General features: G+C 41.4%; 1 protein-coding gene across 2 annotated transcripts; it reads left to right on the forward strand.

Moving 5' to 3' along the window:
- The first annotated feature begins 9058 nt into the window (after window positions 1-9058).
- On the forward strand, window positions 9059-53599 carry MAN1A2 (mannosidase alpha class 1A member 2). Of its 2 annotated transcripts, none has more exons than XM_033173866.1 (13): window positions 9059-9394; window positions 17689-17944; window positions 19838-19934; window positions 28274-28392; window positions 31316-31396; window positions 32295-32389; window positions 32796-32919; window positions 33694-33787; window positions 37037-37152; window positions 39685-39904; window positions 49245-49339; window positions 50402-50517; window positions 52831-53599. In XM_033173866.1, the coding sequence occupies exons 1-13, from the start codon at window positions 9078-9080 to the stop codon at window positions 52961-52963; spliced, it is 1863 nt and encodes a 620-aa protein (XP_033029757.1). In that variant the 5' UTR covers window positions 9059-9077; the 3' UTR covers window positions 52964-53599. The 2 variants fall into 2 exon arrangements, with proteins under 2 accessions (XP_033029757.1, XP_033029756.1); XM_033173865.1 differs by having other exon boundaries at window positions 9060-9394; window positions 49245-49417.
- The last annotated feature ends 5148 nt before the right edge of the window (window positions 53600-58747 follow it).

Here is a 58747-nt window from a genome sequence, read left to right on the forward strand (position 1 = left end):
CCCGCTATGACCTTGCGAGGTAGACGGGGCAGCCGCGGGGCTTCCCTCAGCTGCCGTCCGTCCGCCCACCTCCGGAGAGAAAGAGTGCGCGAGGGGGCGAGGGAGGGACGGAGGGCCGCGTTGGAGATACCCCGTCAGGGAAGCGCCAAGTCGGCGTAGTAGGGCGCTGAGGCGACGGCGCTGCAGTGCCGTCCAGGGCGCGCCGAAGGCTCTGGCGCTCCACCCTCGAGGGGAAGGGGGCGGAAGGCGGCCCGGGGTCGGCGAGGGAAGAGCTCGCCAGCAGCGGGCGGAGCGGGGTTGGCGGGGCCTCCGTAAGCGGCCTCGTCTTGGTAGCAGAGGTCCTGCTCTCAATACCCCCAGGTATGCCTTGCACGCGCCAGGTCGTTCATGGATCTCTTCACAAGTGGTGGGCGCCATTTCTGAAACCAGAAAAAAAATAAGCCATGCTGCAAGGTAGCCAACGGGCTGGCCTCTCAGTATTATTCCAAATTCAAGGAGCTTCTGTGCTTTGAGAACTTTCCAAAATATATCCCCTACCTTCATATATCCTAGGTAATGAGCAGTAGGAGAGCCATTTCCTTAAAGGCAACTGGAAACCCCTGGCAGCCTTTCTGGACCTTGGGTCCCAGGATAATTCGTAGAATTGTAGGGTTGGGAGGAACCCTGAGGGTCATCTGCAATGCAGGAATCTCGGGTTTATCATCTCTGACAGGTAGAATCATAGAATCATAACATCTTGGAGTTGGAAGGGATCACTAGGGTCATCTAGCCCAACCCAAGTCAGGAATCTTTTGCCCAATGTAGGGCTCGAACCATTGGCGGACCTTGGGGTCTTAATTTCAGCACCTCTCGCCTTCCATTCAAAATCTACTTAAGGATTCAGGGCACAGGTCCACAGAACAAAAACTGCATATAAATTGTATAATCTTAATTTCTATCTACAGATGCCTCTGGGGAAATAAGGTGGTGGATGGTGCGCTCCCCTAAATCCACCTCTGCTCAAACCCACGACCCTGAGATTAAGAGCCTTCTGCTCTACCAACTGAGCTGTTGTTGGACGACAACTCCCACCATCCCTGACCACTAGCCCTGCTAGCTAGGGATGCTGAGTGTTGTTGTAGTGCAACAAAAGCTGGGGGACCCAAGGTCAAGAAGGGCGGTCTGAGGCCTGTGGCACTTTTAATGCTAACAGATTTATTATGGTATACAGTTACGCAGCATAGTGGGGAGATCCACCGTGGTGCCCTCCAGGTGCTGCTGGACTCTCAGCGCTCAAGAGCCCCAGCCAGCATCACAATGGCCAGGGATTATGAAGATTTTATTCCAACATCATGTGAAGGGCACCACATTGGCTAGCCCTCAGTTAGGTCCACCACTGCATGAATGAAGTGTGTATGTGTATACAGTCAATTAAAACTATATTTTCTACATAACACAGTTGCAGAGAAGTTAGTTGAGAGTTTAAGGTGCCACAACACCGTAAATTTTGCTGCAACAGATGGGCATGGGTAGTCCTCTGAAAACTCTTGCTGCTATCCCGGTTTTACTGTGTTAATCAGCACCCATTGTGGGACAGGAAAGCACTGTCTCTGTCCAAGCCTTTATGTGCAGAACACAACTTCTTGATGAATTCTAATTCAGCTGTTTCGCAACAAATTCACCCTTTGGAATCATTTTCCAATTTTCAAATCAGCCGTGGAGTATCCTGGGAGACTGAAATCTTCCCCCACTGGTTTCTCGATCTTACCATTTCTGATGGCAGAGTTACTATGTCATACATTGTTTTGCCTTTGTTCATTGAGTTTTCTTGGCAGGGATACTGGAGTGGCTTGCCAGTTCCTGCTCCAGGTGGATCACGTTAAGTCAAAACTCTCCACTATGACCTGTCCATCTTGGGTGGCCCTGCTGGATTGGATGAATCCCAAACTGGAATTAAGATTGCTGAATGAAATATAAACAACATCAGATATGCTGATGATACAACCTTGATGGCAGAAAGTGAAGAGGAATTAAATAACCTTTTAATGAGGGTGAAAGAGGAGAGGGCAAAATATGGTCTGAAGCTCAACATCAAAGATCATGGCCAGTGGTCCCATCACCTCCTGGCAAATAGAAGGGGAAGAAATGGAGACAGTGAGAGATTCTACTTTCTTGGGATCCATGATCACTGCAGATGGTGACAGCAGTCACAAAATTAAAAGACTCCTACTTCTTGGGAGAAAAGCAATGACAAACATAGACAGCATTTTAAAAAGCAGAGACATCACCTTGCCGACAAAGGTCCGTATAGTTAAAGCTATGGTTTTCCCAGTAGTGATGTATGGAAGTGAGAGCTGGACCATAAAGAAGGCTGATCGCCGAAGATTTGATGCTTTTGAATAAGATGCTGGAGGAGACTCTTGAGAGTCCCATGGGCTTCAAGAAGATCAAACCTATCCATTCTTAAGGAAATCAGCCCTGAGTGCTCACTGGAAGGACAGATCCTGAAGCTGAGGCTCCAATACTTGCCACCTCATGAGAAGAGAAGACTCCATGGAAAAGACCCTGATGTTGGGAAAGATTGAGGGCACAAGGAGAAGGGGACGACAGAGGATGAAATGGATGGACAGTGATCTCAAAGCTACCAACATGATTCTGACCAAACTGCGGGAGGCAGTGGAAGACAGGAGTGCCTGGCATGCTCTGGTCCATGGGATTATGAAGAGTTGGATACGACTAAACAACAACTAAACAACAACAACATTGTTTTGCATATACCTAGATCAGTTTGTCCTATATAGAAAGCAGGAGTGCATTGCCAGGAGGTGAAAGCCTTTTGCCAAATTTGAAGGATAAGCAAGTGAGGGAGCAGGTGGGCCACATTTGGCTTGTGAAAGATTTTCACCCAGCCTTTGAGCTGTCCCTTTCCCCCCAATCCATGACACTCCTAGACTGTTAGTATTATGACAACCATACTATCAAAAATCTACACCTAAGCCTTCATTGGAATAATGCAAGGTTCAGCTCCCATGACTTAATTTTAGGTATACAGGTGAAACTTGAAAAATTAGAATATCGTGGAAAGGTTCATTTCTTTCAGTAATTCAACTTAAAAGGTAAAACTAATATATGAGATAGACTCATGACATGCAAAGCAAGATATGTCAAGCCTTTATTTGTTATAATTGTGATGATTATGGCGCACAGCTGATGAGAACCCCAAATTAACAATTTCAACTTTGGGGTTCTCATCAGCTGTGTGCCATAATCATCACTATTATAACAAACAAAGGCTTGACATATCTCGCTTTGCATGTCATGAGTCTATCTCATATATTAAACTCCAGTAGCTAATGAAAACAATTGCTTACATAAATGGACTTTTCCACGATATTCTAATTTTTTGAGTTTCACCTGTATTTTCTGATACTTCCTTGAGCAAAAAATTTAGTGCAATCAGCTCTAAACTGACAGTTCATTTTGCCCTGCACAGCCTTGTGACCAAGACTGAGCTTGAGATCAGCCCCTTCTTTAAAGCCATCTGAGGAAAAACATCTTACAAATCAGGGGCAGTATTAAGGGGTGGCCCAAGGGGCCTGAGCCCATTGTTGTTTGTTGCAGACACTGGATCCCTTCTCACTCATCACCCTTTAATTTTCTAGGAGAAGGAAAGCTCTGGTCCTAAACCTCTGCTGCCTTAACAGCTATACTCAAATGTAAGAAAAGCTTCGGGAGTACAGTGGTACCTTGGTTTGCAAGCAGTCTGGTTTGCATATGTTTTGGATTACAAAGATGTCAAATCCGGAAGTGTGTGTCACGGTTTGCAAACTTTTTTGGATTACAACCCATTTTTTTGGGATTACGAACAATTTTTTTGGGAGGCACCATTGGTGAAAGTGCACCTTGGGTTACAACCTGTTTTGGTTTACAAACGGACCTCGGGAACGGATTATGTTTGTAAACCAAGGTACCACTGTAAACCCTGAGGAACAGTCCCTACCCGTTGCCTTGCAGGACATCTTCAAGAAAATAAAAGGCTAAGGAGTAAACCCTGCACAAATTCAGAGAGGAGTCCCTAAGGCAGTTGGATGTTGCCTTGTATGCCTCCTTCCTCCAACTGCTGCAGCCAAGTTGGTGCCAAATGTATTGCTTTGATTTCCTTTGGACCACATCAGTGGCCAAGGTGTGTTGGGGGGGGAGTCTTGTTGTCTGGGCAGCCCAGGACCTCCACAAACGCTGCCCAGGCTTGCACCCCTGAGAGAGTTAGGCACACTGCAAAGTGTAGCCATCCACATCTCATTTTCCCAGAGGCACCTATAGATATAAATTAGTATATGCAAATTGTATGCAAATTTGGCTCTCTGTCCTGAATCCTTTATGTACTGTGAAACACTCCTGTCTTACATAAAATCTAGTAAGTTATCACAATGGGGGAAACTACATAGGAATAAACAGAAACACTGAAATCATGGATATTAACAGTGCTCCTAACCTGTAAGTCAACATCTCCCTCTGCTGACTTTTGGGCGCCTTCAACTATTTTTTTTAGCATTCTTAACCCTAAGTCCCCAATGCTTTTCTTTAATTCTGGAGGACTTGTATTGCAAAACCTCACAGTTACAATCCTCCATAAAAATTAGAATCATAGAATTGGAATCAAAGAATTGGAAGGGACCCCAAGGGTCATCTATTCCAACCCTCTGCCATGACAAGAAAACAAGTATCTTTGAGCATAGTGGGATTTAATTCCAAGTAAACAGGCGTTGGATTGTGCTGTAAACTTTCTCACTCTGTAATAATGGTTTGGAAGAATATTAGTTAAAACAGCAGCAGCAGCAGTTCCAATCATATTCTAGTGCTCACAAATGCATTCTTAATGTAGAAGAAATCTAATAGTGAAGCGGATACAAACTCATTATTACAGTGAGTTTTTAATGAACTGTGTTTGTTGACCTGGAAACACCATTGTCTTATGTTTTGAGCTTTGAAGTACAATGACAACTGGGTTCCTGATGGCATTAGGAGTGGGTAGATGCAAATTGTGAGGTTACAAATTTCCTGTTTCTAGACTATATGGAGAGGTTTCTCAGGAGGATTTTCTCCCTTTCTACTCCAGAATGCCCAACCCCCTGGCTTCTATATAGAAATAAAGTGCTCTGATTTGTGGCTGAAGCTAGCCATCAACTTGAGCCCTAGCACTATATAGTTCAGTGGAGGAAATTTTTAGGACAGGAAAAGAAATATATATAATGTATATATAATTTCCTTCCTTGTTTCTGAAACATTCCCCTTGCCAACAAACAATGCTACTACATGGCTTTTTTCTGGGATGCTTGGAGATCTGAACTGGAGTAATCTTCTTAGGAGTTTGGAATACACTGGACAACTTAATTGTAGGTCTGAAATCAAATTTGGATGGTCGTTACTGATTTCACAACAAAACTTGCCTACCCCAAAATGAGGGAGTTGTTTCTTATGCCCCAGGGAGTATAAGTACAGTACATTAAGTTTGACATTAAAAGAAACTAACAAGGATTGAGCATGCTTTTTGGCTTCCCAAAGCCATGAAATACTGAGGGTTGTGCTTGTGGGGAGGGCAAAAAGAGGAGGAGGTGACTAGTCAGCATGAAGCCTTAGTAGCACATAATAACCTAGAAGAGGGGGCCAGAGGCAGAGGGGGTTGTGTGTCATTATATTAAAAAGAATGGGGGGGAGGGGAAAATACTTCCCTTTCCCAATCTTCAGAAACCTCCCTCATCCATCTTGAAACAGACAGAGACCATGGAGTGTGCCTTCGGGGTTGAAGTAAAGTCACTGTGTTAGCAGCACAGAAGTGACTTGACTTGGGCACAAGCCTGGGCAGGGTGTATGGAGGTCCTGGGCTGCTCAGACAACCCCCCCCCCCCAGCCTCGCTGATGTCCAAAGGAAAGCAGAGCCATACATGCAACCATGTTGCACCGTAAAATGCAAAAACAAAAAACCTCAGACGAAAGAGGAAGAACATCCGTTTTTCCTGGTACAGTGGTACCCCTGGTTACGTATTTAATTCGTTCTGGAGGTCCATTCTTAACCTGAAACTGTTCTTAACCTGAAGTATCACTTTAGCTAATGGGGCCTCCCACTGCTGCTGCGCTGCCAGAGCACGATTTCTGTTCTTATCCTGAAGCAAAGCTCTTAACCTGAAGCGTTATTTCTGGGTTAGCGGATTCTGTAACCTGAAGCGTATGTAACCTGCAGCGTATGTAACCCAAGGTACCACTGTACAGTACATTGTACAGTACATTGAATTGCTGGAAAGATAGGTTGCTATCAAGTCACACCTTCACTAAAATCCTGACTTTCTTGATTTCCATGGATGGCTTTCACTCCCCTGCAATCGGAAAAAAGAATCACTGTATTGAAACCGGAAATCACCCCTACTTCTCAGTCTGTAATTACAAATCTATGGTGTAGACAGCAGGAAGTACAGGGGTCTGGAAACTATAGACTTGAGAATATGTTTAGAGTAAATTGCTAAACATGCAGTTAAGAGTCAAGAAACCACTCTTTCAGGAATTTATCCCTCCCAGCCTGCACTATGGTGATATTCTTTGTTAATGTGGTCACTGAAAAATCTTTTTTTTAAAGAAACTATCAATACTTGAATTATTTCCTGCACTGACCCCATGGACCAGAGCACGCCAGGCACGCCTATCCTTCACTGCCTCTCGCAGTTATTGGCCAAACTCATGTTAGTAGCTTCAAGAACACTGTCCAACCATCTCATCCTCTGTCGTCCCCTTCTCCTTGTGCCCTCCATCTTTCCCAACATCAGGGTCTTTTCCAGGGAGTCTTCTCTTCTCATGAGGTGGCCAAAGTACTGGAGCCTCAACTTCAGGATCTGTCCTTCTAGTGAGCACTCAGGGCCGATTTCCTTGAGAATGGATAGGTTTGATCTTCTTGAAGTCCATGGGACTCTCAAGAGTCTCCTCCAGCACCATAATTCAAAAGCATCAATTCTTCGGCGATCAGCCTTCTTTATGGTCCAGCTCTCACTTCCGTACATTACTACTGGGAAAACCATAGCTTTAACTATACGGACCTTTGTCGGCAAGGTGATGTCTTTGTTTTTTAAGATGCTGTCTAGGTTTGTCATTGCTTTTCTCCCAAGAAGCAGGCGTCTTCTAATTTCGTGACTGCTGTCACCATCTGCAGTGATCGTGGAACCCAAAAAAGTGAAATCTCTCACTGGTTCCATTTCTTCCCCTTCTATTTGCCAGGAGGTGATGGGACCAGTGGCCATGATCTTAGTTTTTTTGATGTTGAGCTTCAGACCATATTTTGCGCTCTCCTCTTTCACCCTCATTAAAAGGTTCTTTAATTCCTCCTCACTTTCTGCCATCAAGGTAGTGTCATCAGCATATCTGAGGTTGTTGATATTTTTTCCGGCAATCTTAATTCCAGTTTGGGATTCATCCAGTCCAGCCTTTCGCATGATGAATTCTGCATATAAGTTAAATAAGCAGGGAGACAATATACAGCCTTGTCGTACTCCTTTCCCAATTTTGAACCAATCAGTTGTTCCATATCCAGTTCTAACTGTAGCTTCTTGTCCCACATAGAGATTTCTCAGGAGACAAATTAGGTGGTCCGGCACTCCCATTTCTTTAAGAACTTGCCATAGTTTGTTGTGGTCGACACAGTCAAAAGCTTTTGCGTAGTCAATGAAGCAGAAGTAGATGTTTTTCTGGAACTTTTCTGGAGCTTTCTCCATAATCCATCGCATGTTTGCAATTTGGTCTCTGGTTCCTCTGCCCCTTCGAAATCCAGCTTGCACTTCTGGGAGTTCTCGGTCCACATACTGCTTAAGCCTGCCTTGTAGAATTTTAAGCATAACCTTGCTAGCGTGTGAAATGAGTGCAATTGTGCGGTAGTTAGAGCATTCTTTGGCACTGCCCTTCTTTGGGATTGGGATGTAGACTGATCTTCTCCAATCCTCTGGCCACTGCTGAGTTTTCCAAACTTGCTGGCATATTGAGTGTAGCACCTTAACAGCATCATCTTTTAAAATTTTAAATAGTTCAGCTGGAATATCATCACTTCCACTGGCCTTGTTGTTAGCGAGGCTTTCTAAGGCTTGTTTCTAAGAACAAACTTAGTTGGTCTCTAAGGTGCTACTGGAAGGAATTTTTTATTTTGTTTTGACTATGGCAGACCAACACTGCTACCTACCTGTAACTATAATTCTATCTGTTATGGATGATCTAGTTCCGATTCCTGCATAGCAGGGGGTTGGACTAGATGACCCTCGCCTCGGATGGTCCCTTCCAATTCTTAAGATTCTATGGGCAGCGGCCGTTTCTTCGAGAGCGCATTGAAAAATAAATAAAAGAAACTCGGAATAACTTCCGTTGCCGCTGAGAGCCCTTCTCTACCCTTAAACAGCTCTATGAAACAGAAAACGAGAGGAACGCGGAGGGCGTCCTCTTCCGCTCACGGAGAGCCACGCATGCGCGCGAGGGGGGCCTGCTTCTCTCTGTCTCAGGATTCCGGAATCGGTTCCTGCCTTGCGAGACGTTCGTCGGAAGGAAGAAGAGAAGGAGAGGGAGAAGAGGAGGCCGAGGAGCGAGTGGCGCCACACTGCCGGCCGGCGGGAAAGGCGGCGGGCCGGCCCCTCCGACGCTCCTCGGGCTCCGCCGCTGTCCCCGCTGAGCGTCTGAGGGAAGGGAGGGGACGGCGGGCGGGCGGCCTGGCCGGTGCTGAGGGGAAGGCAGGCGGCGCTGAGGAGCCGCGGGCCAGGCATGTGGTGACTGAGCCCCTCCGAATCTCCCTCAGGCTTCGCGTTCAGGACCCCGCCGCGACTGCCGACGCCGACCAGGAGCCGCCTCGGGATGAGCGCGGCCGCTCCGCCTCAGGCCGCCGTGGCGCGGGGGCCTCCCTCTGGGGAGGGAGCCGCTGCCGGGACGGCTTCCCTGCGCGGAGCGGCACGCCGGCCCTCCTGAGGAAGAAGGCGGAGGAGGAGGAGGAGGCCTGGTAGCTGCTCCGCCGACTGGGGCCGAGATTTAACCACCGCCGCCGCCGCTGCCTCGTCTCGTCTCACTTCGCCGCCGCCGCCGCGATGACGACCCCGGCGCTGCTGCCGCTCTCGGGTCGCCGGATCCCCCCTCGCAACCTGGGCCCGTCGTCGTCGTCGTCGTTCCCGCACCACAGGGCCACCTTGAGGCTCTCGGAGAAGTTCATCCTCCTGCTGATCCTCAGTGCCTTCATCACGCTGTGCTTCGGGGCCTTCTTCTTCCTGCCGGACTCGTCGAAGCACAAGCGCTTCGACCTGGGCTTGGAGGACGTGCTCATCCCCCACGTGGACGCCGGCGAGGGGGGCAAGAACGCGGGAGGGTACCTGATCCACGGGCAGGGCCGCGACCCGCACAGGCACAGGTAGGCTTGCTGTGCTGGGGCAGGCGTGGCCGGCCCTCATGCCAATGCTATTATTATTATTATTATTATTATTATTATTATTATTAGTAATTATTAGTGGAGTGGGGTTAGGTAGTCAGTCCATGGGTCTCAAACTCTCAGTGATTTAGGGGCTTCTCCTGCATGCAAAGCCAAACTCTGGTGGATTGCGCAGACCATACCAACAGTGGTCAAGGTGGTTTCTGCTTGGACTATACAGTATATTATAGAGAGAAATGAGGGCAGATGGGGCTTGTCAGCATGGGAAGGTATCCCATCTAGGAGAAGGAAAACACTGATCCTAAACGTCTGTTGCCTTCTGGGATATCTTTTGGGAGAAGAAAAGGCTATGGAGTAAGCCCTTCACAAATCCGGAGTGGCAACCCTAAGACTGTTTGGTGGCACTTTGTATGCCTTCTTCCAGCAACTCCTGCAGCCAAGCTGGTGCCAAACCTATTGCTCTGCTTTCCTTTGGAACACATCAGTTAGGCTGAAAGGGAGGTCTTGTCTTCTGGACAGCTCAGGACCTCCATACACACTGCCTAGGCTTGCTGCCTGGGGAGGACATGACAATGCTAATGCAGCGATTTGACTTCAGCCTTGGAGGTGCACTCCATTGTGTCTCAAAACAGACAGATGCTGACAACAACAGGTGGAGTGTTGTATACAGCAGGGGTGGCCAACTCCCAAGAGAGTGATCTACTCACAGAGTTAGAAACTGACAGTGATCTACCCCCTTTTGGGGGGTTCAGCTCAAAGTTGTTGAGTTTTTTTTTAGGGAGGAAAGCCCCTTTCCCCTTTTTGGGGGGGTGCAGGGCAAAAATGTTGAGCTTTTCTTAGTTGTTGAGCTTCTTTGGGGGAGACATTGATCTACCACAGGTGGCCAGTGATCTACCGGTAGATCACGATCTACCTGTTGGGTGTGCCTGGTATACAGGAATAGGTTTCAGCCCTGGCTTAATGTGGTGTGCTGCCTTGGTGAAGAATCATACTGTGTGTTGTCAGGTTACGTTCACATCACAGGTGTCCAGAAAGAGGAGCTGTCAAAGACCTGATTTGCCAATGCATCTTACTTACTGTATTTAAATCCTGCCCTTCCTTCAAGGAGCTCAAGGTGGTATGCATAATTCTCCTCCCACTACCCATTTAATCTCCACAACAACCCTGTGAAGAACGTTAGGCTGAAAGGCAGTGATTGGCCCAGGGTGACCCAGTGAGAGCTTCATGACCAAGCGGGGGATTTGAACCCTGTTCTGTCAGCACTCTTAGCTGCTGCTTCACACTGGCTCTTGTTTACTTTTTCCCTCCTCATCCCTGCTAGCAGTGGTTGTCCCCATGAAAAGCAAGCCTGGATTTTAGACTAATGAAAGCCAGTTGTGTATTGGTCTCCTGCCATTTTGAGGTGGGGCAGTGGGAAGTTAAATGGCCTTTACTTCTGGGGCAAGTCTTTGGAGCTGTTAGGAGTGGAATGAGTGAATACTTTAGATCAGAGGCTGGGAACCTTTCAGCTGCGTTCACTTCTTGGCAACCTTCAGGGGACCACATGCCAGCGGTGGGTAAGAAGACCATAGGCAAAAGTGGCCTATTTTCTGCATGCACTTGTATACCCTTCTCTGTCCTCCACCAGGGAACCAAAAGGCACTATCAGAATACAAGGACACATTCCAGCTAGGCAAAAACACTTAAGAGGGTACAAAGAAGGTCACTGAGGGGTATGGCCTAGGGAAAGTTCTGGGGGCCCAGATAGAGGGTCTGGGGGGCCTCCTTTGGACCCTGGGCCAAATGGACTCTGGGTTCCTCACCCTTGCTTTAGGTGGGGCTGGTAACTGATCCACCGCCTACCCTTATTAGATGAAGGCACGGCAGGAACTGCCACAGACTGAAAAACATTGTTACATCTATATTGTGTCTGGTAACCTGAAGAGCTATGTAACAACTTGGGAGAAAAGAGTACACCTCACAGCAGGAACCTGTGCCACAAACCCTGGCATTATATAAACCTTTAGAATATCCTCCATATGCACTCATACCCAGCTGTGAGTAGAGTTGGTGTGTCATTTTATACAATGCTCTTAGCAAATGGAACAAAGAAGATTAATTAAAGGAGTGCCTTTTCAGTACCCATTTTGTATGGAACAGGATAAAATAAGGGCAGCACCAAAAGAACAAAGTACAGTACAAAGAGTCTGCATTGGGAGAATAAAAGTGAATTACATTGGGTGTTCAGTAATAAACTTACTATTTTTGAACCTTATTTTATGGCTTTATGGGGCAAGCCTAATGATGTCTATTCAGAAGTAAGTCTAGGTGAATTCAGTATGGATAACAAGAAGCAAAGGTATATAATGAAATCATTTTACTACCGAAGAATAACATTAAGGTAGTAGCAAACATAGTTTAAAAAAACTACTGGCAGGATATTCAGTTATTTTAAATATTTTACCTCACTTTTACTTTGCTGCAGCTTACAGCAAAAAAGAAAAACCAAATTCATCAACATTATAACTTAACACCATGAACCTAACACCACACACACACACACACACACACAATCAGCTGAACTCACAGTCAATTCCTAGTCTCCAAAGGCCAGAACAGACAGATGGATCCTGTGATGTGGTACAGTTTTCTGTGTAGAATAAAATGTTGGGAAATGATATTTGCTCTTTTCAGAAAACCACTGAGGTTATAGCCATAGAATTTTGTATGTTGTACTTTACACTTTGCTCTTTTCTTGGCTGCATTTTTTAAGGAAAACACACTGGATTGATTTGAACTTGACACATATTGACTTGTGTCTCATGCTGTTCCTTCATTCTTCCCTTCATGCACCACAACTGAATGATTCCTGGGTTCATTCCTGCTCCTGAACTTGGAAATTGGGGTTATCAAACAGGGCTTCGTAGCCAAGTTTTTGTTTTTATTAGCCAGCTATGAAGCATATACTACTATCAACAAATATACTAATATACAAATGTACTAACTTCTGAAAACGTTTTTTTGTTTGAGCCTATTGACAGGTTTTTCCTCTCCCTTTCAAAAATTTAAGACTTCTCTCCTCCGCCACAAATATATATATATACTATTTGAACTTGTACAAAACAATATTTATGTAACTATTTCTAATAGGACTACAAAATGTAGGGGCAACATGGCATTTTGAATTATCAGAGAGTTGGGGCAGCTTACAGATTTAAGTTGTTTGTGGCATGAGTTTTCATAGGCTAACACCTGCTTCTCATTTTTTCCCAAGCTGGATCACTCACATTCTCTGTCCATAGGATATCGAAAAGCTACAGTGGGCTTGGTTAGTTTTAAATCGGAATTAAATAAGCTTTAGGCTCCAAGTCCCATCAGTCCCAGACAGCATGGCCAGTGGTGAGGAATGATGGGAGTTGTAGTTGATAAAAGCATCTGGAGAGCCATAGGTTAGCCTACCATGATTTAGGGTCAATTTCTTTCCTCTTTCAACTGCATAAAAATAGATAACAATAATGCTGTCACAAGAAGGTACCACTTTTCTCTTAATACCAGGCGAGAAAACCCAAAGTTTGACAAACTCTGTACTCTCAGAGTTTGTTAATATAATTTATTTGTACTATTTTTACTCCACTCTAAGACTACAATTATACATTACTTACCAGAGTATATGTCCCACTGAATTCCGTGGTGCTTGATTCTGAACCTATGCTTTTGCATAGGTTCAATCTGTAAAAAAGTTAACTATTTTTTTAAACCAAGGCTTATCTTCACCCAGTTCAAATGCAATCTTTAGTTTTGAGCAAGAAAGGTAATTTTACAAAGCAGTATCTAAATGGCTAGTCTGAAGTAGCAACCCTATCAAAGAAGAAAGGAGTAGTATTCAGTTTCTGCTTGCTTCTTTTCCTTACTCTTACTCTTTTTATTTTTAGTATTTATCCCCTTGCAGTTCATTCAAGTAAAAACTCTGACTGCAAAAATATTACAGTCTGAAAGAAAAAATCAAGCTCCATCTCCCAGCCCCCAGCATTGTTTTTAAAATGGAATCCCTACTTGTTCTGATTAATTAACATAGGTAAAATGCGCAATAGTAAAACCAAAATGCCTTCCTGAACCTAGTTACAGGCAGTAATCATTTTGCGCATGTCTGATTGACGCACAACCACCAACACGCACACTGCTTTTGGCCCCAGAAGGGGGCGGGGGCAGAATGGGCTTATGCACAACTGCTGACACCCACAATGAATTGCCTGCATTATCTTGCACTTACCTCATACACTCACCAAAACAGGAAGGGCATTTAGCTATAACTACCCTGGTGAGTTGGGACGTGGGTGGCGCTGTGGGTTAAACCACAGAGCCTAAGGTTTGCCGATCAGAAGGTCGGCGGTTCAAATCCCCACAATGGGGTGAGCTCCTGTTGCATGGTCCCTGCTCCTGCCAACCTAGCAGTTCAAAAGCACATCAAAGTGCAAGTAGATAAATAGGTACCACTCCAGCAGGGAGTTAAACGGCATTTCCATGCGCTGCTCTGGTTCGCCAGAAGCGGCTTAGTCAGGCTGGTGACATGACCCGCAAGCTGTACACCAGCTCCCTCGGCCAGTAAAGCAAGATGAGCGCCACAACCCCAGACTCATCCGCGACTGGACCTAATGGTCAGGGATCCCTTTACCTTTACCTTTACCCTGGTGAGTGGATTTGTCAAAGCCTTTTATTGTACCACCTTTGAAACAAACCAGGAACTGAAATAATTCGAAGTTGGTGTTTCCCACTTTCAGGCATGTTGGGAAACTGGTTAATTGATTTACTTAGGCAGTCTTCGGTTGTGCATGGAGAAGGAGCAGGAAAGGGTGCAGCAAGAGGAGGGTGTCTGGGTGCCAGGTTTGCGTTTATTTTAGCTTAATAAATGTGAGATATATTGTGGCTGAACTGGGGTGTTCACAACTTCAGCAACTTATTGTGGAGTAAGTACCCCACTACTAGACTTTTCCCATGAGCTAGCATTCATAAATGGACAAGGAAGAGTATTAACCTACACTCTTATTTAAAGAGAAGTGTATATTTCCACCTGTTTTTTATGCTTTGCCCCCTGAATGAAAGCAGAATTAAAGTATTCAACATTCAGAATTTCTAAAGTTCCTCTTTATTAATGTCCTATTGTAGTGCTTCAGATCAGTCTAGCAGAAAATTCCATGACACAGTTGAAACAATAGAAGATTGTATGTTAACATGAATTAAAGTGGTACCACTGGAAGTTTATAAAAATATAGTTGTCAAGGATTGGAGTTGCAGCGTGACTTGAAACCAGTCAATGGACAGGGGGAAACTAGTTCAGAATTCTTCCTTTAACTCCTTTTCTAGCCACTGTCTTTCCAGGTTCTGCACAGCCATTCGGGTTGAACAACCAAGGACCCCCTGTGCTCTAGGAATTCAGACTTGCCTTGTCACATTAAAAATGGGAGTAGTTTGGCAGTAACAATAGTTTGAACCAATTACCCCTTTAGTGCCATTGTTGGAATGCCTTAGACTTAGGAAGTGGGTAGAAACTATTTCCCACCCCCTTTCTTAGACCTTCTAACAATGGTGCTGCACTAGGAGGAAAAATGACCCTTTCCAAAAGGTAAGGAGAGGCTTTGTTTCTCCTTTCCTGGAACTGGAGGAGACCCTCCTACACTATTGCAACTGTAGACGGCAACACAGTTGTTGCCCCCTTCCCCCGGACATGCTGGGGTAGAGGGATATTCTTCTACTGCAGCGCTGCCCTACAGAGTAAAAATGCTACTGACTGAGCATGTCTGTTTGCTCCTGCGCCTGTCCCTCTACTGTGTGCACATGTGTATTTGTATGCATATACATATAAGTGCAGGTTCCTGTGTGGGCCCTCTCGCTGCTGTGCTGTGTGTATGTGCGTGTGAATTGGACTCTGGTTGGCATGTGACCATTGGAAGGCTGTCAAATCCTAAATGTGGCCTTCAAGCCCAAAAGGATTACACACACACCCTTTTAGCCTACTGTGTTGAGCTATAGTATTATTGTGATTCTCAGAAAGTGGGTTAAATGTACAATAGGTTTCTGGTTTACAGGCAGTGGGAGTTCGGCATAGTGCTATCCAAGTCTCAAGGGCATGGAGTTTAATGTCACAGGTGTTGCTATTCCTTCAGAGTTTAATGCCTGTTGCTATTCGTTGCAAATGAGGTCTTCTTAACTGCTAATCTACTGTTGAGAGGATTTATTTGTCATTGTTGAAATGAAGAGAAGTGACGGAATCTTAAATGATTTTGACTTTTTTCGCACTTAAAATAACTAGTAATATAATGTTAATATGTCAAGAGTGATATTTTCATTTTCACAGCACATGTTTTGTGACCTTTTCAATAGGATTGAGTAGTTCTAAAGCTTGTGGGATAAGCAGGAAGCAGAGATCCATCATGCCAAGCTTCTGATGAGTTTTAAATCCTTTTTAAATCAGGTTTATCAGGGGACTCTTGGGTGCAATCCTAAACATGGTTACTTAGCAGTAAGTCCCATTGAACATAGTGGGGCTTACTTCTGAGTAGATATGCATAGAATTGTGCAGTTCTCTGAAATGCTTGTGCCAGTTTTCCAATCACAGATGTGGGTCTTCCTTATCTTGTGATTGCTGTTGCATTATCCTATTTGTGCCAAAAACTTGTTGTGTAACTACTTCCTGCAGTAATAAGGTGAAAACTGTAAATTGCTGGTGATATTTGTTCATTATTGCTGCAGCTTTCTAAATTAGATGCACATGGATTTCCTTCTTTGTAGAGTTGAGGGCATAAAGTGGATTTGCATCCAGATGCAGATATGCCTACCCACATTGTGTTTCTGTCAATGGTAGGCATATATATCTGGCCAAGTCTTAATTGGGGCCTGAGAGTTTTGCTGCTGGGCCATTCCATGAAAAATGAGCCTGATAAGAATGCTAGATGAGCGCTGGACTTTGGTGAGGAAGATTCCAAACGTGCAGTCTAACCATTTTTTAAAAAGCTAAAGACAAAAGAAGTTTATTTTATGGACCTTCTTTTCAAAAGTCCACCCATGTAGTCTTCACAGAAGTGTTCAAGTTAAAAGTTTTCTGATGATTGTCCCACCCGTGACAGCATTTTTTCCTTAATTTTGTATCGTTAAATTTCTTAAACTTAATTCCTGATTGCATAGTTGTAACCAATAAACATTGATTTAAATAGATATGCTGAGTTTATCATTGATTCACCTCCCAACTCACAGAGTTTTTCCATAAATCAAACTTATCTCAAGCTCCATGTCCTTTTTTTGTCCCACCCGTGACAACACTTTTAACATTTAATAAAATTGTCAAAAATATCCATAAAAATAATAAAAAAATTAGTAAAATGTTCAGCATCTTATTAAGAACATAGTTTAAATTTTGGTTGTTAATTTTTATGTATATTTACATTGTTACACATGTGGGAATACCAAAAAACGTGGTCAAAGTGTCCCACCCGTGACAATGGAATGGCCCTGCTGAATCTTTTCAACAAGGTTGGAAACCTCTTTTCAAAAACCATACCTTTAATAATTTCATTTGCAACAAAAGTAAATCTAAAGACTTCATACCCAGCGTTCTTGGAATAATGTTAATTGCTGTGCTAGTTGCCTTGCCATTTAGGGCATCCTCATTTGCTCTATTCAAATTAGGGTTTGGCTGTGAGCACATTTGCAAACCAGAGAAACAGTTGTGGGCACAAGAACACACACAGCACACCCAAGCACACAATGCCACCTATTTTGTTGACAAAAATAGTATGTTTAACTTCAGTGGGGAAGAGGACCCTGTAGACTACAGGCAAGACCTCTCCAAGCATGTGTGCGCCTATGGGAACCATGTTGGCGAACCATGCTCTAAACTTTATTAGAGCTTCAGTTTTCTTTGGGGCTGGTTGATAGATGCATGGTGTGTGAATGCACTTTCACAGATAAAGCCTATAGATAGCACTTTCATGTAGCCTCACATCAGCAACAGTGTTTTTCAATGAAATCTGTTCATTCGGCTGCAAGTGACAGCAAATGAAATGCAATTTTTGCATATGTAAAAAGGCCCATTTAATCATTAGAATTTCTGAAATGCTCTAATGTCAACCATTTCTTACAGCATATAGTGGTCTTCTAATACTAATAGATGTATCAATATTTGGCAGAACATCTTTGGTTACAGTTGGAATAAGAAATAGATGATTGTTGTGTAACAGGTTTGCCCTAATGGTTGGCCCTAAGCTCTAAAAACAGAGCTTTCTGACTGTTATTTGTTTATTTAGAGAAGAAGAGGAACGCTTGAGAAATAAAATTCGTGCAGATCATGAAAAAGCTTTGGAGGAAGCAAAAGAGAAACTGCAGAAGTCACGGGATGAGATCCAGGCTGAAATTCAAACTGAGAAGAACAAAATAGTAAAGGGTTTGAAGAACAAAAGCAGCAAGCCCCTGCCACCGGTCCCAGTACCAAATCTTGTAGGGATAAACAGTGGAGATCCAGTGGACCCAGACATCCGAGAAAAAAGGGACAAAATTAAAGAGGTAAAGGCTTGTGTCATTTTATCATTAGCTAGCTGTAGTTTGTGATGCTAGGATTATTTCTGTGAATAGAAACCATACTGTTTGTGATAGTCATAGAAGTTAATTTCATGTGGGAATTGGCTTAATATATTCTGCTTCATAATCTGATCTTATTTTCTGGGCTGCTTTGGGAGGAAGTTCATCACTCTGACCCCTATAGAACATTTCCTGCCTCTGGAGGAGGCTAATAAGAAACTCATGAGATAGAAACTGGAACAGGACCTCATGAGGAAATCTTAAGTGTCATGTTGAGGTGGGGGTTGCTTTTTGGAGGCATAATAAGCACATAAGAATTATTATACGTAGATCTTTTGTGTCTTTTTCTTTTATTGTAATCTGACATTTTTCTCTAATATCTTGCCCTTTTGTTGTGATTCAGAATTGGCCCTGGGAGCTCCCTTTCTGGGGTAGAGTGAAGATTACTGACAATATTTTTTAAATGTTGCATTAAAATGTGTTCAGCTATGCTAATGAAATTTCTACCTTAAATTTCCTCTTTGACAGAGGAAACATATATTGATGCCCACAGTTCTTTCAACAGCTTGCTGTTTTCCCCCAGTCATACTTTTTCTTCTGTGCATTTCCTCCTATACCACCATAGTCATGAAATGCAACAGAGGTCTCTAGGCTTTCTGGGTCGGTGAACCAATTTGGATGTTAAAGTGTTGTGTGCATGACCATAAAATGCCTTTAGTGTGGGGGCCTTTAGTGTTAGGGGATTGCTGTTGTGGGGGTATGGCTAATCACAAAACATTGGGAGTGTCCCATGTGTGTCTTGCCTATGTGAAAAGACAGACACAAGACACAGACACACCACTCAACTGTTTCTGCTCATTTGAGTCAATGGAGCAGTTCCTCCATTGACTTGCGAAAATGGCAGAGAGGGGAAGCCTTCAGGAATACAGCTTTCTGCCTTATGCATATCAATGGAGACGCTGCTGCTTTGACTCACAGAGGCAGCAGGAAGCATCAAGAGGCAGGTGGCTGGTTGGCTGGTGATTAGGGATACCAGGCATACAATTTCATTTTGTGAGTATGTTGCTTTGTTCAAATTTGAGTCAGAGTCAGAGAGAAAATGCAATGCTACTCTGAGAATTAATGAGAGGCAAATTAGGAATATGTGTTTTGAAAAAAAGGTTATAAAAGAAAGAAGTTGGAACCATATTTAGAAATGCATTTCAACAGTGATTCTCATGAATGTGCTGACCTTTGCAAGTTGATTAGCTTCTTCTACTTAACCTGTTTGATTTATTGGCAGGGGATGCAGGGTTGTAGTAGATTGGCAGTTCAAATCTGCAAGATGGGGTGAGCTCCCATTGCTATGTCTCAGCTCCTGCCAACCTAGCAGTTTGAAAGCATACCAGCATGAGTAGGTAAATAGGTACCGCTGTGGCGGGAAGGTAAACGGTGTTTCTGTGCACTCTGACTTCTGTCACAGTGTTCCATTGCGCAAGAAGCAGTTTAGTCATGCTGGTCACATGACCCAGAAAAGCTTCTGCGGACAAACGCCAGCTCCCTCAGTCTGAAAGCGGAGATGAGTCAAATTCGTCTGGACTTAATTGTCCAGGGGTCCTTTACATTTTTTACCTTTACCTTTTGATTTATTGGATTAGCTTCCTCTTACATTAATCACTGCTAGTCTTCCATCCCTTTAACAGAAGCAGTTGCTTACTTTGACAACACAGAATATTTTGCAAGACTTGAATTTGAAACATTTTTAGATATATTTCAGTTGAAATTACAGTTGTACTCTGTTGCTTACCTTTGTTTATATAGAGAGAGAATCTGTGTCTGAAACATACTTTAGTTGAATGGTTAATTTGTGTTAAAAAAAATTTATTTTCCATTCCTTAGATGATGAAACATGCCTGGGATAATTACCGGCAATATGGATGGGGACATAATGAACTGAAACCCATTGCTAGGAAAGGACATTCCACCAACATATTTGGTAAGTTGTTGTTCTAAAAAACTTTTTGAAAATTCCACATAAAATACCTTGCTTATCCTGTTGTGTCATTGGAATTTGAAAAAGTCAACGAAACAGAACTGTTAACCCACTTAAGAGATTGCATGTGTAATCCTGTAGATAACCACTCAAGAATAGCAATTACAATTAAATGCAATCCTGTTTTATTCTTTAATTTTATTGTGCAAATGCATCAGTGCATGTCTGACTTCTTATGATAACGAATGTTCTAAATTTTCTGCTAGTCATTGCAAATGCAAAATTTGTACAATAGGTTTTTTTTTGTATAACAAAGACTTTTGTAGTTCTGATAGTTGGCTCTTTGAATTAACATTCCGAAAACAAATCTTTTTCATGATTACATTTGATGAAATGTACTCAGATTTTTGTGTGTGCATGTGCTATGCCGCTATATATATTTATGTATGAAGTCCTGCTGGGGCATTCGTGTGAATGAGAGAGAGGGAAGAGCTGGCATGATGACTTGATCTTCAGTCTTTGCCCTTGCTTACTTCATCTAGAGACCTGTTCTGCATAACTTTTGAGATCTCTTCCATGTTGCCTGGATTTGCACCTTGATAGCAGTGGTAGACTACATAGGCTTCTTAAACTATTGGACAAATTGAAGAAAATAAAAACAGGGATACTATGGGGATGATAATAAAAAGCCTATTGTACAGGGTTGACATGTAGAATGAATATATATATATATATATATATATATATATATATATATATATATCTTTAAATACCTTAAGTTGCAGTACATATGCTAAGATTTCTGCAGTCACAATGCAGTTAAAAATTCTACCTCTCTGTTCCCACTATGCCTGCAAGAGGAGAGGACTTAAGTCACTCAGTGAGATTCTTTTTCAAAAACGGGGACATACCAGGACCAAAAATCCTTCGGTTTAAGAGAAAAGTTAAGATGTTTACTTACCTTATTCATAAAAAAACAAACAAACCCAGAAATAATAAAGGGTCCTACCTCAAGCTCTGTGCCATATAAGCAGCAAGTACAGCCTACAGTTTGGCATATTCTACTTGCTTACAAAAGTCTCCATATACCTGTGTTTTTCCTTGGGCTTTCACCCTCGATCCTCTTCCTCTGTAAGTTGGGAGAATGCTATGGGGGAAATGACTAGATAGGTGCACATCCTGGGTTCTGTTTCTTGGTCACGTTAGGGCGTGACAGGGTTAAGATGGATAGATGAAAACAGTGCATTTTAATTTATTGAATTTCACAGCAAGAGTGACAGAGTAGCTTTATTTCCAAATGTGGTTTAATGGACCTGTATTTCTTCAACCTGAAGTGCCCTGTTTGTTTCACAAAATGTTCCAGTGGCATATATATGTGAGGTGTTTTCCGCTCCCTTTCCCTCACAGAATGTGGTCTCTGTGCTTCTCAAGCCTCTTTGTTTTTGTAGCCCTCATGTGGAGCATCTTCTTCTCTCTGACTTAGAATGCAGTTAGTCATCTCATCTCTCAGTGTGTCCAGGTCAGATAACTCTTCTGTGGATATGCTGGAGCTAGTCATATCTTCCTTGAGGAATGTGATGTTGGCGATTTGTTTTCCTTCTTGTTGACAGAGTTGTGTCTCTGAATGTTTTAATGTATCTGGGTGCTTGATGCCTTTTTGTGAAGAAGGTTGAGACAGGTCTTCTGCAGAGACAACACCTGTCCAAAAAAGGATGAACTCTTTGCGAGAAGCAGCAACAGCCATAGTAGTAGTGAGTATACAGGGCACCAGGTATAGGAGAGTTGACTGACTTGTCTGTAAGAATGTTGCTACAACAAAAGTCACCATAAGACCATAGCTATAAGCTAGAGTAGAAGCTAGAAAATAGACCCCTGCGGAGTTGACTTGAGCATCAAATCTGTGGCAATAGGCTACCAGGAAACCAGGAAGTATAATATCTCCAAGGCCTATAGCAGTAAAAGAACTGTCATCAAATATGGATGTTGAGGGTAATATTGGTACTTTCAACAGAAAGGGGATCTCTTCAGAGTCTGGTGTCCCATAAGCTGTCACATCCGTGATGCTTTTTCCAGCTTTGGTTAGGAAAGGAGTGACGAACAGACAGAGTACGTCATAAAACAAATGAGCGAACAGAAACAAGCTACAGTTCTTTAAGGTGGGCATGTGAACTGTTCTCAGAATGTAAATGCCAATAGAGATTCCTAGAACATCTTGCAAAACCCAGCCCCACTCATTCTCATTTCTGAAGATAACCCAAAGTGCACTGATGGCTATACACAGGGCAGTTAGAAGCAATGTTCTGATCTCTAGACCTTTGTGAAAAAATGTGAGATGGATTACACGTTTTCCAAATGGAAGCTTGCTTACAAATGGAGCTAAGCAACCATGTAGACTGAAAGATGCGTATAGACAGAAAATGCCAATCATCGCATGTACCAGGTAATCATAGAAATAGTAGAGAGCAAGTAGCATGAAGGTGGCCATTACTGTACAAGTACATGTGAAGTAGACATTGGTGTCAATTGTTATCTCACCAAAATCATCGTCTTCTGTTTGAAATCGGCTTTCAATATATTGTTGCTTTTTTCTCTCTGTTCTCCCTGCCCAGTAGCTTCCTATGGTGACTATGAACATTGACATCAGATAAATGACCCCAGTTTTGTGTAGCAAGTCCCTGATCAAGTTCTTAAACAATAAATAGAGAATGTCCACATCTTGGAGAAGAATTCCTGGGATTGTGACCTCCTTACAGTGACCCCAGTTATATCTGGATCTCCAGTTTTTCATGAGATATGGAGCATCTCCACCAAGAGTCAACAACCCTTGGGTTTGGTTAATTTGATGGAGTCGGGCACTCTCAAAGAGATTGCAGTTGCCCTCCCTTACAGATGCAATTCTTGTGCTGAATCCACCACCATCATTGTCTTCCTCCCCAAAGAATGAAGGTGGGCAACACATGGCTGAGTAAGTGATGTTCTGAGTTCCGAGCGCAGGGTGAAGCCAGCGAGTTTTGTTACCCTCTTGACATGATTTCATCCACTGTGAAGGGAAGAGGAAGCAGTAATCTCCTCCTTTCTCTGGGCTGATATGGATGACCCCGGGGTTCTGAGCAAGCACAGGTGGAATAAGGAGCAGGAACAAGCTGGCTAGAAACAGAAACATCCTTCTTGGCAGTTTCCCTTATCTTTACTAGGAACTAACCACACGCTGCTTCTTTCTCTTCTTGTAAAAGAGATTTTGTCCCTTTCCCCCCTTTTATTCAAAGCTTAGGCCCCTGGGACCCAAGCTCTGCTTGCTACATGGTAAGCTGTTCCTGACAGCCTTACTCCCACATCATGGATATAACCCCAACCTTGTTTGTTACATAATAAGCCCAGCTTCCTATCCATGGAGACAAACCCCACCCCTGTCTGCTACATTGCATCTTCTCTAATAAGTATTTGTTTGTTGCTTTTGCACCACAAGTTTATCAGTAAGGCTGTTTGTCACAAATTGAGCCTAGTTTTCTCTTCAACCATGGATATGGATCCAGAATTACAAACTGGAAATCGAATTTTATTACTGCTTTTATGATTTAATAGCTTAATCTGGTGACTCTGTCAGAAGAAGGTGTGATGTGAACATTTTATTTCATAAAGTTGACTGTCCTCTAAGCAATGTTAAAATTTGAAGTATAGGAGCTAGTCATTACAGGCTGCATAGCTACACAATAAGAATCAAGAGAAACTAGGGACTCTTTGTTAGCAAAGGTGGACATTAATTTTAGGTTGTGTGCTAGGTAAGAAGTCAATACTGTAGAAGCCCAATTGGGTAGAATCATAGAATTGTAGAGTTGGAAGGGATCCCAAGGGTCATCTATTCCAACTCCCTGCAATGTGGGAATCTTTTGCCGAAGGTGAGGCTCAAACTCACAAACATGAGATTAAGAATCTCATGCTCTACTGATGGAAAGAATCTTCCCACTTCAAGGGTGTACGATCCTCTAGCTCTAATTTAGGATCTCACAGCTAAATGGCTATATTTTCTAATTCAGACAAAAAGTAGAGGTAGCCATGTTGGCCCATAAGAAAAATTCCTAACTCTGTACTAGGGCAGTAGTTTTATTAGGCTAAACAGAATAACAAAAAATAGTGTGCAAGCTTTCGGGTTCACCAGAACTCTTCATCAGACTACGGTAGATGGTAAACAGAGCATCTGGTCACAATCTTTTACCTAGTACACCATCTAAAATTAAATTAAGTCTCTGCTAATATAAACACTGCCTAGTTTTACTGTTTTCTACCTACCAAGGTTCCTGTATATTTCACTTAAGGAACAGACCTGGTTAACGAGCATCTTTTGAGGTTCTAGAGATGGGGGTTAGCCATTGTTTTTCTTCTTGTTAACAGTAGGCCTTAGTGCTACCTGCATAGCACCTAAAGAGCCTCCTTTGATTGTCTACTGCCTCCCTAGCATTACCCCCACCACCACCACTGTCAACAATTCACTACTCAGTTGCCTGTGGTGTTTAAGAATTGTCCCCTGGCAACCAGTCAAGACTCCATTCTCCTATGAAGCCTACCCCTCTAAGATTATATTGGAAATAGGCAGTCCCACAGGCAGTCTCCAGAATTATAACTCGAGAGTCCCTCACTTCTGAACTTGGAAAAGGAATGGACCAAAAGACTGCCCGTGAAATAATACATAGCCTTACGCTAAGGAGGGCTGCAATTCTGGAATCTGTACACTAGCCTTTCATTGTCTGCCTTCGTTTTTTGTTAAATATTTTTTCCTCTTTGTCCCATTTCTACTTTCATGTTTTTTGTCCGTCAGTTTTTTCTAGCTGGAGTGGCTCCCCACCCCCACCCCAGTAACATTTGGTGATTGGTCCCAAGGGGGGCTGTTAAATTACATTTGTATCCATGTTGTAATGACAAAGTTAAATCACCAAGCTGTAATCACTACATCAGCAGGGGCTACACATTATGGTTGGGGAAGGCAGCTAAGCATTAATTTCGACTACACAGCTGTGTAGTCCTACCATGCTATTGAAACAGTATTATATGCATTTGTCAACACAATTACTGTTAAGTTCACTTAGATCAGTGGTGCTTACTTCTGAGTAGAGATGTGCAGCACTGCATTTTCACGCTATATGCAGGTTGATGAAAACCTGGAAGTTATTGTTTACTTTTTAACTTGTGCTTCCTACCCCCAGTTTTTTTTTTTAAATTTCCCCCCTTCTTCCAGTTTTTTTGGACACATACCACCCTTATATACATGGTAAATAAGCTCAAACAACATTTATGTTGCTTTTTTCCTTACTACAAACATTTAAATGAAGGAAAATATGGGTTTTGTCCAGTAAGATGCCCATTTTAATTTTCTGCCTTAAGAAATTTTACTAACAGTTGAAGGAAGAATGACCAGTTTTTGTTTGTTTGTTTTTTGTCTGTGGCACCTTGAAAGCTAAACCTTTTGGTAGCATGATCACAACTTATTTGACTTGGAGCAGTAGCCATGTAGTGCAAAGGGAAGGGCTGAATTTAGGCACTGAATTTAGGAGGTGGCTGCTGCTAAGGGAAGGTTATGAGTGAACTTTAGCACTGGAACTTTTTAGTGCTGGCTGGCTGAGTGAAAGGACTGGATATCATATACTGCTAGGGTTACCGTGAAGTTTTGGCTTGGGGTTGTAGATGGGATTGTCACTTTCTACTCATCTGCCACTTGCTGAATTTGCCCTCACAGATTTGCTTAGTATCAGGTGGCACTTCAGTCAGTCAGAAAAATAGAACCAGCTCTGCTTGACCAATCAGAAAAAGCTAAAAATTCTTACCAGCTTCAAGAGAAACAGATGCTGTGCAATAATGGGTGCCAGAAGGAGGAGAAAGTGGGGATAGAGAGGTTTCTGGGACGTGGGGCAAGGGAACGAGAGAGGAAGTGTGGGGTGCCTTGGTTCTGTGAGCTTGTCGTTACCCATGAATAGCAGCCTGTCTTTACAGGCAGGAGAACTTTCCCAGGGAATTTCCCCTTCTACCTGTCAAGTGATTCTTCTTTTATCAGCCTGAGCACAGGAATTTCTTTGGCGACTCTAAAGGAACAGAGATTCAAGTTCAAAGTTTTACTTACACAACAGAACACTCTAAAATACACCATGCATGAGGAATAATTCCTATACGTAAAACCATTTTCTATAGAGCACTAAAGAAATGAACACGGCAGATTAATGGGCTGGTCAGAAGCCAACGGAGAGGGTCACAGGTCCCCTCTGGCTTGGTCTTCTCTCTCCTTTCTTATGCCGAAAATTTAGAGGTTTAAATATATCCAGTGCTTTTTTCTGGGGGTGCGCAGAGTTACGCATACCCCTAAACATTTTGTGAGTCTTAAGTTTGGCCTCATTGAGGGGCAGTATTTCAATATGAGTAGGAAAATGAGAGTACCCCTAAAAAAGCACTGAGTATATCATTCAGTCTAGTTTGTTGACATAGCCAGACAGTTACATCGGATGATTTTGTTTACACTGATGCTGCTGCAGGTGCAAGGTAACATTCCCATGGGCCCAAACAGTATCTCTGGTGGTTCCTCTCCCTTTGGGGAGGGCTTTAGGTTCAGCCCTAGTGATGCCATATTTGTTTCAAACTGGTTCTACTAAAGTGGCCTGAAATAGTTTTTCATTCAACTTTACTTCTGTTTACGCTTGACCATACTCCATATTCATTGCTATGAACAGATCTTTTTGTAGTTTATTGTGGGTTAACATTCTTAGGGGAAATCCCTTTAATTCCCATTTAACTTCCCTTGTTTTTGTAATGCCAACTGAACAAGCCATTCAGTAGGGCATAGTATACACAGCAAACAAGGCCAAACATCTGAAAGAGTAGCTTCTTCCAGGTTGATCTGCCTAGCTGTTAAAATCAGCACAAAGGGTGACCCAGCCTAGGGCTATTCAGTGAAAGATAGACTATTAGCACAAATAATCAATAAATGAAAGCATACAATTAAAATAATAAACCTCTGAAATGTTACTCCTGGCGGGAATGTTTGTTTTTGTTGGGGGAGGGAGAGGTTCCCCACCCTAGAGAGTGTTGCTCAGCTTCCGTGTCTTGAATTTGAGATAATAGTAAAATTTAAAAGCTGCTGATATTAGATTAATTTTATTTATTAAGAGCAGCTATCACATTCACTTAGCAGATTAGAGGGCGTCTAGTTGTCCAGAGTGCCAAATCTCCAGGAGGTTTCCCCACCCCACCCTGGCGCTTTGCAAAAGCTTCAATTTCAGGAGCATGTACATATTTTGTGTGTGAGAGTGAGATAGAAATCTTACACAGTCTGGTACATATTTTCTGTACCTGTTTGTTCCCTAATTCCAGTAAGAAGTAGAGAATTCCTTGGCAGGCAGGCACCTGAGTCTGTTGATTTAGTTATTAATTTATAATGTTATTTCATTTAAAAATATCAAAGTGGTTTACAACAAAAAATACATTAAAAAAGTTGGGAAATGAAACGAAGCCACCTAAAAATAACGTAATGGTTTCTACATGTATACTGCGCAGAAGTATATCTGTTTGCAAATTGAAAAGCCAAATGTATTACAACAAGGATCTGTGAATTTTCGGGGAAAATCTGTCAGCGAAGTCTATGGTTGAGAACAGTCGTTACATGGAATGTTAGGGTGCCATTTTTTTAAAAGAAAAGAAAAAAGGAAAGTGGGTGGATGGATGGAGAAGGAATTGACCTGCTCAGGCCTCTAACAGCAGCTCATAGTGCCTTCAGCACTGTTCTTCAACCCAGTGCCCTCCAAAGTTATGCAGTACAACTCCCATAATCTCTGGCCATTGTCCATACCAACTGGGATTGACGTGAGTGGTAGTCCAAAAAAATCTGGAGTGCACCAGGTTGGGGAAGACTGACCTGGAGGTAGGATTAGACTGGGGTAACACATTTTTTCAAGGATGTTTCAGGAAAATAGAAATTGAAAGAGGTACTCTTCCATTCTTTAACCTGCTCCTTGACACATTTCCCACTTTTTAGCAAAGGAGAGGCAGATGCAAATGTGATACAGAAATAACATTGAAGGAATAATGTTCTTAAAGGCGTGACATTTCATTCTTCTTCTTCTTTTTGTTGTTGTTTTTCCCACATATCACACATGTTTTTTAAAATCTTTATCCATGCATTCAACAAATATTTATATACTGCTTAATTGTAACTAGAACCTCTAACAATTTGTTTGATTCATACTTGGAGAAATTGATTTATTTATAAAGGATAGTTCCAGCTTACAAATAAATAATGGCTACACTGGAGGGGAAGATCATAAGTAAAGCATTTAGTTATAATGGAAATTCTGGGTTTTCTGTAGGAAATTCACAGCTGGGTGCCACTATAGTAGATGCATTGGATACCCTCTACATTATGGGCCTTCACGATGAATTCAAAGAAGGGCAGGAGTGGATTGACAATCACCTTGATTTCAGTGTGGTAAGTTGAACCTTTTGTATGTTGTCCGATTTCTTCCTATGTTTCTTCTGGAGAAACATAGAATCTCATAATTGTAGAGTTGGAAGGGCAGGAAACTTATTAGCTTGATCAAACTTCAAATACTCATCTTCTTCTTTTTAAATGAAGCTGTAAAAGAGCTGATTGGTGTCTTTTGATGACTCACAAACACTGTGTGTGTGTGTGTGTGTGTGTGTGTGTGTGTAAGTGTAAATTTAAAGAGAAGAGAAACCAGAGTATAGGAAGTTCTGGATGTAATAGTGTATTTCTGTTGTTCACATGGTGCAAACCCACCTCTTGATTTTTTTGTCTTTCTACATCCTTGGTGCCATACTTTCTTATCTGCAGCCTGTGGGAGACGGAGAAGTTTTTCTTCTTCCAAGTTCTGTTTCTTGGTCCCAAGCTTTTCCTGACAAAACAAAACTGAATTCTCTTGCTTTGATGCTTCTAGTTCTTTTGACTAATAGCAGAATAGCCTTTTCAGTTCCACACAGTGTCAGGAGCGTGAGGGGAAAGGCCCTTCTTCCTCTCTTTTAATAAACAAGAGCATGTGTTTTCCTGGTCCCAGAGGAGGGGCTTCCTCCCAGTCTAGCTGCCCTCCTTTCTTTTAGGAAGAGAAATTCAGTGTCTTCAAAGGAAATTTGGGACCTACAACATAGGCAATCACATTTCTATGAAAGAGAGAACACAGCAGGATGCTGGTTTGATGTTCAGCCCCCAAAAGAGACATGAGTAGCTTTTGTGGATGTAATCTCAGAGCCTCTCAAAAATTATAGAGAATTATTGGAGAACAGATGAGGTGCCTGCGGACTGCGAGGTGGGAAAATTTTGTCCCTATCTTCTAAAAGGGGAAAAAGAGAAGACCTAGGTAACTACTGATGAGTTTGACATCAATACCAGGAAAGGTCCTGGAACAGATGATTAAACTGTCGTTTTGTGAGCACCTAGAAAAGGATGCTGTGATGACTAAGACCCAGCATAGGTTCCTCAAAAACAAGTCATGCCAGATGAATCACCTTTTGTTTTTCGATACAGGTACAAGCTTGGTAGATCAGGGGAATTATGGAAAGGTAGTGTATCTTGATTTTGGTAAGGCTTTTGACAAAGTCCCCCATGACATTCTGGTAAAATGTGGACTGGACAAGGTAACTGTTAGGTGGATTTGTAGCTGGTTGACTGACCAAACCCATAGAGCGCTCACTAACAATTCCTCACTATCCTAGTAAAAAGTGACAAGTGGGGTCTGTCCTGCGTCCAGTGTTGTTAAACATCTTTATAAACTCTATGGATGAAGGGAATGCTCATCAAATTTTCAGATGACACCAAACTGAGAGGGAATAGTCAATGCTGGTAAAGACTGAGTTGGGATGCAAGATGACCGTAACAGATTAAGAAACATTGCCCACACTAACAAAATGAATTTCAGCAGGACAAATATATAGCTGTAGCCTTAGGCTGGAAAAACCAGCTGCAGAAATACAAGATTGGAGTACAGTGTCCAGTTCTGGGCACCACAAGTTAAAAAGGATATTGACAAGCTGGAATGTGTGCAGAGGGAGGGTGACCAATGTGATAAAAAGACTGGAAACCAAGCCTTATAAGGAACGGTTGAGGAAATTGGGTATGTTTGGCCTGGTAAAGAGCGTTGTCAACATGGAAGATGGAGCAAGCTTGTTTTCTCCTGCACCAGAGACTAGGACCCGAACCAATGGATTCAAGTTACAAGAAAGGAGATTCTGACTAAACATCAGAAATAACTTTCTGACAGTAAAAGCTGTTCAGTAGTGCAACAGATTCCCACGAGGGGTGGTAGACTCTCTTTACTTGGAGGGTATTAAGTAAATGTTGGATGGCCAGCTGTCATGTATAGATTCCTGCATGTCAACGGGTTGGACTAGATGACCTTCAGGGTCCTTTCCAACTCTACAGTTCTGTGTTTCTATGAAAGCTCATTAATCAGAAAGTGAATGACCAACTAGTTCCTTCCTTCCTTCATTTATTTATTTTTAATCTCTCGATTAAGAGACTGCGATTTTGAATACTTGGAGCATGGAAAACAAAGTAAGAAAGGATTTTGCTCATACCAGCTGTCTGGCATCTTGGCAGTTAAATTTTCCACCAAAAGTCAGATTTTATATCTTACAAAGAGGATTATATCCCTTGTATGCTAATGGAAGATTTCAGTTAGCCATTGCTTTCAGGTTGTGAAATATTTATAAAATGCAATTTGTTGTCGCACCCTATAATAGATATTTGGAGCTCTTGAAAGTTTTCCTGAATGGAGCTTTATGTACCACAGTTATGAGGCCAAGAAATTTTACAGATATGACTATAAGAGTTTTATCTCTTATGTGAGAAGATCATTTTTCACCAAAAAATAATTTTTAAAAAATGATCGCAGCAGTTCATGACTCCTGTTAACTTCCTTTTAACAATACACCACAATTGCCTGCAACTTAACACACATCTCTTTTGCCACCTTGCTATTCTTACAAGAGGGTGTAGGAGCCAAATTGTACAGAAAGTTAAAATCAATTTCTAAAAAAGTATGGACGTTTAATGTATATGTGAAACAACACATTTGCACACATTTTCTTTATTTTCATAATTAAGCACAGAATGTGAGCTTTCTTGATGTGAAAGGGCTCCTTAACCAGAAAAGTATACTGTTAATTCGCATAGGAGGTAACACTAACTCCAAAACCTGTTCTGTTAAATGGGTTTATATCTCCAAAGAAACATTTACAGGAATTCATTATTTAAAACAAGAGGTGCCACCCTAGGAACCTTCAGAAAGAAAGATAGGATACATATTTAATTAAAAAATAAATTCACTGTGATAATTTGTGATAAATCTACATACTCTATACTAATATCTAGCTTATATCCCTTTTTCTGTCTCAAGAATTCAGAGGTATCTGTTTTTGAAGTCAACATCCGCTTCATTGGTGGCTTGCTTGCGGCCTATTACCTTTCAGGTCAGGAGGTAAGTGGATTATAATATGATTGTGGAAATATATGCAACTTTTTGCATAGTTTTCTTAAAAGAGAACAAAGGCTTGCTTTCTTGCTGCTTCAGAGGCCTCACTAAATAAGTAAGTAACCACAAACTCATAGCTGTAATCAGGAACGATATGAATTTCAAAATTCTGTACAAATGCAGAAAATTTGGGCATTGGCCACGGAATCTGTTTTCATTTTATTAAAAAGAGGCATTAAAATGAAATATCTGGAGTCAAAAGAGATATTTTTGGGGGGGGGGTGCTTTAGTATTATGGAAAACTCATTTCTCCCCATGCAAACTAATAAAAAATGTGTGAGGTAGTTTAATTTGTATATTCAGATTGCAGAATTTGGCACAAAATTGGCCAATAATTATAATGAGCATTTGTCACCCTGTCTGAAATCAGTTGTCAAAATTTGAGGTCTTAGTTTATGGTTTGCAGCAAGGTTTTAACTGCAGCCTGTGAAACAGATCATGAAAGATCTGCAGTGGGTACCACTCTGTATCTGGAGGATCACTTGCTCCCATATGAGCTTGCCCATATCTCATTAAGATCTTATCTTGGGACTTGCTCTGGGTGCCCCCAACCTCAGAGATCCCAGATGCCTTTCCCATTATTATTATTTTGGTATAATTTGTGATCATTTGTATTCATCTTGTTTTTTTAACTATTGAATATGTTTTGTTACTGTGTTTTTAATTTTTTGTTATAAGCCATTTGGGGCCAATATCAGAATAAGGATGGGATAGAAAAGATTTAAAATAACCCAACCTGGACTTTTCTATGCTTACTTGCTTAAGGAGTTACTTCTAAGAAGATATGTATAAGATTGCACAAGAAAAAATGGACAGGCGCTCATCTTTCTTCCTTGTGTTACAGGTTTTCAAGTTAAAAGCGGTCCAACTTGCAGGAAAACTTATTCCTGCCTTCAATACACCCACAGGGATTCCTTGGGCAATGGTGAATTTGAAAAGGTATGAAATTTGAGGCAAGAGAAAGACTGGAAATCAGGAGTAGCAAAAACCTATGTTTGGCCACTGATAGTAGGATGTCTCAATGCCTGCTAAGGGATTTTTCTGCACCTATATGTGGTGTCTTTGGAGTCTGATGTTAAGCTGTGCTATCATGTTAAGTAGTAGTCAAGTTTGGGGGTGATCCTTTCACTGCTGGTTCTTGAATTACTTCAAGCACACTTTTTTCCTTTGACTTGTGCTTATCTTCCCCAGTACTCTGTTGCTGATTGGTCTTTGCCTTTAACAGAAATAGATAAATTGCTAAACCTCTTCCTATATAGAACAATACCAGTACCAAATATGTGTATACACTTACCCTTTAATCTTTTTTTCCTGTCAATTTCTAATGTGTTCTTTCTCTGGCCAGTGGTGTAGGTCGCAATTGGGGCTGGGCGTCTGCTGGCAGCAGTATCCTATCTGAGTTTGGCACACTTCACATGGAATTTGTACACCTGAGCTACTTGACTGGCAACCCTGTCTACTATGATAAGGTTAGTTTTGTGCTCTCTTTCTGGTGTAATAAGAAGTTTGTAGATATTTATTGACAATGACTATACATAATGTCTGGACCATAAAGAAGACTGATTGCCAAAGAATTGATGCTTTTGAATTATGGTGCTGGAGGAGACTCTTGAGAGTCCCATGGACTGCAAGAATATCAAACTTATCCATCCTTAAAGAAATCAGGCCTGGGTGCTCACTGGAAGGGCAGATCCTGAAGTTGAGGCTCCAGTACTTTGGCCACCTCATGAGAAGAGAAGACTCCCTGGAAAAGACCCTGATGTTGGGAAAGATGGAGGGCACAAGGAGAAGGGGACGACAGAGAATGAGATGGTTGGACAGTGTTCTCGAAGCAACTGGCATGAGTTTGGCCAAACTGCGGGAGGCGGTGGAGGATAGGGGCGCCTGGCGTGCTGTGGTCCATGGGGTCACGAAGAGTCGGACACGACTGAACAACAACAATACATAATGTCCTTGTTTTTATTATGTATTCTGTGTTTTTAGATTGTGATTTTATGTTGTGAACTGCCCTGAGACCTGCAGGTACAAATATGGAAATAATGCATATATTAAAATGCATCTACCACCAAGGACCATTAATTGATTGACAGTTTATAATGAAATGGTATTTAAAATTCTGCCTAGTTCTTCAAATATTTGTTAGGATACCAATTTAAACTTGTTTAATTGATGGAGGAAAAGGATCTGATTTACATTCTGTATTGAGACTAAGCTGTGGTTATGATTCCCCCCCCCCCATTTAGGTCATGCATATTCGTAAGCTACTTCAAAAAATGGACCGCCCTAATGGGCTTTATCCAAACTACTTGAATCCAAGGACTGGGCGCTGGGGGCAGCGTGAGTACTTCCTCCACATTTATGTCAAATTAGATTCTATCTATCTATCTATCTATCTATCTATCTATCTATCTATCTATGACACGGGTGGCGCTGTGGTCTAAACCACAGAGCCTAGGGCTTGCCGATCAGAAGGTCGGTGGTTCAAATCCCCACAACGGGGTGTGCTCCCGTTGCTCTGTCCCTGCTCCTGCCAACCTAGCAGTTCGAAAGCATGTCAAAGTGCAAGTAGATAAATAGGTACCACTCTGGCAGGAAGGTAAACGGCGTTTCCATGCGCTGCTCTGGTTTGCCAGAAGCGGCTTAGTCATGCTGGCCACATGACCCAGAAGCTGTACGCCGGCTCCCTCAGCCACTAAAGCGAGAGGAGCGCCGCAACCCCCGAGTTGTCCGCAACTGGACCTAACGGTCAGGGGTCCCTTTACCTTTATCTAGCTATCTATCTATCTATACACGCACACATATAAGTGCTCATTCACACATAGGCACATTCTGAGACCCATTTCAGACATCACAGCCCTGACCATGGTTTAGCCTTTGGAAAGAAGCTTCATATTCGCATGCTCCATCCTCCTCTTTCATGTTCTGGTTTCCTGTATCATGTCCTGGCTAATAGTAATAATAGTTCTGCCTCTTTCATTGCACAATTGCATCAAGCTTTGATTTGGGGAGTTTGACTTCAGTAACTTCCAGGATTATGTATCTATGCTGCACAATGCAAGCTTCATTTATTAGTTTATGTAGGTAGTTTCACAATCAGAATCAGCTGCTTCAAAGTATCGGATCCCAGCAGCAAGTCCATTAACTAAATTTTAGTAGTTCTTAGTTTCCCAAAGGAATTTCTAAAACATGCATGGAAGTAGAGGGCAAGGAGTCTACAGCCTTGCTGCATCCTCTGAAATTTTCTTTAACTTTGGTTTGATACCATACAGTGGCTTGAACATCTGATGTGCTGCAAACAATGTCCTTACAAGTGAGTCTAAACCAGTGGTCAGCAAACTTTTTCAGCAGGGGGCCAGTCCACTGTCCCTCAGACCTTGTGGGGGGCCGGACTATATTTGGGGGGGGGGCGGGGAGAAAAAATTCCTATGCCCAATAAATAACCCAGAGATGCATTTTAAATAAAAGCACACATTCTGCTCATGTAAAAACACCAGGCAGACCCCACAAATAACCCAGAGATGCATTTTAAATAAAAGGACACATTCTACTCATGTAAAAACACGCTGATTCCCGGACCATCTGTGGGCCAGATTTAGAAGGCGATTGGGCCGGAGTTTGCCAACCCATGGTCTAAACAATTGCCAAGATGTGAGACACCCCCCCCCCAAAATAACCTCAGCCTTTCCTGTCAGTATTTTGGGATGAACTGTGCTGAGCACTGTGATTTTTTTTTAATGCACCTGCCATGCCTCTGGGTAAGTCAGCCTGCTGTTTAACCATTTGTGAGACTGCATAGAAATCACAAAGAGGAAAAACTGGTTTACTTACTTCTTTCCAGAGGGGCAGCTGGATTACAACAAAGTGTCTTGTGGTGCCTTTAACACATGGTATCATGGCATATGCTTTTGTGGACTTGAGTTCATTTGTTTATATGTGTGGAGTGTATTTCTCGATTTCATACCTGCAGCTGAAGATTGCAGGTTGCTTAACTGTGACTCCAGTTCCTTGGTCATCTGTGCAGTCAGATAGCCTACCTCCTCCTGCACTCTAGTTGCTGCTGCTCTCCTGCTCTTGTTCTGCACTTCCTTATATACACTGTGGATGCTGCAGTGGTCCAAAAGTAACTGAGCAGGAAAGTGCAAGCCAGGCTCCTTGAGCATGTGCACTGAGGATGGGAGTGGGTTTCCTGCCAGAATGTCTGTTGAACTCTAGAAAATTCTGAACATAGGTCAGTGCAAGGACAGAACCCATATGTGTGACTGCACAGATAACCACCTGAAAAAACCAGTCACCGGTAAGCAACTTACTTTTATTTTGCTATGAGGTACATGCAGGGTTTTTTTTTTTTTTTTGGAGCAGAAACTCAGGGAAACTGAGTTCCCTTACTCTTTTTAAATTAAATGCTTTTTTTTGTCTGGGGAAGCTGGAACAGATAAAAACACCCAATGCCTGAGCCAAAAATCCACCTATATTTGTAATCAGTAAAGTTATGTCCATTTCTAACACAGATCATTGTCGGCTTGAGTGTATTAATCACATATTACATTTAGCCACTGCCCCAGGGGAGTGGGGTCATGGTGGCACTGCAACTGGGTCTGCGATAAACTAACTAACTAACTAACTAACTAACTAACTAACTAACTTACTTACTTTGTGGTGAGTTGTCCCACCCAGAAAAAAAGCACTGGGTACCTGTTCTGCATGTGGGGGTTGTTACTTTCTTTAAATCTGTCAGTCTGATGGCTTAGTTCACTTTAAAAAGTCTTAAGGTTTTTAAAGATTTCCTTGATGGCAAAAGTTGGCTTGAAAAGAGACCAGCTTTATGCTGCTGTCCCCAGCATACAAACCTCTGAAGAGATCAGAAAAGATTAGTTATCTTAACTTACTCAAGAGGGAACATTAAGCAGTAACATGACCACAGTCCTGGAGAGCTTTCAGCACAGATATTGTGGCCAAGTAGATAAGCTAAGAGCCAGTTTGCATATACACTGAGTCAGATTATTGATCCACTTGTCCAATACTGTGTTTTCTGACTGGAATCCAAGGTCTAAGGCAGCTTCGCTGCCCGCTCCACTCAGCCTTACTATGTAAATTGAATTGGAACAGTCAACTAATATAATTTTAATATGGAATGAAATGAAAAGCCCACTTTGCTGTTCTGTGATTGGCACATTATGTGAAATGCTTCTCAGGTTTCCCAATATGTAATTGTGTGTTCGATCATGGGTCTGGGATTAGGCATTTAAGTTCTTGTGTCAAAAACCCAAAACGTTGCAAAGCTAATCAGTGAGGGGAAAAGGAATGCATTTTCCATGTCAGTGGTGAATTATGATGCAAAATAAGTTTTTTTTAGTATCCCAAATTCTTAAACCACAGATTGATGGAGACGATTTTTAAAACAGTTGCTTTTCCAGACTTAAGGGTTATTTCCAGCTAGATTTTACAAAATCCGTAATGTTCATTAATTTCACTGAATCTATTTTGACTATAAGTAATATTGGACTTAGCTCTATGCAGTTTGCCCTGGCAGATCTAGGTAGTAATGTGCACACCAAATTTTACCCTCTTTATCCTTCTTCGTTGCAGATCACACTTCCATGGGTGGATTGGGAGACAGTTTCTACGAGTACTTGCTGAAAGCATGGTTGATGTCAGATAAGATGGACATGGAGGCAAGGAAAATGTATGATGATGCTATTGAGGTGATTATAGTGCATTGATTTCCCCCCTTCCCCACATATACAATGAGAATGTCAATTTAAAAAATGTTTCTCCCCTTAAAATGCAAAGGATTATTTTGTTTCTAACTTGTTTTAGGGCAGCAAGATATGCAATATGTACAGATATACCATCTTGATTTAGTTCTGAAGCTGGTGTTATAAAACTGTGGAGCTCCCCATTTTTAACACAGCTGCATGTTGTGGACTAACAGGTGTTTGATAACCCTAACCCACCGTACCACTCAAACCTGTTTTTGCAGACTCAGGCAGGCAACAAAAGCAGGTTTATTAAGCTCTTGTAGGCCGCACTTGGCTGCTGAGATGTAGCCAGAATTCTGCATATGGTAGACTAGAAGTTGTGCAGACTTGCAGTAAGCACCATATTTACACAACTGTGTAAATGCTGTGAAAACTTAAGAACTGGATTTTGTTTCAGCAGTATTGTAACTGAACAAATACTGGCTGACATTCTGGATCAGACTTCCTGGGCTTGTCCTCTACATGTTGCACGTGAGCAAAATATTGCAGTTTTTTAGATTCCTACCATCACTGCAGTGTCAGAGTAGCTGTTGAATTGAAAACCTCTGAAAAGTGTCACTTGCCAATATTAGCATTAAAAGTTGACAGAAGGAAACGCCAGCCTTTACTGAGCACTGCTTCCTTCTACTATGACTAATTAAAAACAACAACCCACTACTGGCAGAATCTGCCCCCACCTTTACATTATAAGTAAAACACAGACCTGCTTCCAGAACTTCAACATCCACATGGAAATGCCCTCCCAGTTTAGAGTTTTATAAATTTTGTGAGCAGGGAACTGTTCTTGAGCCAAGATTTTCAATCAACCCCTTGCTCAAATAGGTTACCTTTTCTTAGTTAAATTCCTGATTCTGGTACCCTACCTTTAAATTCTAAGTAGTTTTCATGAATATACTTGCTTTTAAAAGAGAGAATACCACCCACTGGTCTGTGTTGCTTTTTGTGCGTGTAAAAATCAGTGGTCTTGTAAATAGCGATGGAAAGTTCTCTCTCTCTCTCTCTCTCTCTCTCTCTCTCTCTGCATATGGATTTGCACTCTTCCCAGAAAATGTCCAATAATCCTGATTTGTTTAATTTCCCTTAAGTAAGAAATCAGGAAATTTTTAAAGCAGAGGTTGAATGGTCACCTGTCATGTATGATCTAGTTGAGATTCCCCTCTAACTCTACAGTTCTGTGATTCTATTATTGTAAGTTGGAGTTTGTCTTACAGCAGCTTGTATGCTACTCCAAATCCCATGTGATGTGCAAAGGGCTCATGGCAGTATTTGTGAATTTAATGACTGACAGCACAATCTTAACTATGTCTACTCAGAGTTAAGTTCTACTGAAGTCAGTGGAGCTTACTCCAAAGTAAGGAGGGGGAAGGATAGGATTACAGCCCAATCTGCATTCTTTAATTGTGTTTAGATAGCATGATTTAGGACCCCAAGTGTTGCACTGCTAGGCTGAGGGAGTCAGAATGACCTAGTCAAATAGAATAGCCTTATGGACTACAGCTCCTATCATGGCTAACCATTGGCCATACTAGCTGACCATTTACCATACTGGTTGGGGCTGATGGGAGTTGGAGTTCAACAACATCTGGAGGGTGCTAGGTTGGGGAAGCCTAGCGAAGGGGGTGGGGGAGCCCGGTAGCGAGCATACTGGTGGCATGGGGGCGGCTCTTCCTCTCCCCCCCCCCCATGCCGCCTCCGAAGCGGCCACCAGCACGCTCCGCTTTGTAAGCAGAGCGCGCTGGCGGCGTGGGGGGGGGGAGAGGTGTCTGCGGCGGTGGGGGAGGGCAGAGCAGCCCGATTTCGGGCTGTCCCTCCCTCCCACGCTGCTGGGAGCCATGGCTCCAGCGGCAGAGGCATCCCTCCACTGGAGGTGTCATGGCAACCTTGCCTTTGGAGCTGCTATGAGGCATCAGCCGGAAGGTTTCTCGGTTTTCAAAGCATTTTATTGCACTAATTATTTACAGAGCTACAAAGCGTGTCTGCGTACTTTGGTTACAAACATCTCAACTACTTCCTTCCGGTTCCCGCTTTTTCCAACACAATAATCTCCGGGTGTTCCGGAAGTGACGAGAAAACTTCTTCCGCTCTCTTTTGCTTTCCCCCCCCTGTTTATTACTGACATCCGCACCCCCCCTTTCTTCTGGCGATAGTTCTAAGAAAGGGTTGTCGTCATCGGACGTATCTGTGGAGATTAATGGGGCCGGTTCTCGATAGGCCGTTTCCCTCACTGTTCCTCCCCCCACACTCCCTTCCCGATCCAGGCTTGTCTCCGTGACAGGAGGGATCCTGCTGTTGTCAGTGCCTTGGCTCCATAGGGCGCACAGACCTTTCCCCTTCCTTTTTAGGAGGGAAAAGGTGCATTTTATGGAGCGAAAAATATGGTGTGTGTGTGTATGCACAAAGCATAAAGGATGCACTTGTGATAGTGAATATATTAACTATTCGAAATAACTAAAGCTTTTCTGTTTGTTCTTACAGGCCATAGAAAAGCATCTTATTAGAAAGTCCAATGGAGGCCTAACTTTTATTGGGGAGTGGAAGAATGGGCACCTTGAGAGAAAAATGGGCCATCTCACATGCTTTGCTGGAGGATTGTTTGCTCTTGGAGCAGATGGTTCCCGAGATGATAAGGCTGGACACTACCTACAGCTTGGAGCAGAAATTGCACATACGTGCCATGAATCATATGACAGGACAAGTAGGTATCCTTTCCTGTGTTAAGTTCTGGGGGGCTTTTTCCCTTAATACTTACTAATGGTAATGTGGCTGAATTTGGAGCAATTTTGAAAGTACATGAAAATGGGGAGAAAATATACTGTGTAAGAGATTATTATTTTTAGCTCATGCTCTTTGAGTTTGACTGGTGAATGTGCATTTAATGATGTGTGCATTTAAACTTTGTTTTGCCAAGAGAGAAAGCTGCATAAAAGCACCATCAGTTCTTAGTAGTCATGAATTGTGTGAAAGCTAGAAAAGGAGGTTATTAAATTACACAATAAAATCCGGTAACAGTGCAAACCAGTAGGAGTATTCTTACTGTTAGCTTCAAACAATTTAACTGGATGATATAAAACTATATGCCATTGTAATAAACAAAAATCTTTCCTTATTTCCTTATGGGGTACACAAGAGCCCTCGTAGAGTCCTTTGCAGGTTCTCCATCGGTAGGAGTAAATAACAGAGGCCAACCAGAGAATACTGAGAAGCAAAGCAGCTAGTAAGCTTGATCTTTATTAAGGCTGTTGCAACAGGGTGTTTGCCCCACACACAGGAGAGTAGGGGAAAGACCTAGAACAAAGGAGCACCTCCCCTTATATAGAAATTTGAAATTGCCCATGCTACCGTTCAAGACCACCCCCAGAAACATCATGCAAACGTCACAGAAGGGGTGTAACCCAGGACCACCTCCCAAATACATCATAGCTACATCACAGAAAAAGGTGGTCTACAGCAGAAATCTAAGAGCATTATTTTGCTCCTGCCTGCCAGTTTATATGATAATGTCTTATCTGATTGCCTTTCCTGGGTAGCCTGGCCATTCCTTTGAGATGGTAATCACTTTTAATTCCTGGGACAATGGGAAAGTTCCCTCACCCCCTTCCTCCTTGCAGGGAAACATTTTGTCAGTTTGGGAGTCAAAAATGGTGTCAGGAGTCAAAATGGTGTTAGGACCAGTGTTGTCAAGTATCCCGTTTTCCCCGGGAATCTCCCTTATTTCAAGCAGTTTCCCACTGCTATCCCTTATATTTTATATCCCTTTAATTTCCTGTTTTTTCAAAGGAAGCAGCTCCTCTCCCACCCCCTGCTGGCCAGGGACTGGGAAGACCTCGCCTCCTTGCAGCCTCAAAGCAAGTGGGAGCCATTTCCCACGCTTACAGGCGTCGTAGCCCACGGGCAGCGTTTCCAAAATACAGTAAGCCTACTGTGCGCGTTCACACCAGTGCCGCCCACTTTTGCTTCTGGCTCCGCCCACCATAGCCATGTGACTGTCCCCAGGATAGGTGAGGCTGCTGATCCCTTATTTTCAAATCCGAAACTTGACAGCTATGGTTAGGACTGTCTGCACTGTCTGCATGTGGCCTATACATTCATGTGCGTGTTTGCTTGGTACACTTATGAACAATTATATATATAAGACCTTAAAATTCTTACAACACTATGCATCTTTGTAAGTTGAGAAATTATCTATATTTGAGTTCATTTTAACTGTATTTTTATTGAAGCTAGTAGCAAAATCTAGATTATCCAAAATTGTGTTTTGCATTTACCATGCCTAGGAAAAAATGAATCCTGCATCTCCTGGAGTCTTAACACTTGTTATGACTTGCTCATAATTACAGTACATAACACTGCCATTTATCCTCAGAAATAAAATATGTTTTTGCCATAGTTATCTCTATGAGAAGCAGCCTTTAATAACTTGATCTACTTAGTAGATTTCATGATTCAGTTTAAGAGCTATAGATGTCAGTTTCATAATTTTGCAGTAACCTCAAATTTCCTTTTACACCAGGTTTAAAACAAGCTTCTTGAGTAGTGAATTCTGTATTCTTAGTAAAGGAATTTGTAAGGTCCTCAGTTAGTTGCTCATGAGTAAGCAGGCAAAACTCTGAGTTTTCCTTTAATAGGTTTATTGTGCAAACCATGTACAGCACAGAGCTAATAATGTCATGTCTGTATCAAGCGTCGGCAGAATCCGGGAATGGCCCCTTCCGGTTCTGACCCCAACAAAAGAGCTTCGGTATACGAAAACCCCGCCTCCCATCCTTTCGTTTCACCCCTCGACGCCTTTGGGGCTACGGAAGCTGCATGTCTCTTTCATTGCCCCTTGGACTAGGGGAGTGCAGGGTTTTTCCAGCATCCTCAGAGCCGCTACGCTCCATTCCCTGAAACTCATGCCCATCCCCGCTGGAAGCCTTGCTGCTCTCTCGGCTGCCAGAGGAGGTGCTGCTGGTCAGGTGGGACCGGGGCTCTCTGTAGCATCCTGAGAGCCCTTCCACCACCTTGCGCTGCACCGGGGACACTTCCCTGACAGAATCATATAGTTGTTCAATGTATTCAGTATTAATTATACAACGATGTGCACATTCATTATTCTTTCAGTGGGTTTTAGGGTGTTCTCATGCTACAAAAGTCCTGGACAAATTTGTAAGAACTGGGACTTCCGGTTAGGTGCCGGTCAATGGCGGACGGGAGTCCGACGGCTCCGTCCTCCGCCAGGCTTTAGGGACTTCTGTGCCTGCGCCACGGGTCCCTTAAAGCCACGGGAAGAGCGTCCCGTGGACCTGAGCTTCGTGGGTCCCAGACGTGCCGTCTCCGTTCCCGATTGACCCTCGTAAGGGGGAAAATCGGGCGAGCGGAGCGCCGGCACGGGACTGAAGAAGCGTCTGCCTGCGGAGGATCAAAGCAGCGATCCCGCCAGACTCGAGCACCCGGCACTTCCTGCATAGAAATTTCCAAAGAAACTCTGTAAGTTAAAGAATTGGATTATTTTTACAAGTTTTAAGAGCACTGCTTGCAGAGGAACTGCAAAAGGAAGCCTGTTCCCTTTAAACTGTTTGCGCGAGCTTGGTAGCGCTAAAAGATCAAAGCCGCGACTAACGGAAAAGTTTTGCGAACTTTTTAAAAGTTGATTAAAAGTTGTTTAAAGGATGTTTTAAGACTTAAAAACAGTTGATATGGCAAAAGAAGATGCCCCTCACCCTCTGGATTAGGATTCCGGGTCAGTAGCGGGCTGTGATACATTGTTGCCATTTTTTTTTCCTTTGTTGGTGTTTCAGTGACTGTTTACCAGTGGAGACATTCTGACTTTTTTGTAACCAGATACAAGTTACTTTGTGGACTTTGGTGGTAACACTGCAAGTTAGGAACTGTGACTGACTTGGGCTACACGAAAATGGGCCCTTCTTGGCTTTAAGGAACTTATATTCTGGAAAATTAAAACTCTTTGCCTAAAAGTTGGATTTTCGGGACTGGTGTGGGCTCCTGGCTCAGCAGCCTCTTTGTTCTCAGGACTGAGCTGCTGGCCACCTGGTGTTTACTTTTGGGACTGTTGGCCTTCTGCTGTGAATGTCTGAGATTGTTACTACAGAAACTGGAGTGACCTTGAGATTACAGTTACAGAGCCCACAAGGAATGGAACTTAGATCAAAAGGAACTGGCTCTGAAAAAAGAAAAGGCTCTGTTTCCCTAACTCTACAGGAACAAATGGAGAAATTAGTTGTTAGTGTTGCAGAAATTGCAGCAGGATTGAAAAGCGTGACTGACGGGTTGAAGCAAACACAAGATCAAGTTTCATCAGGAAATACAGCAGTGAATTCAGCAATAGAAAAATTACAAGCTGATATAAAAGCTGACATTAAAAATTCTACGCAGACCCTAGAGAAATCCATTGGACAAATTGAGGAGAACGTAAGGAAGAACAGAGAAGAGATTAATAGGATTGGGCAAGAGGTGACCACCTTGAAAAAGGACTCAGAGGAAATTAAAGTGGTCAAGGAAAAAATAAAAAAGGTGGAGGAAAAATTGGATAATCTAGATTTGGAACAGATAGAGAGTATTGGATCACGACAGAGGTCTGTTGAAGAGTCCCTCGCGTTTCTGCAACTACATCAAAGAGAGGGCAACATTCGCCTAAGAAATCTTCCAGAACTGGAAGGGGAAGACCTAAAAGACTACATAGTGAAGTTATTCTCAGGATTTTGGGAGATAGAAGAAATCAACGTCTCAGCACGCATAGTGAAGGCCTTCAGATTTGGTCCAAGAGGCTCCAGAGGAAAGAAAAGCAGCAAAACAGTCAGTGACTGTTTGATTGTGTTACACGATCGACACGACAGAGACTACTTTCTGGACTTGCATTATAGAAACAACCTGGTGGTTGAGCAGAATAAAGTAATTTTTTATAAGGATATCCCCAGATTTTTCCTTGACAAAAGAGTTCCCTACAACGATTTGGCAACTGAGCTTAGAAAAAGGAAAATCCCCTTCAGTTGGGAATTTCCAGAAGGCCTGGCATTTACGTTTGAAGGAAAAAAGATAAGAATAAGGTCCCTGGCGGAGAAGCAGAAGTTTTTGGACAAGCACCTGGAACAATTTAAAGGCACACCACTCGACCCAGCACAATTCTACAGGTTTCCAGAGGTATTTCCACCACCGCCGGGACCACCACCAAGCCTACCCAGCCCAGGCAAGGATCCAGAGGAAGATAAGAAAGGAGAAGCAACTGGAGGAGAAGACTAGAGAAAGGAAAATGGCGCTCAAGTTAATGACATGGAATGTCCGGGGATTGAATCAGAGACCAAAGAGACGCAGAGTGTTTTACAGCATAGAAAAGAAGAATTTGGATATAATATGCTTACAGGAAACCCACATAGCCCGACGTCACAGAAGATTACTACAGAACAAAAAATTAGGCCAAGAGTTTATATCATCGGATAAGGCCAAGAAGAGAGGAGTAGTGATATACGCAAAGGAGAAATATAGCCCAAGACAGCTTTTTAAAGATGAAGAAGGGAGATACATCGCAATTGAAATTAACATACAAGGCGAAAAATTCTTGATTCTGGGACTTTATGCACCAAATGATGGAAAGTCAATTTTTTATAAGAAAATACATGATTTGCTGTTGGATTATTTGGATTATAAATTAGTTTGCCTTGGAGATTTTAATGGTGCAGTTTCCACATTAATGGACAGATCTCAAAGAACTAAATTAACGAACGATGGGAAACTCCCAAAGACTTTTTTTGAAATGGTGGATAATCTGAATTTGGTGGACTCTTGGAGATTAAAAAATCCCACAGATACAGAGGCAACATACTTCAGCGAACCTCAGCAGTCATGGTCGAGGATAGATTATATTTGGATTTCGAATGAATTGGCTCCAAAAATACAAAAGGCAGAAATTGGCCCTAAAACTCTTTCAGACCATAACCCTGTACAGTTAAATTTAAAAATGATTTCCAAGGACTCTTTTAGATGGAGAATGGATGACGCTTTGATGAGAGACACCAAGCTAGTGGAAAGAGCGGCGAAAAAGATGAAAGAATATTTTCAGATAAATTGGAGCTCCGAAGTGGAGAAAAGAATTGCTTGGGATGCAAGTAAAGCTGTAATGAGAGGATTTCTCATTAGTGAAAAAGCAAAAAAGAAGAGACAACAAAATGCAGAGATGGAGAGATTGTTGAAATCAATCAAAGAAAAGGAAAAAGAATTAAGAGGACATCCCAGATGTGTCAAAATCCAAAAAGAAATTAAATACTTGCAATCCCAATATGCTAATATAATGAATCAGGACATCGAATGGAAAGTGAAAATGATGAAGCAAAGAACATTTGAATCGGCTAATAAATGTGGAAAATTACTAGCTTGGCAATTGAAGAAAAGACAAAAGGTAAATGTCATCAATACCTTGGTAGTAAACGGAAAAAACGTGGAGAAACCTGAGGAAATCAGATGGTGTTTTCAAAGATTCTACAAGCAACTGTACAAGGAGGAGAAGATAGATGAAGCAGAAATTGACCGATTTCTGGAAAAGAATGGATTGCAAAAGGTCCCAGAGGAAAAACTAGTTACTCTCAACCACCCAATAACGACACAGGAGATAGAAGATGCAATAAATAACATGCAATTGGGGAAGGCTCCAGGACCGGACGGTTTAACAGCAAAATATTATAAGACATTGAAAGACTGGCTATCGCAGCCACTAAGAGAAGTATGCAACAAGATACTAGAAGGAGATAGGGCACCAGAGACGTGGAAGGAAGCCTTTATCACACTGATTCCAAAACCAGATACTGATAAGACTCAAATGAAAAACTATCGCCCAATATCCCTTTTGAATGTGGATTATAAAATTTTTGCAAATATATTGGCTACAAGGCTGAAAAGAGTGTTGAAAGACTATATACATAGAGACCAAGCAGGTTTCTTGCCAGGAAGACAAATTAGTAATAACACGAGAATTATTGTGGACATTTTAGAAAAACTGGAGAGAAACATAAATACAGATGCGGCACTATTGTTTGTTGATGCAGAGAAAGCATTTGATAAAGTCTCTTGGACATTTATGAAAAAGAATTTGGAAAGGATGGGAGTTGGTCAAAAATTTTTGAATGGCATTAATGCCATCTATACAGAGCAAAGAGCTAAAGTAATAGTAAACAGTGTGATATCGGAGGAGTTTGAAGTTGAAAAGGGAACAAGACAAGGGTGCCCTATCTCCCCTTTACTTTTCATTACGGTCCTGGAAGTCCTCCTAAATATGATACGAAAGGACAAACAGATAAAAGGAATTCGTGTGGGAGAGAAGGAATACAAACTACGCGCCTTCGCAGACGATTTGATGTTATCCCTGCAAGAACCGGAAAGCAGTGTCCCCAGAGCTTTGGGAATAATCGAACAATTTGGACTTGTAGCTGGTTTCAAGTTAAACAAGCAGAAAACCAAAGTTTTAGGAAAAAATATGAGTGCAGAACAAATTCAAAGAATACAGGAAGGCACTGGCCTCAATTTTGTCAAAACAGTAAAATATCTAGGTATCAACCTCACAACCAAGAATTTGAACCTGTATAAGGACAATTACGAAAAACTGTGGATGGAAATAAAGAAAGACATGGAAATATGGACAAGATTGAAACTGTCGTTAATGGGAAGAATTGCCGTGATAAAAATGAATGTCCTACCAAGGATGCTGTTTTTATTCCAAGCCATACCAATTTTGGACAAACTGGATTGCTTTAAGAAATGGCAAAAGGACTTATCAAAGTTCATATGGCAGGGCAAAAAGCCAAGAATTAAGTTTAAGATCTTAACAGACTCTAAAGAGAGAGGAGGCTTTGCCCTGCCGGACTTAAGACTTTACTTCGAAGCAGCGGCCTTTTGCTGGTTAAAGGACTGGTTTAAACTAGAGAATGTTGATGTATTGGACTTGGAAGGGTATGATAATATGTTCGGTTGGCATGCATACCTTTGGTACGACAAGGCTAAGATCCACAGAACTTTTAAGTCTCATATAGTTAGAAAATCCTTATACCAGGTTTGGTCTAGATATAAAGACTTGTTAGAGAGAAAGACCCCTAGATGGATCTCTCCAGTGGAGGCCAAGGCCTACAAGAGACCGAACATGTCTGCAAATTGGTTAAGATATATGGACATATTGCAGCAGGAAGGGGACTCTTTTAAGCTAAAAAGCTACGATCAAGTGAAAAGTCAGGTCCCCGACTGGCTGCATTATCATCAGGTATATGAAACATTCAAAATGGACAAAAAAGTTGGTTTTCAAGTAGAAAAATCAAAACTGGAAACAGAACTGATAGAATCGAACTTTAAAAACCTTTCCAAAATGTATAATCTTTTGCTAGAGTGGCATACGAAAGATGAATTGGTTAAATCGTCAATGATAAATTGGGCGAAAGATATAGGACACAATATTATGATGGATGACTGGGAGGGATTGTGGCAAAAAGGTATTAAATTTACTGCTTGTCATAGTTTAAGAGAAAACATAATGAAAATGGTTTATAGATGGTATTTGACACCAGTTAAGATAGCCAGGATGAATACCAAAATGTCAGATGTATGTTGGAAATGTAAACATGCGAAAGGTACCTTTTTTCATATGTGGTGGTTGTGCCCAGCGGTAAATGCTTTCTGGGATAAGATTTATAACGAACTCAAGAAGGTAATGAAGGTTACCTTTTGTAAGAAACCAGAGGCATTTCTCCTGAGCATAACCAATGAAGAGATACCCAGTCAGGATAGAGTGTTTTTTATGTATGCCACAACAGCAGCTAGAATCTTATTGGCAAGAACATGGAAAGGTGAAGAGATACCAACGGTGGAAGAATGGCAGATGAAGATGATGGAATATATGGAACTCGCAGAGCTGACCGCCAGAATCCGGGACCAGAGGGAGGAGAAGGTGTCAAGGGATTGGAAGAAATTTAAGGATTATTTAGTCAAAACAGTAAAATTGAATATCTGAGCAGAATTAAATAGAATAGCGGCTTTAGTAGATATATGTTAGATAAAATTGTTGGTAAGATATTTTTGTGTGGAAAATTTAATTGTTAGGAATTGTGTTAAGATTTGGTGTTAAAGTTAAGATATGATTAAGCAAAGTAAAGTGTATTAAAAATTGAGTTAATGTGAATAGAACAAGATACAAAGCTACCTTGAAGATATATATGATTTTGAAGACAGTGGAGGGAATGGGGGAAGTCCCTCAAAATAGAGAAGATTGTAACAAGAAAAGTAAGAGGATAAATGTTAGTTTAAAGGTTTGTATATGTTTCTTTTTATTGTGATTGTTTGATTATGTTTTTGTATTGTGTTTATGTATTGTATTTTGTATTTTTATATTGTGAATGTTGTTGTTTATGTTATGTTCTCCCTTTGTTTTAATAGAAAATAATAAAATCTTATAAAAAAAAAAAAAAAAATTTGTAAGAACTGTTCCAAGTGCTAGTAAGCACAAAGTACTTGTGAGCATTAAAAACAAACATAGAGTAATGTATGTTATTAGCATATTTGATATAGAATTTCCATTAAAAGTTATTATTCATGCTTTTTCTTACGTTTCTTACTTGCTAAACACATATAATAAAGTAATCAAAATAATAACAACAAAAAATCCCAAGAAACATACATACAACCATAAATCCGCAAGTTCTTACACATGGAATTATGTCACCATATTCTTTATTCCTAATTCCTTTTCTTCTCTGACAGACTTCCATCTTCCTCAAAGCAGGTCTGTTTTATCTATTTGTTAAACTGCTTCTTTTATCATTTCATCATTTCTGCTGTTTTCCACATACTATACTTATAATCCATATTATGGTTTGTGAAAATTAATCAAAGAAAATCCAGGTTTTGACTTGGGGGCACTTTTTTTTTAAAGTAATCTCTATAAATTTCCCATTCCTCTTGGAACTTTTGGTTAGGCTGTCTCCTAATTTTCTCTTGTCATTTTTGCCAATTTCCATATATAATTAAACCATTAAATGTTTCTCCCCCTCCGCCTCTTTCCTCTGCAGCATTAAAACTGGGTCCCGAAGCTTTCAAATTTGATGGTGGTGTGGAGGCAGTAGCAGTACGGCAAAATGAAAAATACTATATTTTAAGACCAGAGGTGATAGAGACGTATTGGTATATGTGGCGATTCACACATGATCCGAAATACAGGCAGTGGGGCTGGGAGGCAGCACAGGTAACAACAGAATGCTTTTCTGTGTGGAAGTCAAAATGTTTACTGTTACTGATGAAGTGTAATGAATATTGTGTTGCTGCATAGTTGTCTGTTTCACAAGTGGAGACATAAATGCACATATAGGAGAAATGACAAATAGCAGTATTATATCCAAGCATATAGAAGAACAACCTTTGTTGAAGCAGAACCAGCATGGCTTCTGTAAGGGCAGGTCCTGTCTCATGAACGCATTAGAGTTCTTGGAGAGTGTCAACAACCATATGGCTGTTTTATTGGCTGGTTTTTTAAAAATGCTAAACAATGAAGACAGAAGGCAGCACATGAGATCAATATTTGTTTTTCTTTAGTCTCCCTCTGTAGCCCCCCATTGCATGCTTTATGCAACAGAGCTTTGAGTAGTATTGTGGGACAATCAAATGTACTAGCATAAATGAAGTACTAGTGAAATAATTAGAGGAGCAAGAGTCGTCTCATAACTTGCAGTGAACATTTCTGCTTACCTTATTATGTTGTTGCTGATTTTAAAAACAGTCCTCTACAAAAAAATTAACAGGCGTTTGGGAATTCCATATTTTTCATGTCCTGCAAGAACAGATTAATGGACATTTTGACTATAATATTTCACATATTGTTATCCCGCATACAACTCCCTCAGCTACCAAATTGTTATCTTTTTTGTCGTAACTGTGAATACCCAGCGTTAGGTCTTGTTTGTCCCTTGCTGTCTTCATCACTTTATGGTTAGGCAGGATTCCACTGTTTTGCAACAGAATGTGTTAACTAGATGCAGCAATGAAAAGGTGTCTAGTACAGGCATAGGCAAACTGCCCCTCCAGATGTTTGGGACTACAATTCCCATCATCCCTGACCACTGGTCCTGTTAGCCAGGGATGATGGGAATTGTAGCCCCAAACATCTGGAGGGCCAGAGTTTGCCTATACCTGGTCTAGTAGAACACTCATTCTGTCCCCCCCCCCCATATAGGCCATTGACAAGTACTGCAGAGTGAGTGGTGGATTTTCTGGGGTCAAGGATGTCTACTCTTCAGCCCCTACATATGATGATGTGCAGCAAAGCTTCTTCCTTGCTGAAACACTAAAGTAAGCAGATTTTTCTTCTTGATAACTTTATTGGAATTGTGGTGGTTCTAAGAGGATACTCAATGCTTATAGAATTGTTGCCTATTTCATTATTGTTTTCTTAGGTAAATTGCTTTTTTTTTTTTTTTGGAAACCACACCGGACTCTGTTTTGATGAACTGGTAATATAAATGTTTTAAATAAATGTAACAATTGGAGTCAACAAATGAACTGTTGATGGGATGAATGGCAGAGGTACACCCACCAGAACGTAAGATGTAAGCACAGAGACCACCATGGTGTACCTAACATGTAATAGAAAGGGTATCAAAATAATAAGCATTAATTAGTGACAAGACAAATGTACATACTGTTTCTGTGATCCTGAAGGTTTGCAACACTGGCCTTGTTACTAATTATCATTTACACTATTATATGTTAAATACTTTCTGAGTCCCTTTTTTAAGAGGTTGTCTTCTGTAACACATGTTTACATCCTGTTTACTGGTGGATATTTTATAGTGTCAGGCTATAGGTGTGTTTTACCAGGAGTTTGTTTTTGTTTTCTACTGATTGGATTCAAACATCACACTAAAGGTTGGCTTGGCTCAGACAAACCATAATTAACGTTAACCACAGCTGATTAATGCTTGGTTGGGTCAGAATAACAAACCATGGTTAATCAAGCACTGAAGTAAAAGCTTCCAAACTTTGTATTCACATCATGTTGCTACATCATGATTTAGCATGGCATTTGTTTTATTTTTTAGTGCAATGAAAAAATAAATTACAAATGCTATTTACCCTGCTAATGGTTACCCAAGGGGAAATGGTGTTTCGTCAAGGCAGTATTTTTGAGATGGTTGTGTATTTTACATAAATAAGTGGCAAGGCCTTGTGGATTTTTTTCCATATGCAGAGGGGGAGTAGTTATGAAATATAGTGGTAGACATTTTTAAAAAGATGTGGGGAGGATTACCATTGGCAATAAATGAGGCTCTTGTGTACTGTACAGCACTTAATTACTCACCAAGACTACTTATGTTTTTCCATATCCTGGAAGGCTGAAAGCCAGATACACACCGCGTCAATTTTACTATTTGGAGAGACTATCTCTTCTCCAGTCTGTTTCAAACTACTTTTTCTGCCTTTTATAAACAAATGTGTTGAGGGGTGTGTGTGACAAACTGGGTCTTTGTCTGCCTACTTTCGGCCCTGCCTAGCCCACTTACCCTGGAGAAAGCCCCATTGATTTCACAGCAATGTACTTCTGAGTAGACATGGTTAGGATTGCACTGTAAATTTAAAGATTATAGTGTTCCTTGGCACATTAATAGGATTAAAAACAAACAAACCTGCAGAACTGCATTATTGAGTAATGTGTTTACCCCAGTGTGTTAACTTCAGAGATTAGGAAATAATCATGACTTGAAAGCCATTATTCTGAGTGAATTCTGAGAAATATTTTAGTCTACAGCTAATGTGTCCCTTGCTTGAATACTCAGATCATTTTGGCTCTCTGAGCTGGGTCTCAACAATTTGTTCTTTGAGTCTTATAAATAAATAAATACTTCCCGGGTGGCATATATTATCAGATAATGTCTCTTAGAGGTCTGAAAATAAAAGGACTCAGTTTATGGGTGTGCATTTGAGACTTACAGGCCAACACCACACTTTTCACTAATGCTAATGAGCACCAGGCTGGCATTTCACTACAGCCAAATGGAATTTGTTCACGTTAAGTTCATAACACTTCAGTCTTGAAAATGCAGTGAAAATCCCGTTATTTCAAGGAGAACACTTCTGGCAATCATGGCAGTGTTATTAATTTTGGTGGATAAAATCTAAATCATAAGGTTGAGATCATTATTTTAAAAAGTATTAGAACAAAAACTGGACAATGAGTCCATTAAAAACATTTTGATCCATTATAAAATGCAGTTAATTGAGCAGAAGAGTTAAAATAACCATGATATTTTTTTTAAAAGCAAGTACTTATTTAAAAAAAGATGGATGGTGAGAACCATCCTAGAAGCATTCCATCCTATGAGATATGGGGGAGTGTTTCTTTTATGATAGCACCTGCTCTGATTACATTCCTGCTTCATTTAAAGCAATAATATTTTCTCTTTCAGAACAGTTATTGCAGTTTGTATGCAAATTATAGAATTTATATAATTTCAATTGATTAAGTGATCTGCTACAACTTCTTTAATAGGTGATACTTTAAACTGTAAAGTCCATAATTTTTCTGAGGTTATCTTGCTTAGACCAGACATGGTGACAAACCTTCTGTTGCTCATTCCAACTTGTTTTCTCTCTCTACCTTGACAGGTATTTGTATCTGCTGTTCTCCAATGATGATCTCCTACCTTTGGATCACTGGGTTTTTAACACAGAAGCTCACCCCTTGCCTGTTTTACATCTAGCCAACACAACACTTTCAGGAAATCATGCATATCGATAGAAACTATTCCAGGACAAGGACAAAATACTTCGTTTTAGCTGTGTTTTGTTTACATGGACCACTTCAGACTTAAGGCTTGAGGGAAGACTGGCGTTGTTTAATTAATGAATAACTTTGAATGAAGAGAGGATCAAAACTGCACTCTTAAGCATGTACATAAATTTAAAAATTCCATTTTATACATGACCAAAACTATCGAGTGCAGTGTGTGTCAGCGAGAGACCTTGTATATTTGCAACTGAGAAGGTGGAGCATGGTGTTTTTAAGAATTCAAAGCCCATGGGAACATGTTTCCTGCCCTATGACAGGAGTGAAGTGGAACTGCTACTACTGACCTTCGTAGTGAGCGATCTCCTGCCCAGATGATGTGGATTCCTGATATTATGTCATTTGGTTTTTCTTTCGATGATGGCATGAGTGAAACAATGACAGGCAACAAAAGTGCACTAATAGCACCTAGAGTTGAAATTCCTCTACTCCCGTTTAGAATTTTCTACTTTTCATCAGTCTGTCCAGACTGGCAGCCATTCCCAGTGCCTCTCAGACCCTTGCCTATTTTTATTATTGTTATTAATAATATCGATCAACCATTTGTTCTTGTAGTATTGTTCATCAGTAAATGACATATGAAAAGGATCAGCAACTTCTCTCGGTTTTGCTTTTAGGATTTGGAAAGCTTCATTCACTGCAGCGTTGCTTCTTACACTATGACAAAACTGCCCAATGCACCTACCACTTGGTCAAGATTCCCTTCAACTAATTTGCAATAACTCAACATTTGTCTATGAAGCCTGGAGTTTCATTAAACTCTCACTTTTTTATTTGTATATTATTCAGAAATGGAAGAACTGTTCTGTAAGAGATGTTCTTACGTGTCCTCTGAGTAAGACTGTTACCTGGGTATAATGGTGCTTGGTTTTTGGATCTTTTGGTACAGCAGAAGTGTGAGGATGAGTTTGTCAGCCTTCACTTACATAATAGAAAACCTACCACTTGATTTCTAAGTAACTGGAAACATAATGCTTACTGGTGTGTACATGATAGTGGACAGCACATCAACAGAAATGTTTGCGTGAATTTTACTTTGCAATGCATCCTTGTCATTACTAAATGCAATTGATAGCAGTTTGGGTTAGAAATGGCTCCTTTCCTGTCAGGTCCCACACCCCACTTCAGTTAAAAGAGAACCATTAAGTATTTGGGAGGTGGGGGTTAGTTGGATATTTAAATATTTTGTATGAATATTTTTCATGTACACTGGAATCTGATTTCCTGGTGAATGCAGATTACAAGCATTTATTTTTGTTGGTATGCATCCCTTTTAAAGAGTGCTGAAATCCAAAAATGTTGACCAAGTTATCCCATTGGGACCTTACTGTGCCTCAAGGACAGCCGATCTGTAACTCAGCACACCATTTTAACTAGGTAACTGATAACAAACATAAGATCCACTTATGGTGGAAGGTAAGTTAAATATTTAACATACTGCAGTCCCTAGGATGGAGATCACTACCCACTTTGTACTGGTACAGTACAGCTGGGCCTCTGGACAGGATTATGCTGCATTCTAATGTGAAACCCAATATATGTGCATGTCTCTAGCCCACATAATTGCACAGATAAATCTAAAACTTCATGGTATATTTACAGTAAAGAAAGGTGGAATTCTAGACCTCCGGAGGTTGAGTTGTTCCTTGCTTAGCACAACTATTGGACAGCCCCATGGTCTCCTCTCCACTCCCATGTTGCCACCCCTGCAAATCTGTTTTTTACATTTCTGCATCCGAATATTTTCTTCATGCTCACTTTTCCTTTCCCAGGCCCCCAATAAACTCAAAATTCTAAATTCTGCATGAAAAAGACAACATATGCAAATCAAAATCATGTGCTGTTTTTCAGCTGTAGCCCGGCAATAGAATTTGAAATATTTTGATGCAAAGCTCTGTAGAAGTTGTGTCTAGCATAACATTAGAAATTGCTCTCCATATGCTGCTTATACTGTTTTTATTGAGCCTAAGTCTTGGAACACTGACAATGTTCTCATCGAAATCAGGGGCAAAACTCTGTATGATGCATGGATATCCAAAGTGATTGTTTTGTTGAAAAGTAAAAATTGAGGGGGCTAGAATGGTTTTCGGCCTTAAGTAGAGTGGAATTGGGCTTTGTATTAGGCTGAATAGTTTAGAGTCACTTTCTGTACATGGAAACAGTGCATACTCATGCTGGTACTACTTTACTGCTAAATTTGTCTTCCCTAAAACATTGATGTGCAGCAGATAGTAATCTTCATTTTAGAGCAGAACTGCACAAACAATACAGTGTCATTGTTGGGAATACTTGGGTGGATTAGCTGATTATGTTTGTTGAATAGCACCAGTGTGCTGGCAGTCTATCATCCCTCCATGCTTATTTTAAAAATTTTTCAGACCACTCTGCATGCAGTTTCTTCCCTTACTGGTTTCCAGTGTGCATGAGTATATTGATTAAAATGGGTCTGAGCATCTGGATCTACTGGTAGATCCCCGAGATATTTGTAATAGATCTGCAACAGTTTCTGGCCTCCATTTTTTTTAAAAAAAAACAAAAACAAAAGCAGCAATAAATAGATTTCTCATTTCACTTTTCTAAATTAGGCTGTTGAAGCTAGGAAAGCTTGTGGAAGATTAAGAGTAGATTTTTTTTATGTAAAAGGCCTGTGGGCTCTGTTCTACTGCTGCAGACAAATTCCTGGCCCATGCATGTACTCAGAGGCTTCCTGTTTTAAGTGTATATATCCCCCCAAAACACACACACACACACATTTTGCATGGGACTTCAGAGAAGAAGACACAAACTGAACATTGTGACAAGTTAAACCAACTGTCGTGGAATATAGGGCAGAGCCAACCCGTGAAATAGTGGACATTAGCAACCCACAGAGCCCCCTAGATCTGCTGCCCCTGTCCACTTGCTGTCTCCAAGCAAGTGAGCAGTGACAGGAAAACGGAGCAGGCCAGCAGCCTCAACATGCCTCTCCCTCTGGGCAGTGCTGCAGCATGGGCCTAGAGCAGGCACCCCCAACCTGCAGCACTCCAGATGTTTTGGCCTACAACTCCCATGATCCCTAGCTAACAGGACCAATGGTCAGGGATGATGGGAATTGTAGTCCAAAACATCTGGAGGGCCAAGGGTTGGGGATGCCTGGCCTAGAGGGACAGGTCAAGCTAATCACCAGTAGTGGTAAGGAAGAAAGTAGGCTACTTGGAGTAGTGGGAGGACCTATTTCAGGCCTCTTGTCCAAACCCTGCCCCTAAGCATCAAACTGTATCCACTTAGCCCTAATAATGTGGGGTATGTTCTAACTACATATTGGGGGGGGGGAGAGGAAAAATGCTTACCCTCTGAAAAAATGGGGAGGGGGATTCTCTCCCAAGATTGAGGGTTGGGTCTGAGGATCACCCATGAAGAGCTAGGTTAATCCAATGCTACAATACACACAATCACCAAAAATAGAAATTGGAAGTTCAGCAATATAATTACTCCAATAATTCATAGTCACTCAAGTTAATTGTGACTTGTGCGGCTATTCGCTGAAAACCAAAAGCTGAATGAAATTACTATAATTGCTTTCCAAGCATCATTGAAACTAATTACCTAATTAGTCTTTAATGACTTAAGGCAAGTACTTCTGTTCCATTTTAAAAGAGTGGTTTAAAATTAGATTTTCCACTTGTTATAATTGCTAGTAATTTGAGCTTTACTTCTGCACACTGCTTTTGCATCAGGAGGACTAAGGGGGGGAAGCATTGTTTGTCTCTACAAGTTATTTTATATTCTTCAGAACATACAACACCCCACCCTAAAAATAAAATACTTGTCCCAATTCTTGAGGGAGAGGTCAGGGACAGAATTATATAGAGCCAGAAATAGAAAGTCTGAATTCATGCCTGCTGATTTGCTTTCCTATCACTGTGCCTTGAGTTATAAAAGTGCTGCTTGCATTTGTTGCTTTGGTAAGTCTGCTACATGGGGTGCCATTAAATATGTCAAATTTTAAATCCTAAGCCACTTCAGAAAATTTCACTAATCAGACGCAATGCCATTTTCCTCTTGTTTGGCCATGCAACAAATTGAATATATTTGCTTCATTATTGAGTTTATCACAGTATTTGGTTTTGGGAGTTGTAATGCCATCCCTGCTCTCCCTTCTCAAGCTTTATGCGGTACAGAGACAACAACTGTATTATAGTTTGTGTACCTTCTTGACAACCATGAAGTGTGGCTCTTCAAGTCTGGCTTCAGTGGACTCTTGATTTTCTTTTTCAGGAATTAAGATAATCCGAGGGATGAATTCATACGCTGCTACATGTGAAGTGTCACTTGTTAATGTTAAAAATGTGAAAGACATCACAGATTGACAGGCCATAATGAAAGGCTCATAATCACAGCAATTGTTTAAACTGTGTTGAACCCATTAAAATCTAGCTGCGACAATGGTACATGAATGCACTGAGTTCTTGTTTTAAAGAAGAAAAAGGATACAAGTAACAATTAAAAACAATTTTGTTGCTCCTGTTCTACTTCAAACATGTTAGATTTAGTTATTTACAAGTCCTACATTCAAACAACACACAATTCTGGTTTATCCAGTATTTTTACAACATGCTCACTTCTCTTCAAACAAAATTTTAATAATGAACAACACCCATTTTCTCTGTACTAGGTTATTTATGCACATGCCTGGCAACTGATGTGTGACCTCACTCCATAATTTTTATGTGGAATGCAAAAGCTCTCTGTGGTCACATGTGCAAGTCATCACTTGCTGTTGTAAACATAAAAATGCTGAACATGCAAATATTCAATTTTATACTTGTTTACTCACAAGTAAGTCTCACTCAGATTGCAGTGAGGACTCTATTCCATTGAACTCAAAGGGGCTTGCTTTTGAGTAGACATGCCTATGATTCTGCCTGTGCCTATGAGTAGACATACCTATGTCTGCTGTATAGTCTTTTCCCCCAGCTAGACCAAGAACATGTGTGATTTAGACTCAAATATTTATTTTAACACGTATTTTACTAAAGCTCCATTTTCTGAATGAATAGGAACAGTACTCTCCATCAAGGAAAAATCCTCTAATTGACTTCAGCATATATATATATATATATATATATATATATATATATATATATACACACACACACACACACACACAAACACAAACACACACACACACATAAAGATCCTGGGCTCTTTTAAACAACCAACAAAACAAAAAAACTCTCTCTTTGATTGTCCACTCTAGATGTTTATACATTTACATATATACTTCTTATATTTTTCTTCCTTGAAAATATTTGGCTGGTTGAAATAATTCATCCCCCCCCCCACCTCCACAGGCAATTTCCCTATATGTTTAAAAGCCATAAATATCTAGGGCAGAATCCTTCTAAGAGAACCAGAGCCAATCAGCAGGGATTTTTTTTAAAGCACTGCATTTGAGCCATTTATATAATCTCTATATGCATACACTTTTGGATTGCTTGTATAGTTCGGTTACTTTTTACATCGTTAAAAACGATGAGATAACAAAGAACAATTCAGTTAGTGTAGGAATTGAGAACCTGTGACCTGCCAGATATTAAGACTGCAACATCCATCTTTCCTGCCCCTTGGCTATGCTGGCTCAGTGTCAGTGTTTAGTTAGAGAACATCAGGAGAGCTACTAGTTCCTTATCCCTGGGCTTCATGTATCAGGTTGGTGACCATTTTTGGCTTTTGGGCTGCCATTAATACACATGA

The sequence above is a fragment of the Lacerta agilis genome, chromosome 16 (assembly GCF_009819535.1).
Source record: "Lacerta agilis isolate rLacAgi1 chromosome 16, rLacAgi1.pri, whole genome shotgun sequence".
Lineage (NCBI taxonomy): Eukaryota > Metazoa > Chordata > Lepidosauria > Squamata > Lacertidae > Lacerta > Lacerta agilis.

Bases quoted from the DNA above. Each gene is read 5' to 3' on its own strand.
- MAN1A2 (XM_033173865.1), top strand. From the start codon at position 9,078: ATGACGACCCCGGCGCTGCTGCCGCTCTCGGGTCGCCGGATCCCCCCT. The intron at 17,945-19,837 runs GTAAAGGCTTGT...TCCATTCCTTAG, and splicing joins AAAGGGACAAAATTAAAGAG to ATGATGAAACATGCCTGGGA. The intron at 33,788-37,036 runs GTGAGTACTTCC...TCTTCGTTGCAG, and splicing joins GACTGGGCGCTGGGGGCAGC to ATCACACTTCCATGGGTGGA.